The 72,089-nt window shown below is 35.6% G+C and overlaps 4 long non-coding RNA genes across 4 annotated transcripts in view; all 4 read left to right on the forward strand.

Moving 5' to 3' along the window:
* Window positions 1–17,506: 17,506 nt before the first annotated feature.
* On the forward strand, window positions 17,507–20,577 carry LOC105437493. Its single transcript, XR_970624.2, has 2 exons — window positions 17,507–17,704; window positions 19,564–20,577. It is a non-coding gene; the product is annotated as an uncharacterized LOC105437493 (long non-coding RNA).
* Window positions 20,578–28,494: 7,917 nt separating this feature from the next.
* LOC105437494 lies at window positions 28,495–35,380 on the forward strand. The gene is made up of 2 exons (XR_004064946.1): window positions 28,495–28,655; window positions 34,475–35,380. It is a non-coding gene; the product is annotated as an uncharacterized LOC105437494 (long non-coding RNA).
* A 19,736-nt stretch (window positions 35,381–55,116) lies between these two features.
* LOC755132 lies at window positions 55,117–57,052 on the forward strand. Its single transcript, XR_143792.2, has 2 exons — window positions 55,117–55,232; window positions 56,149–57,052. It is a non-coding gene; the product is annotated as an uncharacterized LOC755132 (long non-coding RNA).
* Window positions 57,053–70,469: 13,417 nt separating this feature from the next.
* Window positions 70,470–72,089, forward strand: part of LOC105437495 — a 2,085-nt gene continuing 465 nt past the window's right edge. Inside the window, exon 1 of the long non-coding RNA XR_970626.2 lies at window positions 70,470–70,611. This is a non-coding gene — a long non-coding RNA (uncharacterized LOC105437495). The remainder of the gene's footprint in view (window positions 70,612–72,089) is intronic.

Genomic DNA, 72,089 nt, shown 5'->3' on the forward strand with positions numbered 1-72,089 from the left:
TCGATGGCTGTGCTCTCCTTTGGATTCCCAATTGGCCTTCATCACCACCAACACGAGAACCAACAGTGGTGGACTTTGTATCAAAATTCAAAGGCAAGATTGAAGAAAGACTGAAATCAGGTGATGTGTATTTGGTCTTTGACAGGTACAATGATTACAACACCAAGTATGCAACCAGGATATCGAGAGGCAATGCGGAGTTTTCCAACTGAGTCCAACTTCACCCCTTCCGTCCCAGAAACTGACTCTGACAGTCACAGAGAACAAGAAACAGTTGATTAACATCATTTGTCAACATCTGCAAGGCGATGCAGGTTTCATCATAAAACACAAGCTTGTGATCACCAGCCAAGATGGCACTCCTGTTCAACTAGGTCCAGGTGGTGTTCCAATCCAACGGCACAATATGGCCACATCTCATGAGGAGGCTGATGTGATTATTGTGCAGCAGGCTATCATGCTTGCAGATGAAGGACGATCCATCAGGGTGCCTGCAGACGACACAGATGTCTATGTTCTTCTGCTTCATTTCTACCAAAAGCAAGGCCTTCAGTCACCCTTGATAATGGAGTCGCCCATCAGAGACAGATCTGTAATCGATAAACATGCCACAGTGGACAGAGACATCATCCCTTCTGTGCTAGCAGGTCACACATTGACAGGTTGTGATACTGTTGGTGCACATTTTGGAGTTGGCAAAGGAACTTTGCTAAAAGTGCTGCGGCAGAAAAATAGGTTCCCATTGCCATCGATTGGAGACATACATGCATATATGGCCGACGTGATGATGCTATGGGCAACCCAATGCTACGACGCTGTCAAATGCCCAACTGAATGTGTGGACTAGACGGGTCGGGACAAGCAGGAGCTACCAACACTCCAAATCTTGCTGCAATGCCACCAACAACTGAAGCTTTCAAAGATAATGTTAAGCGTGCCCATATTCAAACATAGATTTGGAAGAGTGCTTTGGAAATGAATCCATCAACATCGGATCCCACTGCATTTAGTTACATGAAAGACGAAGCAACAAAGTCACTCATCCCGGTAACCACTCCACCGAATCTGAAACTTGCACTTGCAAACATATTGAGACTTATACGTTGCAATTGTGCAAGTGACAACCCATGCAAATCATCAGGATGTGGATGCAACAAAGCCAAATTAGCGTGCACAATGTTCTGTGCGTGTCATGCGCATCCTTGCGCTGTACATGTATATTATCATTTTGGTGGCCATTTTGTTTTTTCCCATTATCTAAATTAGTCATTATTGACAAATGAGTATGACATAAGTATTTGGTACACTTAGGTATTTTAGGAATTGAAAACATAAGATAAAAATAAATGAGTATAATACTATTTTACTGTGATTCTAAGCTTCACAGCTGGCATTTATCCGCCATTTTGAATATGCAAATTAGCAACAATTACAATGGAAAGTATGCTAATTATGTAATCTATGGTCATCTATGTTCATGTATGGTCATCAGGAATGTGTTGACAATGTTCTTTGTGAATTATAAGCACACCATTCTGCCAATATTTCGTAATGTATTATGAAATAATTCAAATTTTACTGAAAATAGGCTATTTTGGCGGCCATTTTGTTTTTGGTCATATCTTAAATTGCTCACAAATTTTTTTTCATATTTAAATAGAGTATGAATTGGAGGTATGATTTCATGTCTCATTTGACCCTCAATTTCCACATGACGTCATCATAATGGCATCCGAACTCAAAATTTTAGTTTGCATATTATGACATCAGCATATTTATGGAAAATTCATTGTATCTCTGAAAAATATTGATCGATTTTCTTCCAAATTTCGATATATTCTAGCTGAGACAATGTTCTACAAATGTAACTACCACAATATTTCATTTTGACACAGGCATCATGGCGTATTTTTGCGATTAAAGGAGGCATGTCAATTTTTCACTTTTTGCGTGTATTCTCAATGGGACATGGCTTTTTCTCAAAACTGGATTCTACATTCCCGTCTTTCGCGAGCAATATCTCCGTCGTTTTTAGCTTCGTTTACGCTGAACTTTGAGTATGATGTAGCTGAGACAATTAGCTATCTCAAATGTACCCTTCATTTTGTCTAAAATTTTAGTTGGACCAGCCCACCTATACTTGTTCCAAACAAGTATAACAAATCTAGTTTTTGTTTTGTATTATAAGTGGGTTTTCCATGTTCTATTCAAATACTCAAACAATCGCACCTCAGCGGCAAGGATAACAAAATGCTACGTGTAAACCGTTTTAGCTTGGGATTTAATACTGCACATGAATACCCTCCATAATGTAATGATAAATTGTGTCCAAGTAAATTCGTAAGATATAATTTGTAACCCTTTGTCCCGACAATTTGTATGCATTAAATGCAATTTCCGCCTTGCAAGTTGATTGTTCCCCTTTCATGTGTCCATGATAATAAGTGACGATTTCGAGTTTTAAATGATTAATCTTTGCCTTTACCCCTTTGCGCTCGTTCAATACACAATTGTTACTGGCATACATCTCCCTGTTCCACATTGTAGTTAACATGGGATAGATACACCAAAGGCTTCAAGATTGTTTAACTGTTTTTAGTGCAAGATCAATCTATTCCAGCCTTTAAATGGTCGACAAGGAGCTTATTAAAACCGGAAAATTTGCAAAGCCATTGTATAGTATTGCACCAGTGGCGTAGGCAGGATTTTTTCAAGGGGGGGGGGGGGGGGGGGGTTTAAAATCGGGTCCAAAATTTCGCAACGATCGGGCCGGCCAAAAAGTCGCTCAGTGGGGGGGGGGGGGGGTAAGCGGACATTTTTTTTTTTTGGTCCCAAAAAAATCGCAACGACTCAACCGACCGCTGAATAAGCGGGGGGGGGGGGGGGGGGGGGGGGGGGGGGGGGGGGTAAGAGGACACTTCTTTTTTTTTTTTGGTCTCGAAATTTGAAAATTTGACATTTTACTTCGCTGGGGGGGGGGTAAGGTCACCTTTCTTAGGTCAGCCATGGGGGTAATTTTTAATTTATTTATTTTTTATTTTTTTAATAATTAAAAAAAAAAAAAGGGGGTGGGGTTTTAGATTTTTTTTAGGGGGGTTTACATACATTAAAATACCAAAGGGGGGGGGGGGGGTTTAACCCCCCAAACACCCCCCCTGCGTACGCGCCTGTATTGCACTATATAATGGCGATCATTTTGTACCTAATTAGTGACTTTATTTTGTGTCAAATTATACGTGTGGCAGATGAGATGTTAATAACATCTTTGATTTAAAAAAAAAAGGAAGTATAAAATATTGAATACGACCTTTGCGCTTCAAACAAAGATAATTTGTTTCGCTTACCCGATCAGATGTGATGTAATGGCAATGAATAGGGGAGATATTTGCCACATCATTCTTTATTTATCATAAGCATCTTTATGTTTGATTGTTTGTGGGTATTCCCACCATGCATTCAAGGCAGAGCTCAGGTTTACTTTAGCATTACATACTGGCCACGAATGGGGGAATTTTTTTTGGATAAGTTATCCACAGCACTTTGCCAACGTGATTTTTTACTTGCAGTTTTCAACACTGCATTCATCATTTTGTGATAACCTACTTATCATAATAATAGCAGAATTAAATTCGGTTTTCAGCAATTATACTAAAAGCTATAGCTCATTGAATGAATAATGATGGTAGTGTATGTCCTGCACGATTAATCTCATGTCTGGTCGCCATGGTGTGCATATTTCCCCATCTCGTTTCTATTTGTTACCAATGCTGATAAATAATTATTTCATTTTTGCAGGTATGCAGTTCAGTGAAAAATTCCCCTTTTAAATGGATTTTAAGTCTTTTGTTTTCTTATGGGAAAGGGGGGGGGGGGGGTGGTAGCTAAAAGAAAAAAAGTAATCATATTATTTTTGAATGATAGCAGATTCAGTAACATTTTAATAAAATAAATCCAAGGACAAAATGTCGGTAGTGAGAGTACATTGATGAGCGTTAAACCATACTCTCTCTATCACTAGATTGTATTCCTTTATAGACCACATTTTTCCGTTAATTAACCCATCATGCCCATAGCCATATGAGTAGTTAAGCCTAAATGGTTGGGTTGGGGAGGGGGTGGAGATCCGCAGGGTCAAGCAGCTAGCTCCTCTATGATTGGCTGACCACAAAACATATATTTACAGATGCTGGATGTATTAAAGGGTGCATGTCATCCACGTTTGGACTGCGCCCCCTAATACTAATAGAAAAGACTATTATGACGCCTCGGAGTAGGCTTAGTCAATAACGCTAATAAAATCCGCTGCAATTTAAAAAAAATCTGCAAATTCTAGACCACTTGTTATTTTTCCTTTTTGTTTTTAAAGATAAAAGCGGCCCTAAATTATTTGCAAAGTGCTGTTGTTCCCCAGACGAAGATGACTATGGTACACTCAGCTTTTAGTGTTGCTCGTCATTTAATTACAGTTACATTTAATTTTTTGATAACCTTTGTTTCATGAAAATACAATTTCCATGATGTTATGATTTCAAAAAGTACACCAAACAAGGCATTAGAAAGGACGACACGAAGGGGAATATATGAACACATAGACCCTTTAACCTCAAATATTAAAGTATATATTTTAATGTGCAAATACAAGTATCTGCAATCGTGTAAAATTTACACGATAAGGCTTACAGCTAATTTGCAATCGTAATAATGACGTTTGATTTGCCCTTTGATTGATATTAAAATATGATCTTTAATGTGCAGTAATTAATCAAAAAAGTTTCACCCTTACCCTGTCGGTTTAATTTAGTTCTAAAAAAAGTCTAACAATTTAAATACTGTTTGTAACGTGTAAAAGGTTCCCATTAAATTCTTTGCCTACATCCCTTTGCTCCCGTTTAAGACACTTAATGTTACATGGCATACAATTCCCTGTGTCACCTTGTAGGTTCATGGGATAGATATACCAAAGACTTCAAGATTATTTAACTGTTTCCAGTGCAAGATCAAACTATTCCAACCCCCCAAACGGTTGGTATATATAAGGAGTTGTTTAAAACTGGAATATTCTTTCGTACCTAATTAGTGACTATTTTGTGTGCCAACATACATGTACATACGTGGCAAATGAGATGTTTATAACATCTTTGATTTAAAAATAAAAAGGGTACATTATATTGAATCCAACCTTTGCGCTTCAAACAAGTGTTATCTTTTGCTTGCTCAATGGATAGAAGCAGTATTTGCCACACCATTCTAAATTTATCAAAGGCATCTTTATGCTTGATTGTTTGTGGGTTTTCCCACCGTGTATTCAAGGCAGAGTCGATGCATCTGGTTATGTTAGACATCGTTACACACAACGAGGGTTGTAGAATGCTTGAGCGTTTATCCTGTAAGAATCAGAGAAATATATTTGTTGGTATTCAGCGCTTTGTCTTCTTTGTACTAAAAGGGATAATAATGAATATAAATGAAGAAAGGGGAGAATGCTTTGTAAGTTTTTAAAAACTTTTAATCATCACGCGATATCACTATAGGTAATCATGATGGCCATAAATCCATTTGTTTCGAAACAATTGCCACCCGGCATGCCATGGCTTCATATTGATATGATTTATTAATGGTATTTTATTTGCTGAAAAAGACGGACAAATCAATCTGAATACCTTTGTGCGCCTGATGTTCTTTAAATCGGATCATAAACGGAATCCATGAGGAGGATATCTTCTGATGACATTTCTGTGTAGTGTAGCTTACAGGCCTAATAATAATGAATGGGTTAGACAATTCTCTATATTGGCTCAAGTTCAGGCTTCGTGTGATGTGTTCAATATATTAATTCTGCTTAACTCAAAAGATATTGATTTAGAGAAACACATCAGGTACTATTAAATAACATTGTTTAGGTATATCATCAACAACAACAACAACAAAAATGGCATTTCCCCTTTAAAATCTAAAATTTCCCAATGTATGAGCATGATAAAGTGATACAGTGAAGGTTGCAGAATTTCTTGATATATCAAGTCAACCCGAGTCACAGTAGATTGGATTCAATAAGACGGTGTCCTCTGGTCATTGATGGTAAATTCCCAAATCCACGAACATGATGAAATCAACAGCGAAGGACGGGGAAATTTCTCATGGTTACAAGTCCATTCCCAGCCATTAGAGCAGATGATGAAACAAGCTATTGGGCTCTGGGAGATAACTATGCCCTCATCTCTGATTGGTCGATCATACGACCAACGGGGTCTCCGATTGGACAAGTAAAGCTAGGCTTCCCAAATAGTGGGTGTGTCACCATTGATACGTTGCCGTATAAGAATACGTGTAAACGTCTTGGACGCCACATAATCCCTTGGACGACATTAGCGATACTTGTGACAGCGGTAGGCTTTACTACTTTTTACAGAGACGTATTATCCTAGACGTATGATCGAATCGATCAGGACTTCTCAAGGAAACATTTTACATACGCTTTCAGCAATTATCTATTTCACTTTAAAAAACAGAAGTCTTGCTAGATTTCACTTGACATAAGTCTGAAGCAAATTGTCTGCACAGGTAAGAGAACATTTTGTTTTACTCGTTTTGTTATACGGGGGTGGATATATTTATACGGTGATATTTCACCTGCTCAGTGGGAAAATCGTCCTTGTTTTCACGAAATGACGGTAGTGAGGAAAATCGTAACGCAAAGTGAATGCAATTTTTTTTCACTACCGTCACTTCGTGAAAACAGCGCCGAAATTACAAATATCAGACAAGCATCTAAAAAGAATGAAAATAGTACATTTTTAAAAGGGTTTGGTTCGGAAATGAAATATGCATAGAGGGGTTAAAGAGACTTGGTAACATTGTTCAGGTGAGAAAATGGTGCTACGGTAGTTACTTCAATTCTAGAAGTACAAATAAAGATAATCTGAAAGTTTTAGTAAAAACAGACCATTATTAATGATACGAATTGGGAAAAATTTATCTGATCGATTCCTTAATTCTCCCAACTATATTATTACAATTTAATTACATTTTAGGTGAATATAAATCTTCACAAAGCAATGAATTGGCTCTATATACCATTCCAGAAATTTTAATGTTGAAAGATTTTTAAGAGCCTGTCTTTTGTCTTATTTTCATGGGAAAACGTTTGGGAAAATTCAAAAATGGTTGTGAGAATTTACTATTAGAGGGTGTTGCACAGTGACGCCTTCTAAGAAAATCATAAATATCTTTGTGGTAAATAATTTTTTTCCAGGAGTTTTTGCATGTTAGAGGGTTAGTACAGTAAAAGGAATATAGATCAGTAACATTTCATACAAATATGTTTTCGTCAACATTCAACAATGTTACCGAGTCACGTTAAGTATTAAGGTATACTATTTGGTTTTTAAAAGGGGGGCAAGGGCCAATTGTCGCCTCCCCCCTCCCTCATTAATCCGCCACTTGAATATACATTTTATTGTCGAAGTAAAAAAATATAAGGAACATGCACATTGAAGATGATAGCGAGATCCACAGTCGTTACATTCAATATGTATCTCATTGGCTTCTGTAAGCAAGTGTCCACAATATAATATAGGCCTAGTAGACCTGCCAAATAGTAGACTCAAGAAACAATTCCATGGCACTTTGGGGCAAAGCATGGCATCCATGATAAAACTCTTCAAAAAAATACTCATGAACAAGATCAGGGTGGATGCCATTCTCTTTTTCATATTTCTAAAAATGAAAATTATGTGCTGCGCAATGAAAAATAAAAATGTGATTTACTCAGTATAGGTGGTGTCACACAGAGGCCAAAAATCCGAATTTTAGTTATCCTCTTAATTGCTGTCTGTCATTAATTATCTCATTAAAAATCGTCTAACGAAGCAAGAAAATTCTCCCTTTTTTTAAGGGATTTTTCTGTGTGACACCGCCTAATATGGGGTAATAAAAACTACTTTTTCAAAACTACTATTTCAACAAAATGTACACACCATTTCTCAATTTAACACTTTTTCTTGATTAAAGATATTATATGTCGTCTTGCCATATACAGATGGCAATATCAAAAACAGATTTAATAACTGGATAGTTTCAGGCAGCGATTGAGGTCCATGAATATCCTCAAATGATGATACGACTGTATTCGGGCATCTCGATACCCGCATAGCATCATTATTCGCTCGACTATAACCTTATTTCTTTTATTTTTATATCGAGATGAAATTCGTACCGCAACAAAGTGTTCTTTTCCCCTTGTTCGCTACTATGAATTAGTATCGTGATGGGGTTTTCTATGATGCTCTTCCGCACTAACATATTAAAAAGAATGAAAGGTTCAATTACTTACCGGTATGTTTTTTCACATTTCCTAGAACTCAACATTCTATTTAAAATATTTTTCTCTACATGCCCCCTCCGTTTCCATCACTTTGCCAACATTTGCAATTACTCTAATAAACCTCCTATGAATGTAAGACGTATTTTCTACAATTTTCCCACTTGTACAGATACAATATGTCTTCGAGTCAGCAGAAAGCACAGGAGAGTGCTGGAGCCAACCGCATGGGGTACGGCAAAGAAGGAATCCAGTCGGATACGGCCGCAGCTGAGCACATGTCCTCAACTGCGAAAGACTACGGTGGTGGAGTGCCAGCCGGAAGCCCGGTCGCTGATATGCAGTCCAAGGGGACCCAGGGCAACTACTCTAAAGAAGTCGGAGGGAATAAAAAGTAGACTGGACATTCGGGACCGGACCGGTCTGGATGTCTAGTTGATAGAGGCCAACTTAGTCGTAGCGACAGACCAGTTTGCCGAAGAAATCGCCAGCAAATATTATTTTTTTTAAATTGTATAAACATTTACGTAGTATTATTTGATTCCGAATTTATCCCATCATGCCCATAGTGTAAGCCTAGATGGTTGGGTTGGGGAGGGGGTGGTCAAGCAGCTAGCTCCTCTATGATTGGCTGACCACAAAACATATATTTACAGTTGCTGGCTGTATTTAACGGTGCATGTCACCCACGTTTGGACTGCCCCCCTAATATAGAAAATGCTCTTATGACGCCTTGGAGTACGCTAATGAAATGTGCAATTAAAAAGGTGATTTTCCCCCTTGTTTTAAAGGACAAAAGCTGAGCGGTCCGTAAATATGCGCAAAGTATGTACTGTCCCCCAGGTTTTTCATTGGCCAAATTATGATGAAGATGATAATGACTGCTTAGTGAGAAGTGCTGGTGCACTCTGCTTTTAGTGTTGCTCGTCGAGCAATAACATTTCTTTTTTTTGATATCCTTTGTTTTATGAAAATACACTTTCATAATGTTATGATTTCAAAAAAGTGCACCAAACGAGGAATTTTAAATGATGACACGAAGAGGAATATAGGAACACATAGACCCTTTAATGTCAAATATTAAAGTATGTCTTTCGATGTGCAAAAACAAGCATCTGCAATCGTGTAAAATTTACACGATAAGGCTTACAGCTAATTTGCAATCGTAGTAATGACGTTTAATTTGTCCTTTAATTGATATTAAAATATGATCTTTAATGTGTAGTAATTCATTAAAGGATTAATCAAAAAAGCTTCACCCTTACCCTGTCGGTTTAATTTGGTTCTAAAATTTGTCTGAACATTTAAAGACTGTTCGAATTAACAAATATGGCAAATTGTTTATGGAATCAGTAATTTCGTTTGTCAGTTCTAGTTAATAGTGAATAACATAAATTCAATTTCTAATCTGTAAATTTGTTTTCAATATTATCTGCCAATTGGTATTTGTAATTTTTATTATTTTACATTAAAAAGCCTCGAATAAATATACAAACATCATGGCCTATTTATTATCATTTCGTGACGTAAATTTGTGTGTGTGCGTGCGCGTGTGTGTGTGTGCGTGCGTGCGTATGTGCGTGTGTGTGTGCGTGCCTTAGATTGATTGGGTGGTTCGTTGGTTGTTTTTTGGACTGACTGACTGACTGATGGATCGATTGAATGATCACTTGATTGGTTGTTTGTTTGTTTGTTTGTTTGCTTTATAGATTGAATTTTCGATTGATTTCGAGTGACTGATTGATTCCTTGATTGATTGAATTTGAATTTGAATTTTTTGTTTTTGTTGTTTTGTTAAATTAGTAAACTCCATTCATACACATAAACAATTTGTTTCACATTACATAAATAAAACAATTATATAACCAAGAAAATCAACAAGTGGTATAGTTTCTCTAGTAATCACAAATGAACAATAAACAATTTAGCTTGTATATACAGTGGTAAATGATATTATTACATGGGAACGATAATCTCGATATTGATGTCCTATAAATGGATGGGATGTTAAAATTCCCCTCGAGAATTCATGATTGTTTTAATATACTTATTAGAAGTGATCAATTATTTTTTCATTCTCAAGTTTCATAATGCTTACACATTTCTCTTCATCGCTATAAGATATTTAAACTCTCCAGATATTTCAGCCATTTTATTGAGAAATTCCCTACTTTCATCCTTATATGCAGTAAAATCCACTATGGTATGAAATTCATCCCTAACCCTTCCTAAGTTACAGTCATTACAAGTTCTTAAATGTGAAGGTATTTCTTCCGGACGTCTATGTCTTTCAGTTGTTATCGATTTTTTTATGTGAACTAATTCTAAATCGGCAGATATTGGTTCATAGTTTACGTTTTTGAACGGTTGATAAATATTTCTATGTTTGTAAACTCTGCTTAAATAGTTTATATTTTTTCAATTTATTTTGTTCACTGTCATTTACACACTTACTACACAAATCCATCAAGAACTGGCGGTGGTAAAAGTCTTCCATTTGGGTTTATATGCCTTCTCCAACTACTCTATCACTATCGGTAATATCATCCAATTCTCAAACATCATTTTCATCCACAGATAATTAAAATCCCCTGATGAAAAGCTGGTGCATATTTCCTAGCCAGCATTCACAATTACTTTCAGTCATCTTTTTGTTTTATTGACCGAAGTGTAATCTCCATTGGGACACTACTCAAAATGTATTATGGTTGACATATTATTAAAGGGCCTCTTCAAGAAAAGATCACCCTGATAAATGCATTTATGGAAAAAAAGAATATGGGTCAGAAAGAAAAAAAATTGGGAAAAAATGCCTGGTGTATTGTTGGAATAATTGTTGCCAGTAAAAAAAACTTCAAAATTATGGAATTCAAGGAGTTGCTCTCTCGTGGTTTAAAAATTAATGTTTCATTCCAGCAACAGTTTGTGGTGCAAAATGGATTTTCATCAGAATATCTTACAATTAAATATTGTGACTTGTTGTGGGCTTCAAGTGCAAATACAAGAATCAACCCTCTTTATTTATTATTAAAAAAGAATTGCTTCGCATGTATGCTGGCTCCCTTTATTTAGCCCATAAAAACCCATTATTTTATGAATTTAAAAAATTGACCATCTTTGATATAGCTCAACAGAGTTTGATCTTTATGTTTAAATTCATGAATAGCATGTTTCCTGATTCATTTAAGAATTTCTTTGTATTAAATAACACTATCCATTTTTACCCTACTCGGTATTAATTGAACTTTTCATTTAATTAATCCTAAATTATTGACCCTGTATTAATCAATAATACATCATGGACCTGTTTTATGGAATGCATGCTCATTAAAATCATGTAAAACCTTAAATTCAATACGAAGAAAGCAATTCTGTCAGAGTACATTGTTTGATCTTTTCCCAGTGCTAATAAAATATTCGATATCGCTTTCAGATTTCTATAAAAGTCCATCACTTTATTTTATAACTCCTGTATACTATAATTTTTCTGTGTCAGACATATTTACATCAACACGTTTTCATTTTCATTCTTATCATCATCACCATTATCATCACCATCATCGTTTATTTTAAATTCTTTTAATCAGCCACTCCTCCCCGGGCTATCACACTATTAAGCAAACGCTTATTGTGATAACCCTTCTTCTTCTGCAGATTTATTAATGAATAATTCTTGATAGTGTATTATTAGGGTGATCACACTGCCTGTGCACACAGTCTGCCCCATGCACATACACACACACAACAGCAGTCAGTTGGTAGAAATAGCAATTTTCGTAAATTTATTTTTAAAAAACTGAACAATATTTTTACATTTTTAATTTACATATCTTTCAAGCATACCTTTAACTACAATTCTGTGTAGTTTCATTGTTATAGACATGTGGGAAATATGTTAAATCATTAATTAGAATATTGTCTTTTCAGCCATGTGTGACATGGCCCGCTGATCGCCCATTGACTGTTATTCTGCGTGGTGAAAATGCACGTCAATGTATAAAACTCCCCTACAAAAATATCCTCATGTGTTTCACTCATTAAATTTGTTTTACACTCAAGGTAGCCACAACTGTACTGGGGTCACCAAATTTTCTTTTTCTCTGAAATTCAGTCCCTGTGGAATGTTATGGCCTGTTGAATTAAATGGTTTCTCGGAAAATCGGCATAAATCCTTAAATCTGACATTTTTGTTAAAGAAACTATACTGTGAAGTAGCTGAAAGTCTGCAGATTCTTATCATTTGTTCGGTTTTTCTGAATAATTTGTAAAACATATGAGGAAATAGCTGTAACGGTGATCTAAGTAATTTCCATCGCCATATTTTATTGGCATTGCAAAAATATTTGGAATTTAATGTTAATATTTGGTGTAAATATGATCTATAAATATATGATTTAAAAAAATGCCAACAAAATGAACAGTTTGACTTTCCTATATATATAAAATTAGCTGAAATGACCTAATTTGCATATTTGATGAATATTCTTAATTTTTTTTTCTTCAAAAAAAAATATATTTCCATAGATTTTTCGGTAATTTTGCGATATAAAAAAAATGGTATAAAATCACAACGCATTGATAGATTTCAATTCTGTTTTTTGTTTTTTGAAGCTTTCATTAAGCTTGATCATTTGCAAACATCAAATAACATGTGTTTGTTGTACTTATTTTTGGTGTGCTATACCTAGTACTATTAGTTACATTTTGTTTGAATGTCAACATTTTAAAAATATTATATTGTGTATACATGTACGTTACAAAAATATGTTATATATTTTATAACTATGTTGTATCGTTGAATTATTTATATCTGTCATTCAAATCCTTATGAGATTCATCTTCGGTGGTTAATGTTCTTATTGAAACTCATCTACATTCATACCGTCTATATTCTTCTATAATAATTCACAGGTCATAATTGAGCAATTATCCTGACTTTATAAGTTTATTATATTGTGTTTGCTCTCTCTCCTTTTCTATAAATCACCCGTCTTTCTCGCTCTTCTTTCTTTCTTTCTTTCTCTCTCTCTCTCTCTCTCTAATCCTTTTTCTCCTTTATTTCACCCTCTCACCCTCCTCCCATTTCCTTCATTTCTCCTGCCCCCTCTCTGTCTTTGTTTCTCTCTCTCTCTCTCTCTCTCTCTCAGGCTGTCTACCATTCTAAAGAACGGCTTACGTGATATCGCTCACACTGGGGAATTCCACATGTTAAAACTATAACATAATTGCTGGGTCTTCGTACTCGGGGTAGCCACATGCATGTACCACGTCAGTTCAATAATGCACAGCGACTAATATTACCCCATTATGGCCAGGTATACCCATTTACATTAGGGTGAAGTTTGTTTAAATTCATGTGTAAAAGTGGTATGACCTTGGTTATCAAACAATTATTCTATTGGGTTTTTCTTTAAATCAAAAATGGATTTTCATCAGAATAGCTTACAATTAAATATTGTGTCTTGTTTTGGGCTTCAAGTGCAAATACAAGAATCAACCCTTCTTATTTATTGTTAAAAAAGAATTGCTTCTCATGTATGCTGCATGGCACCCTTTATTTAGCCCATAAAAACCCATTTTGTTTGAATTTAAAACATTGGCTATCTTTGATATAGCTCAACAAAGTTTGAGCTTTATGTTTAAATTCATGAATAGCCTGTTTCCTGATTCATTTAAGAATTTCTTTGTATTAAATAACACTATCCATTTTACCCTACTCGGAATTAATTGAACTTTTCATTTGATAAATCTTCAATTATTGACCCTGCATTAATCAATAATACATCATGGACCTGTTTTACGGAATGCATGCTCATTAAAATCATGTAAAACTTTAAATTATTTTAAATTCAATACGAAGAAAGCATTTCTGTCAGAGTACATTGTTTGATCTTTTCCCAGTGCTATTAAATTATTCGATATTGCTCTCAAATTTCTATGAAAGTCCATCACTTTATTTTATAACTCCTGTATACAATAATTTTTTCTGTGTCAGACATATTAACATCAACACATTTTCATTTTCATTCTTATCATCATCACCATTATCATCACCATCATCGTTTATTTTAAATTCTTTTAATCAACCACTCAGCACCGGGCTATCACGCTATCAAGCAAACGCTTATTGTGACAACCCTTCTTCTTCTGCAGATGTATTAATGAATAATTCTTGATAGTGTGTTATTAGTTACATTTTGTTTGAATGTCAACATTTTAAAAATATCATATTGTGTATACATGAACGTTACAAAACTGTGTTTTATTTTTTATAATTATGTTGTATCGTTGAATTATTTATATCTGTCATTCAAATCCTTATGAGATTCATCTTCGGTGGTTAATGTTCTAATTGAAACTCATCTACATTCATACCGTCTATATTCTTCGATAATAAATCACAGGTCATAATTGAGCAAATTATCCTGACTTTATAAGTTTATTATATTGTGTTTGCTCTCTCTCCTTTTCTATAAATCACCCGTCTCTCTCGCTCTTCTTTCTTTCTCTCTCTCTCTCTCTCTAATCCTTTTTCTCCTTTATTTCACCCTCTCACCCTCCTCCCATTTCCTTCATTTCTCCTGCCCCCTCTCTGTCTTTGTTTCTCTCTCTCTCTCTCTCTCTCAGGCTGTCTACCATTCTAAAGAACGGCTCACGTGATATCGCTCACACTGGGGAATTCCACATGTTAAAACTATAACATAATTGCTGGGTCTTCGTACCCAGCTAGGCAGCCATGTGTGCCGCATCAGTTCAATTATGCACTGCAACTAATACTACCCCATTATGGCTAGGTATACCCATTTTTATATAGGCGGAGTTTTTTTATTTATTTTGTAAGTGGTATGACTTTAGTTATCAAACAGTTATACTATTGATTTGCCTTTTATTATAAGTGGGTTTTTCCATGTTCTGTACAAATACATAAAAAACCGCACCTAAGCGGCAAGGAAAGCCACATGCTACTTGTAAACTATTTTAGCTTGGGATTGCCTTCTGTACATGAATATCCCTACATAATGTAATGATAAATGGTGTAGAAGTAAAGCGGTTGATAAGGAGCTGTCCAAAACTGGAGATTTGGCAAGGTCATAGTATTGCACGATAAATGGAAATCCTTTCGTACCTAATTAGTGACTATTTTGTGGGCCAACATACATGTACATACGTGGCAAATGAGATGTTTATAACATCTTTGATTTAAAAATAAAAAGGGTACAATATATTAAATACAACCTTTGCGCTTCAAACAAATGTGCTATCTTTTGCTTGCTCAATGAATAGAAGCAGTATTTGCCACATCATTCTATATTTATCATAGGCATCTTTATGTTTGATTGTCTGTGGGTTTTCCCACCGTATTCAAGACAGGGTCGATGCATCTGGGTATGCTAGACATGGTTACATACAACGAGGGTTGTAGAATGCTTGAGCGCTTTATCCTGTAAGAATCAGAGAAATATATTTGTTGGTATTCAGCGCTTTGTCTCGTCTGTTAATTAATATAAAATGGAAAAAAATGGGAGAACGCTTTGTAAGTTTAAAAAAACTTTTAATCATCACGCGATAACGCTTGGTTATCATGATGGCAAGAAATTCATTTGTTTCGAAACAATTGCCACCCGGCATGCCATGGCTTATTATTGATATGATTTATTAATGGTATTTTATTTGCTGAAAAAGACGGACAAATCAATCTGAATACCTTTGTGCGCCTTATGTTCTTTATATCTAAGGCTTTATTTTCATTTAAAGCATACAGAAAGATATGTGGTTAAAACAAAGTCTTGGGGTGAACGGGGTTATGAGCATGCTGCCCCTGAGCTATGTAATAGTATCCTACATAATGTAAGGCAAGCTTAAATACAGTACAACAATTCAATACTGCTCTTAAAACACATTCATGCATGTGATTAATCGATGTTTGTACTCTAACATATTTTCCCGCAGCTTTTCTGTATGCCTTGTATCCTAATACCACATTTCACAGCAACACAGATGGTTTTTTTCTTCTCTAATTTCTCCTATCTTCCTTTAAATTTTCGTTAATTTCAGTTTTTATGCTTTTACATTAATATTGCTCTTTGCTAGTTTTCAATTTGCTCATTTTTTCTCATCATCTATAAATAATCTGCTTTAGTTTTTATTCTTCTATAATTTTTTTTCTTTCGAGAACTGTGTTTATTGAAGCAGAGATATTGATAAAGAATAACAATAACAATAATAATAATACAAATGATAATAATGATTATGATAATAATCATAATAATAATAATGATGATAATAACAATAATAAAATTAACAGTACGAATGATTAGAATGATAATAATAATAGGAACAATAGAAAATTAAAAAAATGATAATAGTAAGAATACATTTTAAAATGGTAATGTTTATAATAATAATAATAATAATGAAAATCTGAATTAATCATAGAGAATGGACAAGAGAGTATAAACATGAAGGAAATAAACTAATATTTTTAAGCAGAAGGCATACCTTTTCGAAGATCGTTGGATCATAAACGGAATCCAAGAGGAGGCTGTCTTTTAATGACAATTTTGTGTATTGTAGCTTCCAGGCCTAATAATAATGGATGGGTTAGACAATTTTCTATATTGGCTCAAGTTCAGGCTTCGTGTGAAGTGTTCAATATATTAATTCTGCTTAACTCAAAAGATATTGATTTAGAGAAACAAATCAGGTGCTATTAAATAACATTGTTTAGGTATATCATCAACAAAACAAACAAAAAATCGCATTTTCCCTTTAAAATCTAAAATTTCCCAATGTATGAGCATGATAAAGTGATACAGTGAAGGTTGCAGAATTTCTTGATATATCAAGTCAACCCGAGTCACAGTAGATCGGATTCAATAAGACGGTGTCCTCTGGTCATTGATGGTAAATTCCCAAATCCACGAACATGATGAAATCCACAGCGAAGGACGGGGAAATTTCTCATGGTTACAAGTCCATTCCCAGCCATTAGAGCAGATGATGAAACAAGCTATTGGGCTCTGGGAGATAACTATGCCCTCATCTCTGATTGGTCAATCATACGACCGACGGGGTCTCTGATTGGCCATGTAAAGCGGGCTTTCCCAAATAGTGGGTGTGTCACCATTGATTTGATGCAGTATAAGAATACGTGTCAACGTTTTGTACGCCACATAATCCCTTGGACGACATTAGCGATACTTGTGACAGCGGTAGGCTTTACTACTTTTTACAGAGACGTATTATCCTAGACGTATGATCGAATCGATCAGAACTTCTCAAGGAAACATTTTACATGCGCATTCAGCATTTCTATTTCACTTTGAAAAACAGAAGTCTTGCTAGATTTCATTTGACATAATCTGAAGCAAATTGTCTGCACAGGTAAGAGAACATTTTTTTTACTCATTATGTTATACGGGGGTGGATATATTTATACGGTGATATTTCACCTGCTCAGTGGGGAAAAAAAACAGACAAGCAACTAAAAGAATGAAAATAGTACATTTTAAAAAGGGTTTGGTTCGGAAATGAAATATGCATAGAGGGGTTAAAGGGACTTGGTAACATTATTCAGGTGAGAGAAAATGGTGCTACGGTAGTTACTTCAATTCTAGAAGTACAAATAAAGATAATCTGAAAGTTTTAGTAAAAAAAGACCATTATTAATGATACGAATTGGGAAAAATTTATCTGATCGATTCCTTAATTCTCCCAACTATATTATTACAATTTAATTACATTTTAGGTGAATATAAATCTTCACAAAGCCATGAATTGGCTTTGTATACTATTCCAGACATTTAAGTGTTAAAGATTTTTAACGCCTGTCTTTGTCTCATTTTCATGGGAAAACGTTGGGGAAATTCATAAATGGTTGTGAGAATTTACTATTAGAGGGTGTTGCACAGTGACGCCTTCTAATAAAACCTTAAATATCTTTGTGGTTTGATATTTTTTTCCAGGAGTTTTTGCATGTAAGAGGGTTAGTACAGTAACAGGCATATAATTAGTAACATTTCATACAAAAATTACGCATTTTTTTCATCAACTTTCAACAATGTTACCGAGTCACGTTAAGTATTAAGGTATACTATTTGGTTTTTAAACCGGGGCAAGGGCCAACAGTCGCCATCCCCCTATTAACCCGCCACTGGAATATTTATTGTCGAATTAAAAAAAAAGGAACATGCAGATTGAAGATGATAGCGAGATCCACAGTCGTTACATTCAATATGTATCTCATTGGCTTCTGAAAGCAAATATCCACGATATAATATAGGCCTAGTAGACCTGCCAAACAGTAGACTCTAGAAACAATTCCATGGCATTTGGGGGCAATGCATGGCATCCATGATAAAATTCTTCAAAAAATACTCATCAAAAAGATCAGGGTGGATGCCATTCTCTTTTTCATATTACTAAAAATGTAATATTATGTACGGCGCAATGAAAAATAAAAATGTGATTTACTCAGTATAGGCGGTGTCACACAGAGGCCAAAAATCCGGATTTTAGTTATCCTCTTAATTGCTGTCTGTCATCAATTATCCCATGAAAAATCGTCTAACGAAGCAAGAAAATTCTCCCTTGAAAGGATTTTTCAAGGGATTTTTTAAGGGATTTTTCTGTGTGACACCGCCTAATATGGGGTAATAAAAACTACTTTTTTCAAAACTACTATTTCAACAAAATGTACACACCATAAATTTCTCAATTTAACACTTTTTCTTGATTAAAGATATTATATGTTGTTTTGCCACACGCAGATGACAATATAAAAACAGATTTAATTATGGGATAGTATCAGGCAGCGATTTGAGGTCCATGAATATTCTCATATGATAATACGACGATATTCGGGCATCTCGTTACCCGCGTATCATCATGATTCGCTCGAATATATCCTCATTTTTATATATTTTTTTTATATATAGATGAAATTCGTACCACAATAAAAAGTCTTTTTCCTCCTTTTATCTATATTCTATTAGTACCGTGATGTTTTATTCCTATCATTCTCTTCCACAGCAGCATATTAAGAAGAATAGAATTTCCACTAATGTTTTTTTTTCTTCACATTTCATAGAACTCAATCTTCTTTTTAAAATGTTTGCTATGCATACCCCCCCCCCCCCCCCATTCCGTTTTCATCACTTTGCCAACAACATTTGTACTTCCTTTCATTATTCTCCAACAAAATAACGTTAGACGTGTTTTCTACAATTTTGCATCTTGTACAGATACAATATGTCTTCGAATCAGCCCCCATCCCAGGTGAGCGCTGGAGCCAACCGCACGGGCTACACACCTAGCGGAATCGGTTCAGGTACTGCTGCAGCTGGTCATATGTCCTCAAGTGCGAAGTCTCATGGCGGAGGAGTCCAGAAGGGAAGCACGGTCTCTAGCATGCAGTCGGCGGGGAGCAAGGGCAACTACTCTAAAGGAGTCGGAGGGAGTAAAAAGTAGACCTGGACATTCGAGACCGGTCTGGAGATCTAGTTGATCGAGGCCAACTTAATTCTAGCGACAGAGAGATTCGAAGGAGGAATCGCTAGCAAATAGTCATTAAAAGAAAATATATTATTTACGTAATATTATTTTAATCCAAGTTTATCCCATTGCCGAACAGTTTAATATCTTCTTAATATCCTTTGTTTCGTGAAATATAATTTCAATAATTTTATGTCTGTTTTTTGTTTAAGTCCACAAAACGGAGCATTAGAAATGTCGACACAAAGAGAAATATAGTAACATAAAGAACCTTTAATTCCAATATATGAAAGTATGTCTTTTAATGTGCAAAATCAATATTCGCAATCGTGTAAGATTTATACGAAAAGGTCTTCAACTGCTTTGCAATCGTAGCATTGATGTTTGATTGGTTTGATTGGTAATTAAACTGGTATTAAACCGTGTCCTTTAATGTACAGCTATTAAATAAATAACTTTCATCATTACCATGTCGCTCTCATTTTATTCTAATAAATGACCGCAAATTTAAGCAGTATTTGTTATCATTTGCAAAATCACACGATTGGGCCTACCTATTTGTAACGTTTAAAAGGTTCGAATGAACAAAAATGGCAAAATTATTGTTGATTGAATCAGTAATTTCGTTTGTCTGTTCTAGTTGCCCGTAATAATGAATCAAATAACTTCAATTTCTACTCTGTAAATTTGTTTTGAATGTCATCTGTCAATGAGTATCAATAATTGTCTAATATTCTAAATTAAAAAGCCTCGAACAAAAAAAATAATGTCATGGTTTATTAATTATGATTGCGTGTTGTTAACAATAATTTTTATGTGTATCATTTTATTTGAATGTTTTCATTTCATTAATTAATTTGGGTGGTTCGTTGGTTGTTGTTATGATTGACTGACTTACTGTTTGATCGACTAAATTATCTGTTGGTTGGTTGAATTTGTCATTTGATTGTTTTAAAGATTGAATTAACGATTGATTGGTTGCAGTTGCGTACGCACGATTTATTCAAAGGGGGGGGGGGGGGGGGGTAAGAGGACATTTTTTTATTTTTTTTTTGGTCTCGAAATTTGAAGATTTGACATTTTTCTTCGTTGGGGGGGGGGGGTAAGGTCACCTTTTTTTTTAGGTCAGCCATTGGCATAATTGTTACTTTTTATTTATTTTTATAATTAAAATTTTAAAAAATAATAAATTAAAGTTTCCTCCAAAATACACACATAAAAAATACCAAAGGGGTGGGTTCAACCCCCAAACCCCCCCCCCCCCCCTGCGTACGCGCGAGATTGGTTGGTATTTGTTAAAGTAACTGCTTGATTCCTTAGTAATTCATTTAACGATTGATTGATTGAATGAATGATCGGTTGGTTTGTTGATTGGTTGGTTGATTTCTTTATTGATTGATTGTTTGTTTAATATATTAAATTGTAAATTGATTGGTTGGTTGGTTAGTTGGTTAAAATATGAGAATTCTAAAGCTATGCGAAATGGGCAATTTTGTCAGTGGATTGTGACGTATTCATGGACAACTCTTTCTTTTGTCGTGTACAAACAATATATTCAATTTCTGTTTTTATTTTATTTCTCCAAAGTGCTTTCATTGCAGCAGTACTTGAAATATATAATGGTTGTCATATTATTATATGTCCTTAAAAAAGAAAAGATACTCCTGATTCATGCATTTTGAAGAACAAAAAAATATTTTTTGCTCATTTTATAACAGATTAGGGAAACAAAATGCCTGGTGTAAATGTCGTTGGAATACATTTTCGGACCCCCAAATAAAGGGGGAGGTAGCAGTCATATTGGCCTAAATTCACAAAGGAGGTTTGTCGACAAACCTAGGTTTATGTGCGTCATATCATATGACGTATTTCGACGCGTTTCAAACATAGGTGTGTGTACAAACCTAGGTTTGAAACGCGTCATATGACGCACATAAACTTAGGTTTGTCAACAAACCTCCTTCGTGAATGCGGGCCATTGTGTTCCAGGAGTTACAAACAAACTGACTGAACGCATACGGGCAATAGAGGGGGCTCCAACCTATATAGGATCTCTATACCTTAAGGAAAACAATAGTGGAGGCTTTCAATGAAGGCTTTGAAACAAAAATGTTATCCAAACCACAGAGACAGGGGTAATTACACTAATTGAGAAAGAAGGCAAAGACCCTTTGCACATGAAAAAACTATAGGCCAATTACTCTCTTAAATGTAGATTATAAAATATTGTCAAAAGTATTAGCTGCAGGGGTTAAGGAGGTATTGGGGGATATTATTCATCACGATCAGGTGAGCTATGTTAAACATCAGAATATTGGGGAAGCGTTTCGGTTAATTGATCATACTTTCTTTCAATCATCATCTCAGCCATTATGTTTTTTTAATTGCCGTAGACTTTGAAAAGGTATTAGACTGCATTTCCCATAAACTTAAAGGTAAAGACCAGTTATGGTCATGCGATTGCATTGTGAAAGAAACGTTGTGGAATCGATCAGAAAAGGTTGATCATCTAGCATCTAGCATCTGCAAGGTTCTGGAATCATCAAAATGATAAGAAATTTGGCCCATTCTTCGTAAAGTTACAAGCACTATACACAGACAGATGTATATGGGACTACCCTATGTCTCTCACAGACCATGAGAGAAACAAATTTACCAAATATACGAATTAGTAGGCGGTTTCCCGGCAATTTTTTTATCATCATGTATTAGTCAAAACATATTCTTTCACATGATTGGTAATGAGAGCTTCCATTTCATTTTCTGAAATTGGGGCGTTTCCAATACTGGTCTTTACCTTTAAAGCTTAAGAACATTCTGGGTTTGGTGAAATTCTGTATTCTTGGGTTAAATCCTTTACAATAATGTTAGCAGTTGCTTGATGAACGCGGGACACTCAACCGGATATTTTGAAGTTAATTAATAGAAGAGTAAGACAAGATGGCCTTTTATCTCCATATTTATTTGTAATAGTTATCGATTACTGGCTCGTCATATTAGGAAAGATGGGAGTATTGAAGGAGTAGGATTTCGGAGTAGAGAAATACAACAAGTCTTGTATGCAAATGATATTATATTGTTTTTAAAAGAAATGGATTCCATTAATAGAGTAGAGAAAGCTTTTCAAAAATGTTGACAAATTAAGTGGATCGAAGATAAATATAGATAAGACAAATTTTATGTTGTTGGGGTAGGAAATTGATAGGCTGGGTTAACCTCTGCTCAGACATTGGGTACAACATATACAAATCCTAGGGGTACTAATATTTCGCACGTTATTCCAAAATAAAAAAATGATTTGAACTATGCAAACATTTTGAGCAAAATCAAAAGACTAATCGGTTAGTGGAAACAAGGAGATTTAACGATGTTTGGCAAAATTTAATTGTTGAAAATATATGTATTTTCAAGACTTAATTATATTTCGTTTGTTATGACAGTCCCACCGAGCATTTTTAAAGAAATCGATTAAAAAATATATATATTTGGGGAGGGAGAGACAGAATAAAACGGGAAATATTATATCAAGATTACAGAGTAACAAATGTCAAGATATTTTTCAAGACTCAGAGAATAATGTGGATCAGACGGTTGCTCTATGAAGAAAAGTATTCAGGTCGGAAAGTCTGATATCAATACGATGGATCTGATATAAAGACATGTTGAAAGCATGGCAAGAATTAGATAAGTGAAGATATTTTGGAGAAAAGAAGAATAATCCGGTTATATTAAATAATAAGTATATATGTCTCAGCAATCAAACATTTTTGGATGTCGAATCATTTCAGAAAGGTATACTTCAAGCATCAGATATAATCGCCAGAGGTCATTTAAAACCATTCTTTAACATTTTTATAATTCGGGTTTTGCAAACGAAAGCTTGCTTGGAATTCAAAAGATCTTTTCAACAATCAGAGAAGAATGGATTCAAAATGATTTTATGGAAGTGGACACTGAAAATTTGAAATAAAATTGATAATTGATGGAGGCGCGATAGCTCAGTTGGTAGAGCAGTGGTCTCGTAATCCGGCGATCCGGGTTCGAAACCAAGACGATGCGCTTACGGCCCGGTCCCACTGGCCGATGGACACAAAACGTATGCATAAAGGACACAGCGGACGAGCAAAATTTCGGGGGTGGCTCCATCCGTTTTCATCCGCTCCAGAAATGGACAAAATTGGCGAAAACAGAACGGAAAATAACGAACGTGGGTAGTATGTAGCGGGGATGTTAAACGGATGTTCATCGGAAGCCTTGCGGATGAAAGGGGATGGAAGTGGATGACAGCTTTGAATACTTTATATACGAGATGCATACGCTTACATCCTTTCTATTTCCGTGCTACTAACGATGTATAGACGTTCCATGTACCTTATCTTTCCTCCCTCTTTCCGTTTTCAGCTGCAGCGGATGTGAGTTGCGAGGATGCCCAGGGGATGCAGAGAGGATACAGCGGACGTTTAACGGATAATAACGGACATAGAACGTTTGTTGCTCGTATTTGTCGCGGATTTACATCGTATACGGCGGAAGTTCATCCGTTCTAAAAGTTTTGTGCAGCTCAAAACTTTTTGCGCGGATGAAATCACAGTGGACGGATGCTCGATGGATAGAGCGTATGAAACACGTATGCAATGAGTACACAACGGATGCATAGCGTTTTCCAACGGATGGCAAGATTTTTTTACGTTTTACATCCTCTTTGCATCCGTAAGTGCAGTGGAACCGGGCCTTTACAGAAATGGGAACAAATCGATGCATTTTTACTTTAATGGATGTTTTTCTTCTTCTCTCTCTTGTACAGGTGGACAAACCGGAACAGGTTGCAGTGTGTGTGTGTGTTGGTGTGGAAGGGGTGTGGTGTGGGTGTGCTAGAAGGGGGGGGGTGGGGGTGTCATGAGTTTGTTTAGTATGAGTGTGTGCGAGTGTGTGAGTGGGTGGGACTAATTGTATTTTCATACCTTTCTTCATTGTTACTACGATTATAAACTGTAATATTAAAGAAAAAATGTACAATCATGTATAATTTGAGATTTTTCTATGTTCATTGTTCATTAGTTGATGTAATTTATGAGTAGTGTCTTGTATTACGTATTGTGCTAATTTCTTGTAATGTGAATTTATGAGGAAGAAAATAAAATATAATTAAAAAAATATATAATAATAATGGATTGGGTGAGATTACATGTATGTTACTTTTTACCTTCCTTTATTTTGATTATAAACTGTTATAGGAAAGAAATAAATGTACAATCAAAGTATAATTTAAGATTTTTCTCAAATGCGATTTCTCCCCCAGGGTTCAATAAACTTTTCACCGGGGAATTCCGCATAAATAACTGTATTGTTGTTTTCATTTCCGTTCTTCGTTCTTGTTTAATCTCAATCAATTGGGTTCGATGTTCGAGCACAATCTCTCTCTCTCTCTCTCTCTCTCTTTCTCTTTTTCTCTCTCTCTTTCTCTCTCCCTCTCTCTCTCTCTCTTTATTTCTCTCTCTTCTCTCTGTTCAACCTTACCCTTCTGCAGTCCTTTTTTCTTCCTATTCTCCTTCATCTTTAGGAAACATCAGTCTATTCGTGTCTATAAGCACCGTTTGATTATTATTATTATTATTAGTAGAAGTAGTAGTAGTAGAAGTAGTAGTAGAAGTAGTAGTAGTAGTGGTAGTAGTAGTAGTAGTAGTAGTAGTAGTATTAGTAGTAGTAGTAGTAGTAGTAGTAGTAGTAGTAATAGTAGTGGTAATTGTAGTAGTAGAAGTAGTAGTAGTAGTAGTAGTAATAGTAGTAGTAGTAGTAGTAGTAGTAGTAGTAGTATTAGTAGTAGTAGTAGTAGTAGTAGTAGTAGCAGTAGTAGTAGTAGAAGTAGTAGTAGTAGTATCCAGGGCTACATTATTACGGTGGAATTAAGTTGGGTTGAGGCTTCGGGGGAGGGGGGGGGGGCATTTGGTTTACTGCGTAAGTGGTATGACCTTGGTTATCAAACGATTATCATATATTTTTTTTTGTAATCATAAGTGCCAAGTGGGGTTTTCCATGATCTGTTAAAATACATAACAAACGCACTTCAACGGCAAGTGCAGACTGTGCAGTCACACGCTATATTCTATATTTATCACAGGCATTTGTATGTTTGATTGTTTGTGGGTTTTCCCACCGTATATGCAAGGCAGAGTCGATGCATCTGCTTATGTTAAAGGTAATACAAAGTTTTGGTATGGGGTCATGAATTTGGTTCAAATGAACACATTGGAAGCATATGCGACCCTACAATATTCAGTGATCGTTGTCGCGGTTGAAATCGAGTTTAAAGTTATGAAATTGTAAATAATAAACTCTTCATGTTGTATGGCTCCCTCTCAAGGTCAAGATATTAATTATGCTATAAAACAACGTTTTTGACTGGAATCGACCGATTAGCTATTCCGTTTGGAAATGATATATCACAACTACATTTTCTAAGATTTTCATGGTCGCAGCTACCATATTGTACGGCCGTAGGCGCTATTTGAAATTTATCAAAATTTACCGGGAGCACCGGTAAATCTTTATATTCAATTTTTCTCGAAAGCAAAAGTGTTTTAGGGGCTAAATTTTCTTGTGCTTATAATACATCCACAGGGGCATCCAAATATATCAAAATTTTAAAGAATCACTATCCACCCAATTTTCAAAAGTTCCCAAAACTTTGTATTACCTTTAAGGCCCGGTCACACAGAGGGGACGCATGGGGAACGCACGGCCAGCGCATTGGCAATTTGCAATTTTGGCCAGTGCGTTGTCGTGCGCCCAACTTTTGTCGTAGCTACAGCGAGCTGACACCAAATGCATAGCGTGTTGCTAGCGCGCTGAGCGCATACAGGGCGCATACAGTGCGCATACAGACCGTACCCAGAGCGCACATGATAACAACTTCCACGAATACACAGCGTGTTGCTAGCGCGCTGGACGAATGGTCCACGCATGCACCGCGTTCTACGACGCACGGCCAGCGCATTGGGAATCGGAAAAGGCCGTGTGCCTAACTTTTGTCATGATTTTGGAAAAGCTAGAGAGCTGACAAAAAATGCACAGCGTGTAGCTAGCGCGCTGTGCGTATACAGGGCGTGTGCTCCGCGTATGTCTGGCGCTGGTCTAGCGCGCTCAACGCACGTCTGGCGTGCCTTGTAATTTAATTAGTTCAAATACCTGTTATACTCTATGGTACATTCTTCTTATAGTTTTAATTCATTGATATGGTATTTTATTTGCTGTAAATCACGGACAAATTAATCTGAGTACTTTTGTGCTTCGGGTCTTCTTTAAATTCAAGGCATTAATTTCAATTCAAACGTACTTAATGTACCGTTGATCAATACGCAATCCTTGTCGATGTAGTGCATTTATCGAGAAAGACGATGTGTTTTCTTTCATGTAAGATTTAAACAAAATCGTGTACTTGATCTCTACTCAACTGACTATTTAAACAAATATACAATATGGCCTATTATTACAATGTATTTGGGTTTTTCAACTGTTTGTTTAAGGCCCAATCTGCACCATAATGATGAGAAATTCTGACGATAAACAGTGGAAAGCGTACTGAAACAGGTGTATCTAAGTTTCAGATCTTACTAATAGCTTTCCAATGTTCTCATGATGTGGCTCCATCTTATCTGCAACAGCGATTTACAAAATGTAAAACGGTTAGAAATTTGAAGTCACCACTATATATATATTGACTGCTATAGGAGGCATCGCTGTTTATAATAGGCTCAAGGGGACGTAACATCCTGATTTGACCCCTCGGCACGTTGGGGCGTCCCCGAGAGCGAGTATAGAAACAGCTTTGCTTCGAATATTAAAGCAATCCATACATCTTTTATATACTCAATTCACAAACAAATCTACAAAGAATTTTTACCTTATCCTTTTCTTGAGTAAAGAATGGAAAATGACAGAAAATCTGAGACAATGTCTGTAAATCTTCGCTGGAAAGTTGCCTGAATGTTACGATCATTCGGCAATCGCACCCAAACTGCACTTTTGTTTGCATCCGCGCTCGTACAAAGAAATTTGTTCGTTTGTTTACAGGCATGGTTAAAATCACGACTCCAATTTGACCAATCAGATGACTAGATTTATTCAACATGCTTAAGAGAGGTATAGATATGTATGTTAATGTGGTCAAAGCAAGGTCTTCTAGTAAACGGGCTTTGAGCATGCTGCCTCATGAGATATGGAATATTATCCTACACAATGTAAGGCAAGCTAAGAAAGTACCGACAACAATTCAAAACTACATTCCCCCTTTGAAATATAACATTTCCCAATCTACCAGCATAATAAAGTCTACAGTGAAGTTTGAAGAATTTCTGAATATATCGAGTCAATCCCAGCCACAGTGGATTCAATAACATGTCTGGTCATTGCTGGTAAATTCCCTCATCTACGAACATTATGAAATCAACAGCGAAATGTGGGGAAATTTTTCATTGTTACAAGTTCATTCCCAGGTCACAATTAGAGCAGATAGCGATGACGAAGCTATTTTGCCCAGAGAGGTGATTATGCACTCGTTTTTAATTGGTCGATCACACGACCGACGGGGTCTCTGATTGGCCAAGTAAAGCTGGGATTCCCCAAAAGTGGGTGTGTCACCATTAATTGGATGCCTATAAGAATACGCGACTGCGTCTTGGACGCCATTATCTCGTAAACTTACATGATCGTTCCTGCCTGTCGCTTAGTCACGCATTTTCAAGGAACCATCTCTCACAATGCTCTCAGCCAACAAATTCATTTTGAAAAACAGAAGTCTTGATAGATTTCATTCGGCATCATCTGAAGCAGATTGTCTGCACAGGTAAGAGTACATTTTCTTGCTCATAATGTAATACGGGGGCGGATACAGGATTAGGTAATTACAAAACAATGCCGGACAATTTCTGACTGAGAAAACTGGCGGAAGGGGGTTTAATATATTTATATATACATTAAAATACATATGAATAAAAAGATAAATGCAGGGAGAAACGAGTCTTATTGTGGGAACCCTTGGACACCATGTACTCTCTGCAACAAGCATGATTCGCATCCATCACTATTTTCTATTCTGAGCATTATTGAGAATATTATATACGTATTAGGCCCGTTCACACATAACACTTAGTGCGATTTGGATCGAGATGCAAAGGTCTATTTCTTGTCTGCGACCGTTAACACATGTCGATTTAGTGCGAATTGGATCGCGATGCAAAGATTGGTTGTTGTTGTTTTTTTTTTTTTTTTTTTGGGGGGGGGACCATTCACACACAGGGAGAATACTCGCTCGACGGCAAGAACGTCTGAAGGCTGCGCATGCGTGAATCTCGACGATATATGCGCGCTTGGAATCCTGGGATTAGATAAATCGATATTTGATTCTCAATACCATTCACACAAAGTATCGCGATTATTCTGAAAAAATCGCAAGACTTACTGCGAATTGAATCCCGAAGATAAGTGAAATTATTCTGTCCGCATAAAAAATAAATGATTTTTGAATTGATAAATGTCACTTTTTGATTGTTTGATCTCAAACGTATTCTTGTATACGCACCATACCTAGGGGGCAAAACCCCGATTTGGGGGGTTTTGAGACATGGGATGTTGTAAAAGGTCTTTTGGTATAAACGTGTTCAGGGGACCTCCCTTCACAATTTCTAGGTGGACAACCTTGACAATTTTTTGCCGTAAAAAAATGGCCGCCATTTTGAAAAATGGCCGCCATGTATAACTACTGTTGTACAACTCTGGGGATTACTTTTTAACAGCACCTCATTTTATCATGTGTAAGATATCATATGAAAGACAATTAAATTTTCTACAAGATGATACCTCATTCAATAAGTTTCGGGATGATTTGCATACCAATTTTGAGCCAAAAATGTGATTTTTTACCATTTTTTCAAAAATATGAATTGCGCCAAAATACATATTTCTCCATATTTATTTGATTGTGATGCTGACTGACTTGAAACTTGCTTAAAAACTGTTCAGTACCCTGGTTGATATCATATCCAAATTCCAAGTCTATTACTTTTCTAACTAAAAAGTTATAGCGCTCTAAAGTTGACACCTTGTTAAGAGCCAAAATGGCAAATTTGGTTGCTAAGGGCTATCTTCTCCTTAGCAACAGTAACATAGTGGCTTGAAAAATAGAATATATCACAAGAAATTGCTATCCCCAAGCAGATGACTACTTTGATAGGAAGTATGATGTCAAATGATGCATTTTTATCATATTTTAATGATAAATATCGCTTAGTTACCGTTGCTAGGGTAATAATATGCCTAGCAACCGATATATAACGTGTTTTCAGAGTCAAATTAGGATATGGGTCAAATAATGGGTCAAGTAAAATCAGACCTGTTCCAAGTGACAGACATAACTTGCCATCTTGAACATGTTCATAGTGCATGGTGTAGTTCACAACTTTCACCCTACGGCGATTTCGGCGATACTGGACGGTTTGGTTCAAAACTTGTACGTCTGTTATATTTGTTTTGCTAGATTGAAAGACATTGATGAAAGTCATTAGAACCTGCAATTCAAATGCCACTACCGTTTCTGTGACATGCCAATTCCCCTCCCCCCATGACTCCGAGACGTATACATACTCTCAAAATTAATAAGAGCATCATTTATTTCAAAAGTACACTTAATTTTAAAAATAGATGAAGAATCAAATGATACAGGGAAAAGTTTGACATTACCCGCTCTTCCCCTTTGAATCCTGAAATAAATCCAGACAAATAAGTCATAAATCAAGATCTAATCTACAGTTTTGTGACAGAAACCGATTATCGAGACAGAATAAATGAGACTTATATTAAAATAATAGACAGAATTTACACTGTGAAACATTTAAATGTACACACTTGGTAATGGGGTCATAACTTGCACCTCACCCCTTCCGTGTGACATGCCCATCCAAGCTCCCGTAGTTGAAAATAATATGTAGATAAACTAGATATTAGTGCCAAGCACAATATAATTTTGAAAAAACAGTGTTAATCAATTATGCCTGAATTGTTAAGGGCAAGCATAATTATGCCAACACCATATCCTTCTTGCTTCATTTCCCTCTACTCTAAAGTTTGACAAAAGTCGATTTCTATAAGTATTTATCTTTCTTTGTCACGATTGAGTGATTGATTAATTTGTTGAGGGACAAGAAACCAGTTAAAGTCAGTAGTGAAATAACATGAGATTTGGATGCATATGACAGACAGGGTCTAAACGATTTAAGAGATTTTTAATAATCAGGGGCTTATAAAGGGAAAGGGGCCAATGTTCAAGTTATGCATACAAAATCAAGTTTTTAAAAATCAAACGAGGAAATAGCGAGGAGGCTTAGCAGAGATGTCATTTAGTTTCGATTAATTTGGTGAGGTTATAATTTGGTATGTAATGATAAAACATAACATATAAATCCTTTATGAATAACTCAAATTCCTAATTGAGTATTCCTTTTGATTTGTTGAAATTGAACCTTTATGATCTTTTGGATGAGCTGGAAGCTCCTCTCAGTTTTGACCTGCTATGACTGCTAGTTGAATCACTTCATGACAGGTACCAGGAAAATTGTTAAAGAACTTGGGGTAGATATGACAGATTAATACCGGACGACTATACTATTAAACAGGAGTTCCAGAGTATTTCAGTACTAGATCAGAGACGTGGTTCAAGATTTGTATGTGAATATGCACCGATTGCATCCACAGCACCAATGATGCCTTGAAGTAGCTGGAGTGCCTTATGGAGGAGATAATATCATACTCCACACACTCTTACAAGAACCAAAGATTTGTGCAAACACATTGTGACAAATCGAAGAGGGAAATCAAAACTCACCTTTTCCCCCAATGATCTATGTGATATACTTCCTGTACTGTACTTTTTTGTCCTCTTTTCATATATTTGTATTTGTAAGCGCTATGGTACTTATTGTTTTTAGCGCTCCTAAATATTCGATATTATTATTATTATTATTATTATTAATGAGAAAATTTCATCTGGGATCTCCCTCACAACTGCCTACGACAAGCTTCTAAATGGCCCGATACCACAATAAAGTGAAGGTGGAACCATGGAAGAGAAATTGCAGACCAGGTAGCAGCAGAGGATGCTATCATCTAGTATCTGCAATTGATGTCTTTCATTTTAAAGAAGAAAAAGAGGGGTAGGGTACAAATTCTAAACCCAAACCGTCTAGTATCTCCCAATTAGGTATTGCGCTTATATCACATCTATCTTTTGAATTCTGGGCCCCGTCTTAGTTGTGATATATCCAACTAAAGAGCCTCGTACTCCTTGTCCAAACCAACGTTATCGTGAATATCTTGAAATCAATTCACAACTCTGTATGAATAGTGGCGCCTAGATGTAACTGCGCCCCCCCCCCCCCCATAATTGCCCAAACTTATCTACGTAACTGCACAAGCAAGTGAGTGAGGCGACCAGATTAGGAAGCGATCGAGTTGTAGGTCTATGTATAGTTTTGTATTTTAATCATAGAAAAGTGTTTTTCTATTCATTTCTGCTTAAATGGTGAACAAAATTAACGAACACATCGGTCAAGGAATATAGCAAGGTATCCCAAAGATAAGATTTGTTCAAGAGTTGAAGTTTTCTTCAAAGGTTGGAAGATGATTTTCTTTTGAGAAAATTGAATCACAGTGTAAAAATTCAGTTATTAAGGGTGCAATATCTCACAAGAAGCTGGTGAAACTTTTAAGAGGCGGCAAAGCAAGGGGAATTACATTTCTGTGTCAAATTTGGAGCTATTTAAAAAAATGCTAATTATAAACTATATCTATATTTGTGTGCAAAATTAGGAGATCCCGTGCAACCTACTAATGCGAGCCGCGACCTAGCTTTAACAAAATTATATTACTAATGCATTTAGCCTCGCATCTTGAGGTGCATTTATTCAATAGGATCAAAAGTTGTCTTCTTTTCTTCTTTTCTCCCCTTTTCTTTTTCACTCTTTTACGTTTTGTGTCCCTCCTTTTTGTGCTCTCTTTAAATGATCGTGCCCCTACCCTTATAGAGATGCCACTGCGTACCAAACAGATAGAAATATATTGGTTTGTGATTGGTTGGAAGGCTTTTGATCAAACTGGATAAATCATAACTCTGAATGATGATAATTTACTGGACTCATGTATTTTCACTTATGACGTATATTGGTTTCTTGCAGAAGGCAATATTTGTAAAATCTAATTTGGGCCAAAGTCTATAAGGAGAGTGGAGGGACTCCGAGACACACAAAAAGAGTTGGGCATTGGCATTTTAATAATCCCTTTTAAATATTTAAATAATTTGAAGACATTGACAAACTTCCCATGCAATTTTAACCATTAGATTTTAAATGCATTGTGGAGATTTCTTGGAGAAAAAAAAAACTGGACCAATTTTTCGATTGCAATGTACTTTATGCATACAGCTTTGGACAAATTGCTCTAATTTTGATTTAGAAGAGAGGGAGGGTCACAGAAGGGGGAGAGGGTGCACATTCTGAACCCCTCCATCCATTGTCTTCATGATTCAGACTAAAATTCATGACTATCACCTGGAGCCAGAACTCATTTTTACTTGACAGATAGCCTGCGTTATTTCTGAACTCCCATCATGTCCTTAACAACATACTGCCCCACCCCAAAATTACTTTTGATGGGGGGGGGGGGGCATTTCAGGGGAGGGAGGGGGAAGGGTGAAAGTTCTGAACTACACCATGCACTATGAACATGTTTAAGATGGCAAATTATGTCTGTCACTTGGAACAGGTCTGATTTTACGTAATATTTGACCCATATCCTAATTTGACTCTGAAAACCCATTATATATCGGTTGCTAGGCATATTATTACCATAGCAACAGTAACTAAGCGATATTTATCATTAAAATATGATGAAACTGAATCATTTGACATCAAACTTCCTATCAAAGTAGTCATCTGCTTGGTGATAGCAATTTCTCGTAATATATTCTACTTTTCAAGCCACTATGTTTCCGTTGCTAAGGAGAAGATAGCCCTTAGCAACCAAATTTGCCATTTTGGCTCATAACAAAGTGTCAACTTTAGAGCGCTATAACTTTTTAGTTAGAAAAGTAATAGACTTGAAATTTGGACATGATATCAACCAGGGTACTGAACAGTTTTTAAGCATATTTTTGAGTCAGTTAGCATAATGATCAAAGAAATATGGAGAAATGTGTATTTTGGCGCAATTCATATTTTTGAAAAAAATGGTAAAAAATCACATTTTTGGCTCAAAATTGGTATGCAAATCATCCCGAAACTTATTGAATGAGGTATCATCTTGTAGGAAATTTAATTGTCTTTCATATGACATCTTACACATGATAAAATGAGGTGCTGTTAAAAAGTTATCCCCAGAATTGTACAACAGTAGTTATACATGGCGGCCATTTTTTTACGGCAAAAAATTGTCAAGGTTGTCCATCTAGAAATTGCTAAGGGAGTTCCTCTGAACAGGTTGATACCCAACAACCTTTTACAACATTCCATGTCTCAAGAACCTGTCTTGCCCCCTGGGTACCACATGATTACTAACTAATCTCTGTGTAATATAAACAAAAATATCACGACAACTTTCCCTCCTTTCGTTTGACAGATACAATATGTCACCAAACAAGCCCTCCTCTCGGACGAGTGGTTCTGGACCTAGCCGTAATGACGGCGGTGGAGGCGAGGAGTAGACCCGCTGGCTAAACCTTCTACATGCACCGGTCCGGAGATCCAGCTATGTCGTTTATCGAGACCAACTTGTAGCTGTAGCGACGGACAGACGGTCAGACGGAAAGAAGGGGGAATAGCCAGCAAGATGTCTACAATTTGTTACTTAAACTACTGTTTTAAAGTAACATTACACCTCATAGACGCTGAATTTGTATTTAATATTTATAATTATTTAATATGCTATACGCATTAGCATTGTTAAAGCGGTCCTAATAAATACATTACGGAACAAATTGTGCAGCGCTTTTTACCTGCAAGGGTTTATTATATGCGCTTTACCAGATACCCTTTGGAGTTTATAACGCATTTTGGTATGCTTTACATTCCTGCTTCTTTTTTCAATTAATAATATACTGATGAGAATTATTGTATTGCTTCGTAAAAATCAAAGTATTTACTGTTGACTCTATAATTGATGTAAGTTTATTTCTGGCTTCATTTTGACGGTAGCCCTATGCGACTACCCGCTCTTCGCCAGCTAATTTAGTGGACCTCTTTGAAAACCAACTTTTGTCAAAAGGGCTCATCAACCCAATTTATGTTGTAAATGAATAATTGAATAAACACTACTTTAATTCTTTTGAAGAGGGTATATTCATTATACTAAAAGACGTGGGTATTAATGCATATAACATCGGATACAAAGTCGAATTGATAAATGTTATAATTTTTTTCGCAATTATGTTAAAGATACTAACAAGGAGCTGGAACTACAATACCATGATACAACGAATTTGTAAACATGTGAAGTGCGACTAAAAAGGCCTCGAAAAAAATTGGATAAATGTCTGTTTTATTTTCTTTAAACCTTAATTTTTGTTGATTGATTGATTGATTGATTGACTGATTGATTTGATTGATTGGTAAGTAGCTTGATTGATTTTTTTCGTGTCATTGATAATTGGGTGGTTGGATTGGTTGTTGATTTGACTGACTGACTGATTGCTCGATTGAAAGATCGTTTGGTTGGTTGATTTGACTGACTGATTGATTGGTCGATTGAAAGATCGTTTGGTTGGTTGATTTGCCTGACTGATTGATTGGTCGATTGAAAAATCGTTTGGTTGGTTGATTTGACTGACTGATTGATTGGTCGATTGAAAGATCGTTTGGTTGGTTGATTTGACTGACTGACTGATTGGTCGATTGAAAGATCGTTTGATTGGTTGATTCTGTTATTGATTGTTTGTTTGTTTGTTTTATGTGTAGAATAATTCGATTGATTGGTTGGTTGGTTGTTAGTTTTTTTTTTTTAGTAACTGATTGATTCCTTGATTGATTGATTGATTAATTAATTGATTGATTGGTTGAATAAATGAATGACCGTTTTTTTTTTCATTTTTTTCATAGGCCCTTATTCTCTTCTCTCATAAAGAAAATTGTACATAATTTATAACATTGTATACAAAATTACAAAATAATCTTCACATAAGTCAAAATCAATTGCAAGTGATCTATAACATTCCCATACAAGGTTATAAATGAATAAGTTACACATTTACAGATGAAAAATATTCACATAAACAAAATTATATTTTCACATTTTAAACAAATCGCAAAAAAGTTTTTTTGGATGATTTCTTAATCGATTGATCAATTGTTTGATTTTTTGTATTCATTGATTTTATTTCTCAAAGCTCCAATTCTTTTTCCTACATAACATAGTTTATACAAAACTTCAACATAATTATAACAAAACTTTTTGTATCATTTGATAAACAAACATAAATACAATATAATTCTTCGAATATTTCACAATGTATAGGACGAAAATATATCACAATCACATAATAGAAAGATATTACCGCATTATACAATTATTTCAACCCAAAAGCTAGAACAAAACAATGTTTTTTCAGAAAAAGACTGAATATTTAAGAAAATATATATAAACAAAATAATGAGTTTCATAATTATCAACATACTATTATAGAAACTTTAAATTTTGAGTTTTTTCTTTTACTAATATACGAACTAACTTTCCTCGAAGGGCGCCTAACAACAACACTTTTGTTTTATCCTTGTTTACACGGAGTCCGGATAGTTTTGTAAAATTCTCTAACAGTTTTAATACTGTTGTTATGGAGTCCTCCTCTTGAACAAAAGGGGTCATTTCAACTGTATACATAACCTGCTGTACTTCCACCTCTCCAAAACTAATTCCTTTGACACCCTTATTATATCGTATATTATGTGGCAGTATTTCTATACATAAGATAAACAGATATGGAGATAGAGGATCCCCCAGTCTTACAACCATTTCCACATTAAAATAGCCGGTCGACTTTCCTCCATTAAAGATACAATTTTTGTGTATTTGTATACAGTATTTTCACCCATCTACGAAATTGCTGACCGAATCCAAAAGAACATAACGTTTTGTATAGAAACCTGCGCGACGCCGAGTGAAGGGCTTTCTCAAAGTCAATAGTTATCAGAAACCCTGCCATGTTGAGACGTATGGAAAACAACATCGTCAATTATTCTAATCGCTTCTCCTATCCCCTCATAAGCCCTATTTGATCTATCAGAACAAAATGTTTCGAGATGTCTTTTGTTCATGTGGCCTTTGCTTTAAAAACAATTTTATAATCGATATTTAATAAAAAAAAATATTTGCATATTAAAAAAAATAAAAATGTGAATCCTTGCCTTCTTTAGCTATTAAGATAATAATGGCCTGTTTCTGTGATGCCGATAGAGACATAGGCTTCACTGAAAGCACCTATAGTAGTAAATCTTTTATGTCTGACCAAAATGTATTGTAAAATTCAACTGTTAGCCCATCATTCCCTGATGATTTTTTTTCTTTATTTCTTTCAGAGCCGCAAAACATTCCCCTTCAAAGATCTCACATTCACAATTTTCTATACTTCCCATGTCAATGTTGGTAGATCTTCAAACAAATCCCTCTATCAGATGCAATTGTTTCTTCCAAATCTTCCCAAGGGTAAAGTTTGGTGTAAAATGTTTTTATTTAGTTTAACATGTCTTTCTGCTATATATTCTCCTCCCTCATTGACTACTTTCTTAATGATGCTTCTCCTTTTATTTGCATGCAACAGCTGACTATACTACCTTGTGTCTCTTTCCCCACTTTCATAATATGATGCCCGGGATCGAATTATTATATGCCTTCGTAAATATATTCATAACCGTCTGCGATTTCTTTTTTCTTATTTTTTAATTCCTTAACTTTTTCTTCAGTCACTCCTTAAATAATAATATGTTCTAATTTTTCAATTTCTTTTTCAAGAAATTATCTTTTCTCTCTACGATCATGGCTAATCTCTTTGTAATGGCTTATGAAAAACTCCTTATTTTCACTTTCATATAGTCCCAGAGCACTCTCCTATCTTTAATTTCTAACTTTTGTTCCTCCTTTAATCGGATTATCTCTTCTTTCATCTGTTTAACATATTCTACGTTTGTACAAAAAGACTGTTGTTAAATTTCCAATAAGATCCATTCTTCTTTTCTATATTCTTTTCTGTTTTATCGTAGAAAAACAGAAAAAATGCTGAGAGGTCGGGTGCTAAAGAAATTATTATATCGCACATTATAACCCGCCCTTCCAGACATTCAGATATGAGCCAATGATCTAATCGACTTTGCATATTAAATTGATTATTGTTGGTGAAAATTTTGTAAATGGGTTTCTTTCTCTCCATATATCTATTAAATGTAACTTTTCCATAAAATCGCTACTGAACTTCCTTACTTAATCTTTTTATGAGGCTTTGGTTTACTTTTCCATTATAATCCATGACATAATTAATACTCCTATTTATCTTGTTTAAGCTTGTATGTAGTATGTAATTTGTATTACTTTTTTCTCTTCATCCCAGGTCGTAAAATATACGTAACATAACAATATTCTACACCCTTGAATTTCAGTCTATTAATATCGTCTTGCTCTATGTTTATATTAATTTACTTTTTATTTTGTAGGTCATTTTGAAACAATATGAGGGAAACAAAATTCCTGGTTAGACGTCGTTGGAATAAATGTTGCCAGAGCAATCGTCGGAAGACAAAAAAGGGTAGAGGGAGCAGTCACATTGTTGTCAAGGAAGTGGCAAATAACTGTTTAACTGACTGAACGCATACGGGCAACAGAGGGGGCTCCATCCTACATTGGATCGGAGCCATCAATTCACAGATTTTGACCAACTTGGTTTCACTTGGTCACAACCAGTGGCGTACGCAGGATTTTTTCAAGGGGGGGGGGGGGTTTAACATTTTGAAATCGGGCCGAACTTTTTTTTTTTTGGGGGGGGGGGGTGGGGGGGGGGGGGGGGTAAGCGGATACTATTTTTTTTTTTTTTGGTCTCGAAATTTGAAAATTTGACATTTTCTTCGTTGGGGGGGGGGGGGGTAAGGTTCGTAATATTTAGGTGATATCGGTCATCGTTACATCGGGCTTAAATATTTCATAATATTGATAATGTTGCAGAGGATAAGTTAGACTTTAATACTTTTATTCATCCTATCCTATCCCGCACCCCGCTCCCCCTTCTCTATCTCTCTCTATCTCTTTGTCCGTTCATCCTAACCCTTCCTTAACCCCCCTTCTTTCTCCCTAATCTTTAGGAAACATCAGTCTAGTCTTGTCTTGTCACAGCCAGGGATATATTATCACAATGACAATGGAATTGAGTGGGGTTGAGGCTTCGGGGGGGGGGGGGGGTCATTTGGTTTATTGTTTTAGTGATATGACCTTGGTTATCAAACGCTTATCATAATTGGGGTTTTCCATGATCTGTTCAAATACATATACAATCGCAAGGGTCATAGGCATCTGTAATGCATGTTTGATTGTTTGTGGGTTTTCCCAGCGTATATTCAAGGCAGAGTCGATGCATCTGTGTATGTTAGACATGTTTACATGCAACACGGGTTGTAGAATGCTTGGGGTGCTTTATCCTGTTAGAATCAGAGAAACATATTATGCTGTATTCAGCTCTTTGTCTTCTCTGCATGTACGAACAAAATTATAACAATAAATATAACATGAATTGGGGGCGCTTTATATTAGTTTGGATTATGTTTTAATCATCACGTGATAACACAAGGCAATCATAATGGCTAGAAATTCGTTTGTTTTGAAAACAATGATTGCCACCCGGCAAGCCCGAGATTAACTTCGTTACCTAGGTTGCAATCGAGTTTTAGTGTAATTTAATTAGTTCGAATACCTTTTACACTCTATGGTACATGTCTTCTTATGGTTTCAATCAATTGATATGGTATTTTATTATGAGAAATTACGACAATTCAAATCTTTATTCCCCCTTTAACATTTCCCAATCTACGAGTATCATGAAGTGGATTCAATAACATATCTGATCATGCCTGGTAAATTCCCTTATCTACAAACTTGATGAAATCAACAGCGAAGGGTGGGGAAATTTTTCATTGTTTCAAGTTCATTCCAAGCCACCAATTTGAGCAGATGGCGATGACGAAGCTTTTTTGCTTTTGGAGATAATTATGCACTCGTTTCTGATTGGTCGATCAAACGACCGACGGGGTCTCTGATTGGCCAGGTAAAGTTGGGATTCCCAAAGAGTGGGTGTGGCTCTATTAATTTTATGCCTATAAGTATACGCGTCTGCGTCTTGGACGCCATTATCAATCTCTAGCTATCAAGCACCATCACTTCTCAGTTGTATGTTCAGAGCGGTTTCAAGGAGTCATTCTACATAATGCATTTAGCATTGAATTCTTTCATTTTGAAAAACAGAAGTCTTGATAGATTTCATTCGGCATCATCTGAGGCAGATTGTCTGCACAGGTAAGAGTTCATTTTCTTGTACATAATGTAATACGGGGAGAGGGATGCAGGATTAGGTAATTACAAAACAATGCCGGACAATTTCTGACTGAGAAAACTGGGGGAAGGGGGGGGGGGGGGGGTAATATATTTATTAAAATACATATGAATAAAATGATAAATGCAGGGAGAAACGAGTCTTATTGTGGGAATCCTTGGACATCCACTACCTTCAATACGCCATGCACTCTCTACAACAAGCATGATTCGCATCCATCGTTATATTCTGTTCTGAGCATTATTGAGAATATTATATATTAGGCCCGTTCACACATAACACTTAGTGCGAATTGAATCGCGATGCAAAGGTCTATATCTTGTTTGCGACCGTTAACACATGTCGATTTAGTGCGAATTGGATCGCGATGCAAAGATTGGTGTTGTTGTTTTTTTTGTTTTTTTTTGTTGGGGTGGGGGGGGGGGGGTGACCATTCACACACAGGGAGAATACTCGCTCGACGACAAGAACGTCTGAAGGCTGCGCATGTGTGATGCTCGACGATATAGGCGCGCTTGGAATCCTGGGATTTAAAAAAAAAAAAAATGGTTCTCAATACCGTTCACACAAAGTATCGCGATTATTCTGAAAAAATCGCAAGACTTACTGCGAATTGGATCACGATGCGAATCGCGAAGATTAGTGAAACTATTCTGTCCACACACGCAATAAAAAAAATAAAAAATAGTAAAATTGGATCGCGATCATTGTTTATCTCAAACATATTCGTGTATATGAACCACATGATTACGTACTAAAATCTGTGCAAAATTAACAAATAAATCACGACAATTTTCCTCCAATCGTTTGACAGATACAATATGTCACCAAACGAGCATCCCTCCCAGACGAGTGGTACTGGACCTAGCCGTATTGACGGCGGTGGAGGCGAGGAGTAGACCCGCTGGCTAAACCTTCTACATGCACCGGTCCGGAGATCTAGCTATGGAGTTGATCGAGGCCAACTTATAGCCAATTAGCGACGGACAGACGGTCAGACGGAAGGAAGGGGGAATCGCCAGCAAGAAGTCTACAATTTGTTACTTAAACTATTGTTTTAAAGTAACATTTCAGATTTATATTTCATGTTTAAATTTTGTTGAGGGAAAGACATTTTAGAATCCCTGTAGAGGGAAAGATTATTTTGAATCCATGTAGAGGGAAAGATAATTTGGAATCCCTGTTGAGGGGAAGATAATATGGAATCCCTGTGAATCAAATTCAACTTCTTTTGAAAGGGCTTATCCACCCAATATATGAAGAGTTTCATTCCAAAAGGAGCTAAATCCACTTTGGGTACTTCTGAGTAAATCAACTTTTTTTTAATTCTCCACTTTCCCTTTTGCCATGGACCTCAATGTTGTTATATATTTTAAAGGTGTCACCCTGGACCAATAATATATGATAAGAAAAAATCTACCAGTTTTGCCTGATTTTTACTAAATTTGTAGAATTTTTTTCTTTGTGGATTTAGCTCCTGTTGGAATGAAACATGATATTGTACCTCGAAAATTTCATATTTTCTCAATAAAGTCACTGAATTTTTTTCAAATTTAGTAGCTAACCTTTCCTTTTAAATAATAATAGTGAAATCACAACTAAAAATACCTTTTGAAAAGAATGTAAACAACATATCACATTTTCATTCCAAAAGGAGCTAAATCCGTTTCATTCCAAAAGGAGCTAAATCCATGTTTCATTCCAAAAGGAGCTAAATCCACAAAATCTAAAAAATTAGTAAAAATCAGAAATAACTTGTAGATTTTTTTTAAAATCATATATTATTGGTCCAGGGCGACACCTTTAACATATATAACAACATGAAGGTATATTGCTAAAGGGAAAGTGGAGAAATAAAAAAAAAAAGGTGATTTACTCAGAAGTACCCAAAGTGGATTTAGCTCCTTTTGGAATGAAACCGATTTGGATTTAGTTCCTTTTGGAATGAAACATGATATTGTACTTACATTTTTTCATACATCCTGGTGAAATTTTCGAATGTGATATAGTGCATTTTGTCCCCATGAAGGAAATCATTTTTTTAAGACAAATAACTCCATTTTGATAAAATATGGATTTAGCTCCTTTTGGAATCAAGCTCTTCATATTGGTAATAAATAAACAAATAAACATTACTTTTATTCTTTTGAAGAGTGTATATTCATGATATTGTAGGGCGTGGGTATCAATGCATATTATATCTGATACAAAGGCGAATTGTACTGGTGATAATTTGTTTCTCAAAAATTCTGAAGTAATTTAAGGAGCTAGAACTCCAATACCATGATACAATGAATTTGTAAACATGTGAAGTGCGACTAAAAAATGCCTCGAAAAAAAATGTGGATGACTGTCTGTTTTATTTTCTTTAAACCTAATTTTTGTTTGATTGATTGATTGATTGCTTGTTGGTTGATTGATTGATTGACTGATTAATCTGATTGATTGGTAGGTAGCTTGATTGATTTGTTCGTGTAATTGATGATTGGGTGGTTGGGTTGTTGTATTGACTGATTGATCGATTGGAGGATCGCTTGGTTGGTTGATTTTGTTATTGATTGGTTGTTTGTTTTATAGATTGAATTTTCGAAAGATTGGTTAGTTTTTTTTTCTTCTTTAAAGTAACGAATAGATTCCTTGATTGATTGATTGATTGATTGAATAAATGAATGATCGGTTGGTTGGTTGGATGATTTCTTAGTTGATTGATCAATTATTTGATAGATTGTATTTCCGATTGATTTGTTTGTTGGTTCGATAGATTGAATTTTTCGATTGGTTGGTTGATTGTTTCTTTTGCTTGTTGCTTGCTTGCTTGTAGCAGTGTCCCATGATAAGGACTGCTCACGAAGTTCTAATGTTCCTACGTAACAGGTTAGAACTTTAATTGACCCAATTTTTTGAAATAAATGTTTACGTAGTCCCATAAACTATTTTATAAATTATTTTTCTATCATCCAAATTACATAGTAGCTACAATGATTATTCAGGGTAGTAATAATGATTGATAAATACTTTATAATTTAGAAATAAACTTTAAAGCAGCCCCCCCCCGAATAATAACGAGGGCCTGAGGTGGCGAGGGGCTCGAGCACTCTAAAATACTAAATGCATATTTAATATTTAATAGAACATTTCTTGCAACGTTAAACGATTCACAGTCTATAACAAATAATCTTTAAACCACTAGATGTTTATGCAAGGGAGGAATGGAAGTGGTTAAGTTGAACAATACGCTGCATGTGATGGGGAATTTTTCATTTTGATAAGTTTCAATGGCTGTGATAACAAACGCAGTGCTTTGAATCGGCTTGACATGAATCCACTGATATTGATGCTATGTAAACATGTCTAGTACAGGAACATTTTTTCCGTTTTTTTTTTCTTCATCATTTATTAATTGAATAATGATTACAAAGAAAACCCATAATTACAAAGATTACAAAGAAAAACACATAAATTATCCTTATAGCAAAACATTAATTATACGTTTTTTTTTAATAATTTAATTTATTTTTCCAGAGGTGATACTTTTCAACATTTGCCCTCAAAAAATGTCTTTAAACAAAATTTCGAATATGTTGTAAAAATTACATTTTCTTTTTGTGTACATGTATATAAAAACTTAAGAAGCTTTAGACTGATTTATATCACATTGCCTGCCTAAAATCATATCACTGTAATCAATGTTTTCATTATCAAACAATACTTCTGATTTTCTTTGAGAAAAATGTAGACCTTGTTCCAAAATAATCACAATCATGAAATAAATGATAATAACCCACAAATATTCGGTAATTTTGGACCATCCGTTAAAAAAAAAACGAGATTTACGTTTTGTTCCCCCTAATGCCAATGTTAGCTTTTTCGTGTTGGTTATAATACGCACAACCAGTCGGCCCGTGTATTGTTACTATTAATTGATTTATTAATTAACGGTCACCGTATTTCTGTTAAAGACACTACTGGGCCAGAAGGGATTAGACCATATAGCGAGATCACTGACAGGTGGCTATCTCATTAACTCAGCTCTCAACTAACATAAGAAAAAGAGGATCATGGGGGACCAACAGGCACCGATTGGGGAAGTTTTCTATATAGAGGGAGCAAGTAACTACAAGTAGGACAGTGGGGCTTAAGTGTACCTGAATTGGTATGATCGTATTTGATTGTATTTGGTCTAAAATTACCTCCGTAGCAATAAATAAAAATAAGAATACCCATGCAATTTGAAGACATTTGCGTTCTTAAACAAGAACTCAACTATCCCTTTAAAGTCGCGATGTCGCAATCGACTGCGATTGTAGTCACTGACGTTGCAATGAAAACACCTTGTCGAAGGAGAGATCACAGTGCATTGCGAAATAATATTTGAAGCCCCTGATATAAGGATACTTCTGATTGGCCGATGGAATAAACATACATTTTTGTGTTGCATTCTGGTGAAGGAACGTTATAAAAGACGGATCATTTCTTGTCATAAATTAAGAGAGGAAGAGAAAGTGAATAATGTTATCTCCCTTTGCATCGGATAAAATGTAGGGAATCTAAAGCTTGGTCCAAACTTTTCAGCTGGTTCAGATCGTGTTTCGAACAAGGAGGGCATCAGAAGGGGCAATATTTTATAGGGCTTTTATTCTAATTCACTCTTCCAAGCTGAGGTAGCAATAATGACCTCACAAAATGATTAACCACTTTCACCAGATCCCAACCTTCTCTTTAAAGTCACATTGTCGCAATTGACTGCAACTGCAGTCACTGACGTAATAAAATGTTGCAATAAAGACATCTTGCCAATGCGAGATCACAGTCCATTGCGAAATAATATTTAAAGGACGATAAAATCCAGATAAAATCTCGCTAGAATAATTCTCAGGATACCCATTTAGGAAAAGAAAATCAAGGGTATTTTAGCTTACTGAAATTATATGTTTTATTTTTCTCAGATTTTATCTGAGATAAAATTAATCTAAATAATTTTCCTTTGTATCGGACAAAATCTATGGAATCTAAAGTTTAGTCTAAATTTTTCATCTGCTTCAATGATGTTTCGAACAATGTGGGCATCCGGCGAAGAGCAATTAATGGGACTTTTATTCTAATTAATTTTTCCAAACTGAGGTAGAAATAATGAGAAAGCTCACAATTTGATATTCCCCCTTCACCAGATTCCAACCTTCTCTTTAAAGTCACGATGTCGCAGTCGGCTGCAACTGCAGTCACTGACGTAACAAATCGTTGCAATAAAGACACCTTGCCAAGGCCAGATCACAGTACATTTCGAAATAATATTTGAGGCCCCTGAGGGTATGTTATGTAAGGACACTTCTGATTGGTCTATGGAATAAAGACGCGGGCTCTGATTGGACAGACGAGGTAATTAGTTCTCCGGAAGTGCATGGGCGTAGTGTGGTTAATGCATCTGGTCTTGCTGCCCTATATAAAGATATCATAAGTAATATATCTTCAATTGAAACACTTTTATATATGCATTTGTTCATCGAGTTCTATTTCAATTTGAAACATAGGAGTCTTGATAGACTTCTTTTGACATCATCTGGAGCAAATTGTCTGCACAGGTAAGAGAATATCAATGCATTCTTTTTCATTTTGTATTCATGTAGGCGAAGTAAAGTCATTTCTTGTCTCCCGTGAATGTAAGACAATCCTGGATAAAGAGACTTTCCATTTTATTTGATATTTGATATTTCTCCGAAATTGGGGTGGCCTTTTCAATAACGGTAAAAATGATGAAATAGAAAATGATAGAATAGCCTTATCTTTGGGGTTCCAGTAGCTTATGACTGAATTTAAATTCTGTATGAAGTGTCTATATTAGAAAATCCATCATTCTCTTTCATCTTATAAATCAGGGCCATTTCATTTATCTTTTATTTATCAGTGATAACATACTTTCTCAGTAATCTTGTTTTTCTAGGAATTTGAGTTTAAAAATTATCAAATTTGAAAAAGTATTTTTTTGTGTGTGTGTGTGTGTGTGTGTGTGTGTTAAATAATTGACTGAGCAATCATGAAATCACTAACTACCAAAACCATTGATAAGGATGTTATGTTTTACCCCTATCAACTAAGGCCATTTTGTAGAGCTTGTAACTTACAATTACTTTCAATAAGTATTGTGATGTGATTTTGAATTTAGATACAATCTCGCTAAAATGATTCTCAGAATACCGATTTTATTTTTTTAATTTTAAATCAAGGATATTTTATCTTATTAGACGTTGATAGGGTATATTTAAAGAAAAATCACAGAAATGTAATGAATATTACGAAAAAATATGAACCTATATTGGAGTTAAATAAAGACATATTATTGTTGTCACAAAATAAATGTTAAAAATGTTCTCCGAAGCTTACTTCGAATCATCGGTCATCGCGTCGGGTTAGGTGGTCGCGTTACCCACCCTTTGTGAAAACGTGCCCCTTTATTCACGAACTTTCGGGGATAATGTTTCTGAAATAAACCCCTCTCATCTACAAAGACGTGTCCTATAAATTGGATCCGACCCTACGGCAAATCTACGAAAGATCACGTGATTTTCCGCTTTCGTATCACAAAGTCGTGTAACGTGACGACCCGACCGGACGTGATGACCCAATGATTCGAAGTGAGCCCTTCTCTTACAACCTCATTCTCTAATCGCTCCATCTCCTGCTTTCTCATCCTATCTAATCGTATCATCACTACATGCTCCCATGTCCTTCATTCCTTCTCTCACCCTTCTAGCACTCTCAAAGATAATGATAAATTTGTGGTCCACATCCTAATTTATAGCTGTTACTTGTCATATTTCAAATATGAGAGCATCTTGAAAGTAATCCTTTGAAGGTGATATTTTTTCTATGATGCTCTCACACACTAACATATCAAAAAGAATATAAAGATTAAACATTATATGTTTTCACATTTCCTAGAAATCAATTTTCTCTTTAAATTGTTTTCCTCCGTACGCCCCTCACCCCCAGTTACGTTACGTTTTCATCACTTTGCCAACATTTGTACTCCTTCTCATTATCCTCCCATACAATAATATAAGACGTGTGTTTTCTACAATTTTGCATCTTGTACAGATAAAATATGTCTTCAAATCAGCCACCATCCCAGGTGAGCGCTGGAGCCAACCGCACGGGCTACGGACCTAGTGGAATCCGTTCCGGTACCGCTGCAGCTGGTCATATGTCCTCAACTGCAAAGTCTCATGGGGGTGGAGTCCCGGCGGGAAGCACGGTCTCTAAGATGCAGTCCTCCGGGAGCAAGGGCCAAAGCTCTAAAGGCGGTGGCGGGCGTAGGAAGTAGACTGGACATTCGGGACCGGTCTGGAGATCTAGTTGATCGAGGCCAACTTAATTCAAGCGACAGACAGATTCGGAGGAGGAATCGCTAGCAAATAGTCATTAAAGAAAATATATCATTTACGTAAAATTATTTGATTCGAACTTTATCCCATCGTCGAACAATTGAATATCTTCTCAATATCCTTTGTTTCATGAAATATCATTTCCATAATGTTGTTTCTGAAATTGTTTTTTTTTTTTAAAGTACACCAAACGGGGTATTATAAATGTCGACGCAAAGAGAAATATAGTAACATAAAGAACCTTTAATTCCAATATTAAAGTATGTCTTTCGAAGTCTTTCGAAGCAAAATCAAGTACTTGCAATCGTGCAAGATGTAAAATGAAAAGGCCTACAACTGCTTTGCAGTCGTAGTATAATGAAGGTTGATTGGTACTTTAACTGATCATAAACCGTGGCCTTTAATGTACAGTCATTGAATAAATAACTTTCATCTTTACCATGTCGCTCTGATTTTATTCTAATAAATGACCGCAAATTTAAGAAGTATTTGTTATCATGTGCAAAATCACACGATTGGGCCTACCTATTTGTAACATTTAAAAGGTTCGACTGAACAAAAATTGCAAATTGTAGATTGAATCAGTAATTTCGTTTGTCTGTTCTAGTTGCCCGTAATAATGAATAATATAACTTCAATTTCTATTCTGTAAATTTGTTTTGAATGTCATCTGTCAATTTAGTACCAGTAATTGTCTAATATTCTAAATTAAAAAGCCTCGAAGAAAAAAATACACATCATGGTTTATTAATTCTGATTGCGTGATGTAAACAATAATTTGTATGTGTATCATTTTATTTAAATGTTTTCATTTCATTAATTAATTTGGGTGATTCGTTGGTTGTTGTTATGATTGACTGACTTACTGATTGATCGACTAAATTATATGTTGGTTGGTTGAATTTGTTATTTTATGGTTGTTTGTTTTAAAGATTGAATTAACGATTGATTGGTTGGTATTTTTGAAGTAACGGCTTGATTTCTTAATAATTGATTGAACGATGGATTGATTGAATGAATGATCGGTTGGTTTGTTAGTTGGTTGGTTGATTTCTTTATTGATTGATTGATTGTTTGTTTAATATATTAAATTGTCAATTGATTGGTTGGTTGGTTAGTTGGTTGAAATATGAGAATTCTAAAGCTATGCGAATCTCAAATGGGCAATTTTGTCAGTGGATTGTGACATATTCATGGACAACTCTTTCTTTTGTCGTGTACAAAAAATATAATAAATTTCTGTTTTTATTTTATTTCACCAAAGTGCTTTCATTGCGGCACTACTTAAAATATATAATGGTTGGCATATTATTATATGTCCTTAAAAAAGAAAGGATAATCCTGATTCATGCATTTTTAAGGAAAAAAAAGATTTTGTTGTCATTTTATAACAAACATATTGCTCCGGTTGTCTCATTTTCGCCAGCACAAACGTAGGCTAGTTCGCGTATATAGCAGACGGCAATCGGCGGATCAGACGACACTTGATAGTGATTTTGTATGTGAGATTGCTTTGCTAAATATAAAATACAAGAATCTTTTCCATATATTTAAACTATCATTGATATCTGATAATTAAATAGTTAGTAAGATAAACCTACCAAAGTACATAATACAATGAAATACTTGACTGAAAGTAGGGGAGTTTGGTGCGGTGCACAATTGCACCCCTCTGTTAATAACTGAATAGTTCATGGTGTTCATGAATATTCATGTTTTGCTTACCTCGGCAAAATGCTTGCCTATACTAAATGGAAAAATTACGGTGGGGGTTGGATTAAATTGACATAATGAACAAATCAGAACTGATCTATGATAATTCATGCTTCTTATCCTTCGTGTGCTTGACTTATAACCATACAATCGCGTGGTAAATTGATTCCAAAGTTCGACTTGTTGTACATGTGTTATATAGGCAATGGCGAGCTTGCTACCTATTTTGATCAAATTACGGTGGGTGAACTTTCAAAAGTCAATGGGACATGAGGGGTCCAATGAAAGAGCAAGTGATAACGTACGTCGGGGTGGATGTGCTTTTCGTTTAAACAAAAAATTAATTTTTAACGATTTGTTTGGGTAAAAGTCCATAGGCTAACGTACATGTTAGGCTGCTGCAATCTGCCGATAGGGGGCGTTCTCAAATGAGACTAAACGGAGCTATATGTTAGGGAAACATAATGCCTGGTGTAAATGTCGTTGGAATACATTTTAGGACCCCAAATTAAAGGGGGAGGTAGCAGTCATATTGGCCCAAATTCACAAAGGAGATTTGTTGACAAACCTAGGTTTATGTGCGTTATAATTATGACGCATTTTGGCGCGTTTCAAACCTAGGTGTGTATACAAATTCGACGCGTCATATGACGCACATAAACCTAGGTTTGTCAACAAACCTCCTTCATGAATTCGGGCCATTGTGTTCCAGGAGTTACAAACAAACTGACTGAACGCATACGGGCAATAGAGGGGGCTCCAACCTATGTAGGATCTCTATACCTTATGAAAAACAGTAGTGGAGGCTTTCAATGAAGGTATTGAAACATAAATGTTATCCTACTCACAGAGAAAGGGGGTAATTACACTAATTGAGAAAGAAGGCAAAGACCCTTTGCGCATGAAAAACTATAGGCCAATTACTTTCTTAAATGTAGATCATAAAATATTGTCAAAAGTATTAGCTGCAAGGGTTAAAGTGGTATTTGGGGATATTATTCATCACGATCAGGTGGGCTATGTTAAACATCAGAATATTGGGGAAGCGTTTCGGTTAATTGATCATACTTTCTTTCAATCATCATCTCAGCCATTATGTTTTTTAATTGCCGTAGACTTTGAAAACGTATTAGACTGCATTTCCCATGAACTTAAAGCTTCAGAACATTCGGGGTTTGGTAATATTCTGTGTTCTCGGGTAAAAATCCTTTACAATAATGTTAGCGGTTGCGTGATGAACGCGGGACACTCAACAAGATATTTTGAAGTGAATAGAAGAGTAAGACAAGGTGACCCTTAATCTCCATATTTATTTGTAATAGTTATCGAATTACTGGCTCGTTATATTAGGAAAGATGGGAGTATTGAAGGAGTAGGATTTGGGAGTAGAGAAATACAACAAGTGTTGTATGCAAATGATATAACATTGTTTTTAAAAGAAACGGATTCCATTAATGGAGTGGAGAGAGCTTTTCAAAAATGTTGACAAATTAAGTGGATTGAAGATAAATATGGATAAGACAAATTTCATGTGGTTGGGATAGGAAAGTGATAGGCTGGGTCAACCTCTGTTCGGACATTGGGGACAACATATACAAATCCTAGGGGTATATTTCGCACGTTATTCCAAAATAAAAAATGATTTGAACCATGACAACATTTTGAGCAAAATCAAAAGACTAATCGGTATGTGGAAGCAAGGAGATTTAACGATGTTTGGTAAAATTAAATTGTTGAAAATATATGTATATTCAAGACTTCATTATATTTCGTCTCTTATGACAGTCCCACCGAGCACTTTTAAAGAAATCGAAAACAAATTTTAAAACAAATATTTGGGTAGGGATAGACTGAATAAAACGGAAAATATTATATCAAAATTACAGAGTAACAAACTCCAAGGTATTTGTCAAGACTCAGAGAATAATGTGGATCAAACGGTTGCTCTATGAAGAAAAGTATTCAGGTCGGAAAGTCTGATATAAATACGATGGATTTGAATGGTATACCATTGTTTTATAAAGACATGTTGAAAGCATAGCAAGAATTAGATAAGTGAAGATATTTTGGAGAAAATAAGAATAATCCGGTTATATTAAATAATAAGTATATATGTCTCATCAATCAAACATTTTTGGACGTCGAATCATTTCAGAAAAGTATACTTGAAGCATCAGATATAATCGCCAGAGGTTATTTAAAACCATTCTTTAACATTCTTATAATTCGGGTTTTGCAACTGAAAGCTTGCTTGGAATTCAAAAGATCTTTTCAGCAATCAGAGAAGAATGGATTCAAAGTGATTTTATGGAAGTGGACACTGAAAATTTGAAATAAAATTGATGGAGGCACGATAGCTCAGTTGGTAGAGCAGTGGTCTCGTAATCCGGCGACCCGGGTTCGAAACCAAGACGATGCGCTAGTGCCCTTTGGTAAGGCATTAATCCTCACTACCAGTTCCCTCGGAGAGGACCTAAAGCCGTCGGCCGTCTGGTTGCTTACGTACGAGCATTAATGCTTTCTTAGCAGTGAGGTAAAATAACCATCAATAATAATGATATTTGGACGTTTACAGAAACTTTGTGACATAAAGTCTAGGCGGTTAAATGATGACTTCATTGAAGAATTTAAAAAAAAATACATATTACATGTTACGGTTACGGTTACTGTCAATATGATCTTGAAATGAGGAAATTGAAAGAAACATTCACAAGGATGAAATGTGCAATGTAATGTAATAAACAAAGAGAGTTTCAATACAAACAATTACAAGGGGCTGTATATACGAAAAGAGCGCTCTTCAAATTTGGTTGAGTCAGACCATTTTTTCTTTTTGTAGACAATAAGCAGAGACATACCAACATTATTTTTTATATAGATTGTCTTAAAGTTAAACAGTTATGGCAGGAGGTAATTAAAAAGTTACAATTAATCGAAGTTCACAGTGCTGATTGGAAACACATTTTGTGGGGAATATCCAGCAATACTGCTAGAATATTTGTGATAAATTGTATCATATTTCTTGTAAAGTATATCATTTTTATTTCCAGAAAACAAGGAACTCTGCCATTCGTACAGAAAGTAAAACACTGTGCTGAAAGATTACAGGGACGAGAAATGGGAACAAATCGATGCATTTTTACTTTAATGGATGTTTTTTTTCTTCTTCTCTCTCTTGTACAGGTGGACAAACCGGAACAGGTTGCATGTAGTGTGTGTGTGTTGGTGTGGAAGGGGTGTGCTGTGGGTGTGCTAGAGGGGGGGGGGGGGGTGTCATGAATTTGTTCAGTATGTGTGTGTGCGAGTGTGTGATTGGGTGGGACTAATTGTATTTTCATACCTTCCTTCATTGGTACTTTGATTATAAACTGTTATATGAAAAAATATATATACAATTATGTATAATTTGACCTTTTTCTATGTTCATTGTTCATTAATTATTGCTGTAATTTATGAGAAGTGTCTTGTATTAAGTATTGTGATAATTTCTTGTAATGTGAATTTATGAAGAAGGAAATAAAATATAATTAAACAAATATATAATAATAATGAATTGGGTGAGATTACATGTATGTAACTTTATACCTTCCTTTAATATTGTTATTTTGATTATAAACTGTTGTAGGAAAGAAATAAATGTACAATCATGTATAATTTGAGATTTTTCTCAAATGCGGGTTCAATAAACTATTCACCGGGGAATTCCGCATAAATAACTGTATTGTTGTTTTCATTTCCGTTCTTCGTTCTTGTTTAATCTCAATCAATTGGGTTCGATGTTCGAGCACAATCTCTCTCTCTCTCTCTCTCTCTCTTTCTCCTTTTCTCTCTCTCTTTCTCTCTCCCTCTCTCTCTCTCTCTCTCTTTATTTCTCTATCTTCTCTCTGTTCAACCTTATCCTTCTGCATTCATTCTTTCTTCCTATTCTCCTTCATCTTTGGGAAACATCAGTCTAGTCGTCTCTTGTAGTGTCTAGTCTTGTGTAGTCTTGCTTTATAAGCACCGTTTGATTATTATTATTATTATTAGTAGTAGTAGTAGTAATAGTAGTAGTAGTAGTAGTAGTAGTCATAGTAGTAGTAGTAGTAGTAGTAGTAGTAGTAGTAGTAGTAGTAGTAGTAGTAGTAGTATCCAGGGCTACATTATTACGGTAGAATTACGTGGGGTTGAGGCTTCGGGGGAGGGGGGGGGGGAGCATTTGGTGTGAGTAAGAAGTATGACCTTGTTGTAATATCAAACGATTATCATATTGTTTTTTTGTAATCATTAGTGCCAAGTGGGGTTTTCCATGATCTGTTAAAATACATACAAACGCACCTTAACGGCAAGTGCAGTCACACGCTATATTCTATATTTATCACAGGCATTTGTATGTTTGATTGTCTGTGGGTTTTCCCACCGTATATTCAAGGCAGAGTCGATGCATCTGGGTATATTAGACATGTTTAACATGCAAAGAGGGTTGTAGAATGCTTGAGCGCTTTATTCTGTCAGAATCAGAGAAACATATTATGCTGTAATCAGCTCTTTGTCTTTTAATTTCAACAAATATAACATGAATAGGGGGCACTTTATATTAGTTTGGATTATGTTTTAATCATCACGGGATAACACTAGGCAAACCATGGTGGCCAGAAATTCGTTTGTTGTAGAAAGAATTGCCACCCTGCATGCCAGGGCTTAACTTCGTTAACTAGGTTATTGTCGAGTTTAGTGTAACTGAATTAGTTCGAATGCCCCTTGCACTGTATGGTACATGTCTTATTATGGTTTCAATTTATTGATATGGTATTTTATTCAATGTAAAACACGGACAAATTAATCTGTGTACTTTTATGTTTCTGTTGTTCTTTAAAATTCAAGGCATTAATTTCAATTTTAACGTACTTAACGTAGCATTGAGGAATACGCAATCCTCGCGATGTAGAATTACTTATGCATTTATCGAGAAAGACAATGTGTTTTCTTTCATGTTAGATTTAAACAAAATCGTATATTTGATCTCTACTCAACTGAATTATTCAAACAAAGATAAAATATGATTTATTATTACAATGTATTTGGGGTTTTCAACTGTTTGTTTTAGGCACAATCTGCATCGAAATGATGAGAAATGTTAACGATAAACAGTAAATAGCGTTCTGAAACAGGTGTATCTAAGTTTCAGATCTTACTAATAGCTTTCCAATGTTCTCATGACGTTGCTCCATCTTATCTGCAACAGTGATTTATAAAATATAAAACGGTTAGAAATTTGAAGTCACCACTATAGATATATTGACTGTTATGGGAGGTATCGCTGTCTATATAGGATCAAGGGGACGTTACATCCAACAATTCAAAACTACATTATCCCTTTAAAATTGTTTCCACAATTACAGCAGATGACGATGACGAAGCTTTTTTGCCCTGGGAGATAAGTATGCACTCGTTTCTGATTGGTCGATCATACAGCTGATGGGGTCTCTGATTGGCCAAGTAAAGTTGGGATTCCCAAAGAGTGGGTGGGGGCACCATTAATTATTTTGATGCAGTATAAGTATACGCGTCTGCGTCTTGGGCGCCACACTTTTCATTAGTATCTTCAGAGCAGTTTGAAGGAGCCATTCTAGCTCAGTATGCATTCAGCATTGAATTCTTTCATTTTGAAAAACGGAAGTCTTGATAGATTTCATTCGGCATCATCTGAAGCAGATTGTCTGCACAGGTAAGAGTACATTTTCTTGCTCATAATTTAATACCGGGGCGGATGCATGACTCCCATGACGCCTCGGAGAAGGCTTTAAATTCTAACGCTAATAAAACTGCTGCAATACAGGTAATTATTTATTCCGCGAACCCTAGTCTACTCGTTATTTTCCATGTTTTTAAAGGAATAGCAGTCTCCCTAAAGTATTTGCATAGTTCCCCAAGGTTTTTATTGGCCAAATGATGACTTTTGGAGCAGTTCTGGTGCACTCTACTTTTGGTGTTGCTCGCCGAACTACTACATTTCTTTCTTAATATCCTTTGTTTCATGAAATAACATTTCCATAATGTTAAATTTGTTATTAATTTTAAAAATGTGCACCAAACGAGGCATTACAAATGACGACACGAAGAAAAATTTAGTAAGGACATATACCCTTAAAGTGTAAAAATGTACACGATAACAGTGCGAATTGGATCGCGATGCAAAGATTGATTTTTGGGGTGGCGACCATTCATACACAATTACTCGCTCCACGGCAAAAAACATCCGAACTGCGCATGCTTGAATCTCGACGATGTATGCGCGCTAGGAATCCTGGGATTAAATTAATCGATTTTTGATTCTCAATACCAATCACACAAACTATCGTGATTATTCTGAAAAATCGCAAGAAGTACTGCGAATTGGATCACGATGCGAATCGCGAAGATCAGTGAAATTATTCTGTCCACACACGCAAACAAAAAAAGATTTTCGATTTTTTTTTTTTTTTTTTTTTTAAATCTCACTTTTTTTTCTGTATGTGTAAACGTCCCTTATTGTTTGATCTCAAACGTATTCTTGTATATGCAACACATGATTACTAACTAATCTCTGTGTAATTTTTATAAACAAAAATATCGCGACAATTTTCTCTCCAATTGTTTGACAGATACAATATGTCACCAAACGAGTTCTCCTCTCAGACGAGTGGTACGGGACCTAGCCGTATTGACGGCGGTGGAGGCGAGGTGTAGACCCGCTGGCTAAACCTTCTACATGCACCAGTCCGGAGATCTAGCTACGTCGTTGATCGAGGCCAACTTATAGCCAATCAGCGATGGACAGACGGTCAGACGGAAGGAAGGGGGAATAGCCAGCAAAATGTCTACAATTTGTTACTTCAACTACTGTTTTAAATTAACATTTCACCTCATAGACGCTGAATTTATATTTAATATTTATAATTATTTAATATGCTATACGCATTAGCATTGTTTAAGCGGTCCTAATAAATACATTACGGAACAAATTGTACAGCGCTTTTTACCTGCAAGGGTTTATTATATGCGCTTTACCAGATACCCTTAGGAGTTTATAACGCATTTTGGTATGCTTTACATTCCTGCTTCTTTTTTCAATTAATAATATACTGATGAGAATTATTGTATTGCTTCGTAAAAATCAAAGTATTTACTGTTGACTCTATAATTAATGTAAGTTAATTTCATTTCATTTTGACAGTCGCCCTATGCGACTACCCCCTCTTTGCCAGCTTATTTAGTGGACCTCTTTGAAAACCAACTTTTGTCGAAAGGGCTCATCCACCCAATTTATGTTGTGAATGAATAATTGGATAAACATTACTTTAATTCTTTTGAAGAGGGTATATTCATTATACTAAAAGTCGTGGGTATTAATGCATATAACATCGGATACAAAGTCGAATTGATCAATGCTAATTTTTTTTTCTCGCAATTATGTTAAAGATACTAACAAGGAGCTGGAACTACAATACCATGATACAACGAATTTGTAAACATGTGAAGTGCGACTAAAAAGGCCTCGAAAAAAAATTGGATGAATGTCTGTTTTATTTTCTTTAAACCTAATTTATTTTTGATTGATTGATTGATTGACTGATTGATTTGATTGATTGGTAGGTAGCTTGATTGATTTTCTCGTTTCATTGATAATTGGTTGGTTGAGTTGTTGTATTGACTGACTGACTGATTGGTCGATTGAAAGATCTTTTGGTTGGTTGATTTTGTTATTGATTGAATGTTTGTTTTTTTATAAGTAGAATTTTTCGATTGATTGGTTGGTTTTTTTTTTTTTTTAGTAACTGATTGATTCTTTGATTGATTGATTGATTAAATAAATGAATGATCGTTTTTCCATTTTTTTTAAATAGGCTTTTAATCTCTTCTCTCATAAAGAAAATTGTACATAATTTATAACATTGTATACAAAATTACAAAATAATCTTCACATAAGTCTAAATTAATTGCAAGTAAACTATAACATTCCCATGCAAGGTTATAAATGAATTAAGTTACACATTTACAGATGAAAAATATTCACATAAACAAAGTTATATTTTCACATTTTAAACAAATCGCAAAAAAAAGTTTTTTGGATGGTTTCTTAATCGATTGATCAATTGTTTGATTTTTTTCTATTCATTGATTTTATTTCTCAAAGCTCCAATTCTTTTTCCTACATAACAAAGTTTATACAAAACTTCAACATAATTATAACAAAACTTGTTGTTTCATTTGATAAACAAACATAAATACAACATAATTCTTCGAATATTTCACAATGTATAGGACGAAAATATATCACAATCACATAATAGAAAGATATTACCGCATTAAACAGTTATTTCAACCCAAAAGCTAGAACAAAACAATGTTTTTTTCAGAAAAAGACTGAATATTTAAGAAAATATATATAAACAAAATAATGAGTTTCATAATTATCAACATACTATTATACAGACTTTAAATTTTGAGTTTTTTCTTTTATTAAAATACGAACTAACTTTCCTCGAAGGGCGCCTAACAACAACACTTTTGTTTTATCCTTGTTTACACGGAGTCCGGATAGTTTTGTAAAATTCTCTAACAGTTTTAATACTGTTGTTATGGAGTCCTCCTCTTGAACAAAAGGGGTCATTTCAACTGTATACATAACTTGCTGTACTTCCACCTCTCCAAAACTAATTCCTTTGACACCCTTATTATATCGTATATTATGTGGCAGTATTTCTATACATAAGATAAACAGATATGGAGATAGAGGATCCCCCAGTCTTACAACCATTTCCACATTAAAATAGACGGTCGACTTTCCTCCATTAAAGATACAATTTTGTGTATTTGTATACAGTATTTTCACCCATCTACGAAATTGCTGACCGAATCCAAAAGAACATAACGTTTTGTATAGAAACCTGCGCGACGCCGAGTGAAGGGCTTTCTCAAAGTCAATAGTTATCAGAAACCCTGCCATGTTGAGACGTATGGAAAACAACATCGTTAATTATTCTAATCGCTTCTCCTACAGTTCTTCCCTTTTTAAACCCTATTTGATTTATCAGAACAAAATCTTTCAAGATGTCTTTTATTCATGTGGCCTCTACTTTAATAAGAAACAATTTTATAATCGATATTGGCCTATATTTATTTTAAAAACTAAATGTTGATTTTCGCCCTCTTTAGCTTTTAAGATCATAATAACCTGTTTCTGTGATGCCGATAGAGACATAGGCTTCACTGAAGGCACCTATAGTAGTAAATCTTTTATGTCTGACCAAAATGTATTGTAAAATTCAACTGTTGGCCCATCATTCCCTGGTGATTTTTTTTTTCTTTATTTCTTTCGGAGCCGCAAAACATTCCTCTCCAAAGATCTCACCTTCACAATTTTCTATACTTTCCCTTTTCAATGTTGGTAGATCTTCAAAAAAATCCCTATCAGATGCAATTGTTTCTTCCAAGTCTTCCCAAGGGTAAAGTCTGGTGTAAAATGTTTTTATTTAGTGTAAAGGTAAAGACCAGTTATGGTCTTGCGATTGCATTGTGAAAGAAACGTTGTGGAATCGATCAGAAAAGGTTGATCATCTAGCATGTAGCATCTGCAAGGTTCTGGAATCATCAAAATGATAAGAAATTTGGCCCATTCTTCGTAAAGTTACAAGCACTATACACAGAAAGATGTATATGGGACTACCCTATATCTCTCACAGACCATGAGAGAAACAAATTTACCAAATATATGAATTAGTAGGCGGTTTCCCGGCAAATTTGTTATCATCATGTATTAGTCAAAACATATTCTTTCACATGATTGGTAATGAGAGCTTCCATTTCATTTTTTTGAAATTGGGGCGTTTCCAATACTGGTCTTTACCTTTAACATGTCTTTCTGCTATATTTTCTCCTCCCTCATTGACTAATTTCTTAATGATGCTTCTCCTTTTATTTGCATGCAACAGCTGACTATAATATCTTGTGTCTCTTTCCCCACTTTCATAATATGATGCCCGGGATCGAATTGTATGCCTTCATAAATATATTCATAACCGTCTGCGAGTTCTTTTTTCTTATTTTTTAATTCCTTAACTTTTTCTTCAGTCACTCCTTGAATAATAGTATGTTATAACTTTTCAATTTCTTTTCAAGAAATTCTCTTTTCTCTCTACGACCATGGCTAATCTCTTTGTAATGGCTTATGAAAAACTCCTTATTTTCACTTTCATATAGTCCCAAAGCACTCTCCTATCTTTAATTTCTAACTATTGTTCCTCCTTTAATCGGATAATCTCTTCTTTCATCTGTTTAACATATTCTACGTTTGCACACAAAGACTGTTGTTAAATTTCCAATAAGATCCCTTCTTTTCTATATTCTTTTCTGTTTTATCGTAGAAAAACAGAAAAATTGCTGAGAGGTCGGGTGCAAAAGAAATTATTATATCGCACATTATAACCCGCCCTTCCAGACATTCAGATATGAGCCAATGATCTAATCGACTTTCGAATATTAAATTGAATATTGTTGGTGAAAATTTTGTAAATGGGTTTCTTTCTCTCCATATATCTATTAAATGTAACTTTTCCATAAAATCGCTAGCTTCCTTACTTAATCTCTTTTGAGGGCCTTGCTTAACTTTTCCATTATAACCCATGATATAATTAATACTCCTATTTATCTTGTTCAAGCTTTTATGTAGTTCCCGTATCATTTGTATTACTTTTTTCCTCTTTATCCTAGGTCGTAAATTATACGTTACATAACAATATTCTACACCCTTGAATTTCAGTCTATTAATATCGTCTTGCTCTATGTATATATTAATTTAATTTTTGTTTGTGTAGGTCATTTTGAAACAATATGAGGGAAACAAAATGCCTGGTTAGACGTCGTTGGAATAAATGTTGCCAGAGCAATCGTCGGAAGACAAAAAAGGGTAGAGGGAGTAGTCACATTGTTGGCAATGAAGTGGCAAATAACTGATTAACTGACTGAACGCATACGGGCAACAGAGGGGGCTCCATCCTTCATTGGATCGGAGCCATCAATTTACAGATTTTGGCCAACTTGGTTTCACTTGGTCACAATGGCGTACGCAGGATTTTTTCAAGGGGGGGGGGGGTTAACATTTTGTAATCGTGCCCATTTTTTTATTTATTTTTTATTTTTTGGAGGGGGGGGGGGGGTAAGCGGACTCTATTTTTTTTGTTTTTTGGTCTCGAAATTTTGAAAATTTGACATTTTTTCTTCGTTGGTCGGGGGGGGGGGTTAGGTCACCTTCTTTAGGTCAGCCATGGGCATGATTTATTTATTTATTTATTGTATTATTTTTTTTTTATAATTAAAAAACCAAAAAACAAAGGGGGAGTTTAGGGGGGTTTTCCTAAAAAATACACACATTAAAATACCAAGGGGGGGGGGGTTTAACCCTAAATGGAGGAAAATAATATTGGTAAAAGGGGAAAAAAGGAAAAGAGAAAAAAAGAAAAAGAGGGAGTTTACATCAAGATTCACAGATGTATGTGGTAGTTGGATTTCAATTTGATATATGAAGATTAAAAAAAAAATCACATTTGAATATTGGGTGGCCAACTTGAGAAGACTCACGAGGTTTCCGGACAATATGAATAAGAATGTAAAATTAGCGAACTGGCCACTCTTTATTCATACGTTTATTCATACCAGGTCACTGAAGGTTATAATCAACGTTGAATGGAAGCGACAACAACAACAAAATCAACAAAATATAAAGGTTTCGTAATATTTAGGTGATACCGGTCATCGTTACATCGGGCTTAAATATTTCATAATGTTGATAATGTTGCAGAGGATACTTTTATTCATCCTATCCTATCCCGTACCCCGCTCCCCCTTCAATCCTTACCCTTCCTTAACCCCCTTTCTTTCCCCCTAATCTTTAGGAAACATCAGTCTAGTCTTGTCTTGTCACATCCAGGGATATATTATCACAATGTCAATGGAATTGAGTGTGGTTGAGGCTTCGGGGGGGGGGGGGGGTCATTTGGTTTATTGTTTTAGTGATATGACCTTGGTTATCAAACGCTTATCATAATTGGGGTTTTCCATGATCTATTCAAATACATAACAATCGCAAGGGTCATAGGCATCTGTAATGCATGTTTGATTGTGTGTGGGTTTTCCCAGCGTATATTCAAGGAAGAGTCGGCGCATCTTGGTATGTTAGACATGTTTACATGCAACACGGGTTGTAGAATGCTTGGGGTGCTTTATCCTGTTAGAATCAGAGAAACATATTATGCTGTATTCATCTATTTGTCTTCTCTGCATGTACGAACAAAATTATAACAATAAATATAACATCAATAGGGGCGCTTTATATTAGTTTGGATTATGTTTTAATCATTTCGGTATAACGCAAGGCAATCATAGTGGCTAGGAATTCATTTGTTTTGAAAGCAATGATTGCCACCGGCATGCCAGGGATTAACTTCGTTAACTATAGCTAGGTTACAATCGAGTTTTAGTATAATATAATTAGTTCGAATACATTTTACACTCTATGGTACATGTCTTATTATGGTTTTAATTAATTGATATGGTATTTATTTTATGAGAAATTACTACAATTCGAATCTTTATTCCCACTTTAAAATTTCCCAATCTACGAGTATAATGAAGTGTATAATTTCTTACATCGAGCCGACCCGGCCACGGTGGATTCAATAACATGTCTGATCATTATGGTGGCCCTGAAGGGACATCGCGAATAGACTAAATCGTGAAAAATATGCGATAAAATTCACGATATCGTCAATTTTATCGCATATTTTTCACGAAGAAATTCACGAAATTGACGATATCGTGAACTTTATCGTGAACTTTTCACGATGAAATTGACGATATCGTGAATTTTATCGTGAAAAGTTCACGATATAAAGTTCACGATATCGTCAATTTTATCGTGTACTCTATCGTGTACTCTATCGTGTACTCTCCTGACGGCCGCTTCGTAAACAAAACCAGCCCTAGCTGGGGGAGACAGAGAGAAGGAAAAAAGGGAAAGGGAAAGAGAAGATAAAAGGAAAGAAAGAATAATAAGAAGAAAAGAGGGAAACGGGGGGGGCGAAGGGCTCTTGCCTCCTCCTCACTCCCCCCCCCCCCCCCTCCCCGCCAAAAAATAAATCAGAGAGAGAGAGAGAAGGGAAAGGGAAAGGGAAAGAGAAGATAAAAGGAAAGAAAGAAGAGGAAGAAGAAGAAAAGAGGAAAACGGGGGAAGGGCGAAGGACTCTTGCCCCCCCCCCTCCCCCCGCCAAAAAATGAATCAGAGAGAGAGAGAGAAGGGAAAGGGAAAGGGAAAGAGAAGATAAAAGGAAAGAAAGAAGAGGAAGAAGAAGAAAAGAGGGAAACGGGAGCAAAGGGCTTTTGCCTCGTCCCCCCGCCCCCCGCCAAAAAATAAATAAGAGAGAGAGAGAGAGAAGGAAAGGGAAAGAGAAGAAAGAAAGAGAAAAACGAAAAAGAGGGAGAATAGGAAAGAAAGGAAAAGAAAGAAAAGAAAGGAAGCAAGAGCCCTTCGCCCCTGTTTCCCTCTTTTCTTATTCTTTTTCCTCTTCTTTCTTTCCTTTTATATTTTCTTTCCCTCTCCCTTCTCTTTCCCTTTATGGCGGGAGGGGGGAGGGGGAGGTAAGAGCCTTTCGCCCTTCCCCCGTTTCCCTCTTTCCGTCTTCTTCTTCTTTCTTTCCTTTTATATTTTCTTTCCCTTTCCCTTTCCCTTCTCTCTATCTCTCTCTCTCTCTCTCCTATTTATTTGTTGGCGCAGGAGGGGGGAGGAGGCAAGAGCCCCTCTTTTCTTCTTATTCTTCTTCCTTTCCTTTTTTATTCTCTTTCCCTTTCCCTTCTCTCTCTCTCTCTCTCTTATTTATTTTTTGGGCGGGGGGATGCAAGAGCCCTTCGCCCCGTTTCCCTCTTTTCTTCTTCTTCTTCCTCTTCTTTCTTTCCTTTATCTTCTCTTTCCCTTTCCCTTTCCCTTCTCTTTCTATCTCTTATTTATTTTTTTGGCGGGGGTGGGGAGGGAGGAGGCAAGAGCCCTTCGCCCTTCCCCCGTTTCCCTCTTTCCTTCTTATTCCTCTTCTTTCTTTCCTTTTATATTTTCTTTCCCTTTCCCTTCTCTCTCTTATTTATTTTTGGCGGGGGGGGGGGGGGAGGAGGCAAGAGCCCTTCGCCCTTCCCCTGTTTCCCTCTTATTCCTCTTCTTTCTTTCCCTTTCCCTTCTCTCTCTCTCTCTCTCTCTCTCTTATTAATTTTTTTGGCGGGGGGGGGGGGAGGTAAGAGCCTTTCGCCCTTCCCCCGTTTCCCTCTTTCCTTCTTCCTCTTCTTTCTTTCCTTTTATATTTTCTTTCCCTTTCCCTTTCCCTTCTCTCTCTCCTTATTTATTTTTTGGCGGGGGGGGGGGAGTGAGGAGGAGGCAAGAACCCTTCGCCCCCCCCCGTTTCCCTCTTTTCTTCTTATTATTCTTTCTTTCCTTTTATCTTCTCTTTCCCTTTCCCTTTTTCCCTTCTCTCTGTCTCCCCCAGCTAGGGCTGGTTTTGTTTACGAAGCGCCCGTCAGGAGAGTACACGATAGAGTACACGATAAAATTGACGATATCGTGAACTTTATATCGTGAACTTTTCACGATAAAATTCACGATATCGTCAATTTCATCGTGAAAAGTTCACGGTAAAGTTCACGATATCGTCAATTTCGTGAATTTCTTCGTGAAAAATATGCGATAAAATTGACGATATCGTGAATTTTATCGCATATTTTTCACGATTTAGTCTATTCGCGATGTCCCTTCAGGGCCACCATAGTTTTTGCATTTAAAGAAAACAACTGGTTTGTATATCTCGCAAATTTAGATGATTCTATATTGCTTTGATATGATTTTTTAAATATTTTTTTTGTTGTTTCTTTTGTTTCGTTTAGTTTTTTTTCTTCAAATAAATATTTTTTAAATCAATTGTTATTCATAGTAGAGCTATTCCCAGTGGCGTAGCCAAGACTGTTTCAGATGGTGCACAGGGGTCATCGCTTTCCTGCAGGAGGGGACCAAAATCTTTATTTCATTCCACTTTTTGCGGGGGACGGGGCTCCTGAATGGGACCGGAAACTTGTAGGGTAGGGATAAACAGCCCCTGCTGCAGGAGGAGGCAAGAACCCTTCGCCCCCCCCCCCCCCGTTTCCCTCTTTTCTTCTTATTATTCTTTCTTTCCTTTTATCTTCTCTTTCCCTTTCCCTTTTTCCCTTCTCTCTGTCTCCCCCAGCTAGGGCTGGTTTTGTTTACGAAGCGCCCGTCAGGAGAGTACACGATAGAGTACACGATAAAATTGACGATATCGTGAACTTTATATCGTGAACTTTTCACGATAAAATTCACGATATCGTCAATTTCATCGTGAAAAGTTCACGGTAAAGTTCACGATATCGTCAATTTCGTGAATTTCTTCGTGAAAAATATGCGATAAAATTGACGATATCGTGAATTTTATCGCATATTTTTCACGATTTAGTCTATTCGCGATGTCCCTTCAGGGCCACCATAGATCATGCCTGGTAAATTCCCTTATCTATGAACATGATGAAATCAACAGCGAAGGGTGGGAACATTTTTATTGTTACAAATTTCCAGCCCCCTGTTTGAGCAGATGGCGATCGATGACGAAGCTATTTTGCCCTGGGAGATAAGCACGCTCTCGTTTCTGATTGGTCGATCATACGACCGGCGGGGTCTCTGATTGGCCAAGTAAAGCTGGGATTTCCAAAGAGTGGGTGGGGCATCATTAATTGGATGCCTATAAGAATACGCGACTGCGTCTTTGACGCCATTATCTCAAGTAGGTCTATGCTGATACTGATAAAAGAACGTAACTTTAATCGTACCTGCCTGTCGCTTAGTCACGCATTTTCAAGGAACCATCTCTCACGATGCTCTCAGCCAACAAATTCATTTTGAAAAACAGAAGTCTTGATAGATTTCATTCGGCATCATCTGAAACAGGTTGTCTGCACAGGTAAGAGTACATTTTCTTGCTCATAATGTAATACGGGGGCGGATACAGGATTAGTTAATTACAAAACAATGCCGAACAATTTCTGACTGAGAAAACTGGCGGAAGGGGGTTTAATATATTTATATATACATTAAAATACATATGAATAAAAAGATAAATGCAGGGAAAAACTAGTCTTATTGTGGGAACCCTTGGACATCATTGTACTCTGCAACAAGCATGATTCGCATCCATCACTGTTTTCTGTTCTGAGCATTTTTGAGAATATTATATACGTATTAGGCCCGTTCACACATAACACTTAGTGCGATTTGGATCGCAATGCAAAGGTCTATTTCGTGTTTGCGACCGTTAACACATGTCGATTTAGTGCGAATTGGATCGCGATGCAAAGATTGATGTTGTTGTTGTTGTTTTTTTTTTGGGGGGGGGGTGACCATTCACACACAGGGAGAATACTCGCTCGACGACAAGAACGTCCGAATGCTGCGCATGCGTGAATCTCGACGATATATGCGCGCTTGGAATCCTGGGATTAAATAAATCGACTTCTGAATTTCAATACCATTCACACAAAGTATCGCGATTATTCTGAACAAATCGAAAGGCTTACTGCGAATTGGAATCGCGAAGATAAGTGAAATTATTCTGTCCACACACGCAAAAAAAAATGATTTTCAATTTTTTATTTTTTTTTTTATTTTTAAATCTCACTTTTTCTGTAGGTGTAAACCTCCCTTATTGTTTGATTTCAAACGTATTCTTGTATATGCACCACATGATAACTAACTAATCTCTGTGTAATTTTTATAAACAAAAATATCACGACAATTTTCCCTCCAATTGTTTGACAGATACAATATGTCACCAAACGAGGAGTAGACCCGCTATGGCTAAACCTTCTACATGCACCGGTCCGGAGATCTAGCTATGGAGTTGATCGAGGCCAATATGTAGCTAATGAGCGACGGACAGACGGACAGACGGTCAGACGGAAGGAAGGGGGAATCGCCAGCAAGATGTCTACAATTTGTTACTTAAGCTATTGTTTTAAAGTAACATTTCAGATTTATATTTCATGTTTAAATTTTGTTGAGGGAAAAATAGTTTGAAATCCCTGTTGAGGGAAAAATAATTTGGAATCCCTGTTGGAGGATACATATTTTGGAATACCTATAGAGGGAAAAAGATTTTGGAATCCATGAGAGGGGACAAGATTTTCAAATCCCTGTGGAGGGAAAGATAATTTGGAATCCCTGTGCAGGGAAAGATAATTTGGAATCCCTGTGGAGGGAAAAATAATTTGGAATCCCTGTTGAGGGGTAAATAATTTGGAATCCCTGTTGAGGGGAAAATAATTTGGAATCCCTCTTGAGGGAAAGATAATTTGGAATCCCTGTGGATCAAAGTCAACTTCTGTTGAAAGGGCTGTTGGTAGTAAATAAATAAACTAACATTACTTTGATTCTTTTGAAGAGTGTATATTCATGAAATTGTAAGACGTGGGTATCAATGCATATTATATCGGATACAAAGGCGAATTGTACTTGTGATAATTTGTTTCTCAAAAATTCTAAAGTAATTTAAGGAGCTGGAACTCCAATACCATGATACAACGAATTTGTAAACATGTGAAGTGCGACTAAAAAATGCCTCGAAAAAAATTGAATGAATGTCTGTTTTATTTTCTTTAAACCTAATTTATTTTTGATTGATTGATTGATTGACTGATTGATTTGATTGATTGGTAGGTAGCTTGATTGATTTTTCGTGTCATTGATAATTGGGTGGTTGGGTTGTTGTATTGACTGACTGACTGATATATAGATTGGAAGATTGCTTGGTTGGTTGATTTTGTAATTGATTGGTTGTTTGTTTTATAGACTGAATTTTTCGACTGATTAGTTAGTTGTTGTTGGGTTCTTTACTAACTGACTGATTCCTTGATTGATTGATTGATTGATTAAATGAATGATCGGTTGGTTTGTTGGTTGGATGATTTCTTTTTTGATTGATCAATCGTTTGATATATTATATTTCCGATTAGTTTTGTTGTTGGTATGTTGGTTGATATTCGCAATGGATTGATTGATTGATTGGTTGTTGGGTTGATAGATTGAATTTTCGATTGGTTGGTTGATTGGTTCGTTTGCCGGTCGCTTACTTGCTTGTAGTAGTGTCCCATAATAAGGACTGCTGAAGTTCTAATGTTCCTATGTAACAGGTTAGAACTTTAATTGACCCAATTTTTTAAAATAAATTTTTACGTAGTCCCATAAACTATTTTATAAATTATTTTTCTATCATCCAAATTACATAGTAGCTACAATGATTATTCAGGGTAGTAATAATGATTGATAAATACTTTATAATTTAGAAATAAACTTTAAAGCAGCCCCCCCCCCCCCGAATAATAACGAGGGCCTGAGGTGGCGAGGGGCTCGAGCACTCTAAAATACTAAATGCATATTTAATATTTAATAGAACATTTCTTGCAACGTTAAACGATTCACAGTCTATAACAAATAATCTTTAAACCACTAGATGTTTATGCAAGGGAGGAATGGAAGTGGTGACGTTAAACAATACGATACATGTGATGAGGAATTGTTTATTTTGATACGTTTCAATGGCTGCGATATCAAAGTAACGTGCTTTGAATCGTCTTGACATGAATCCACTTGATATTGATGTTATATGTAACATGTTTAGTACAGGAACACTTTTCCGTTTTTTTTTTCATCATTTATTAATTGAATAATGATTACAAAGAAAAATACATCAATTATACTTCTATCAAAACATTAATTATACGTTTTTTTAACATAATTTTTTTTCTCCAGAGGTGATACTTTTCAACATATGCCCTCCAAAATATTTCTTTAAACAAAATGTCGAATATGTTGTAAAATTACATTTTCTTTTTTTTTTGTGTACATGTATTTAAAACTTAAGAAGCTATAGACTGATAAATACATTTTAAAAAACTATATATTTTTAATTTATATCACATTGCCTGCCTGAAATCATACCACTGTAATCATTTTTTTCATTATCAAACAATACTTTTGCTTTTCTGTAAGAAAAATTAAGAACTTGATCCAAAATAATCACAATCATGAAATAAATGATAATAACCCACAAATATTCGGTAATTTTGAACCATCCGTTAAAAAACGAGATTTACGTTTTATTCCACCTAATGCCAACGTTGGCTTTTTTTGTTGACTTTTTCGTGTTGGTTATAATACTCACAACCAGTCGGCCCACGTATTGTTACTATTAATTGAATAATTAATTAACGGTCACCGTATTTTTGTTAAAATGAGCTGAATTGGTATGATCGTATTTTATTGTATTTGGTCTAAAATTACCTTCATAGTAATTTTAGCTCCTAAAAGGGCACTAGAACTGTCATAAATAAAAATGAGAGCAATAACCATGCAATTTGAAGACATTTGCGGTCTGAAACAAGAACTCAACTATCTATCCCTTTAAAGTTGCGATGTCGCAATCGACTGCAATTGCAGTCATTGACGTAACAAAACGTTGCAATAAAGACACCTTGCCGAAGGAGAGATCACAGTGCATTGCGCAATAATATTTGAAGCCCCTGGGGGTACATTATATAGGGACACTTTTGATTGGCCGATGGAATAAACATAATTGTTTGTCTTGCATTCTAATCAAGGAACGTTATAGAAATGCGGATCATTTCTTCTCATAAATTAAAGAGGACTAGTTGGTAAATAATGTTAGCCTATCTCCCTTTGTACCGGTAAAATATTGGGAATCTAAAGCATGGTCCGAACTTTTCAGCTGTTTCAAATCATGTTTCGAACAAGGAGGGCATCAGAAGGGGCAATATTTAATGGGACTTTTATTCTAATTCACTCTTCCAAACTGAGGTAGCAACAATGAGAAAGCTCACAATTTGATTCCCTCTTCACCAGATTCCAACCTTCTCTTTAAAGTCACATTGTCGCAATCGACTGCAACTGAAGTCACTGACGTAATAAAATGTTGCAATAAAGACATCTTGCCAATGCGAGATCACAGTCCATTGCGAAATAATATTTGAAGGACGATAAAATCCAGAAAAGATCTCGCTAGAATAATTCTCAAAATACCGATTTAGAAAAAGAAAATTAAGGGTATTTTAGCTTACTAAAATTAAATGTTTTATTTTTCTCAGATTTTATCTCAGATAAAAAATAATCTAAAAATCCCGCATCTGGCTACCCTACGGATAATATATAACAAGCCTTATAAGTAACCCCATTATTATACCTAAGAGCATGTTGCCTAAGAGCATAGACATAAAACTCATTGCATGTACGAGCTTTGATATAACTTCATGTAAAGTATTTCTCATTGTTGTACGGTAAAATACGTGTTTTTGCAGTGTTGTTGTTGTTGTTGATGGTGGTTTAATGTAGATTATCAATGGATGGTTGGATCATTAAAGGTAATACAAAGTTTTGGTATGGGGTCATGAATTTGGTTCAAATGAACATATTGGAAGCATATGCGATCCTTCTATATTCTAATAAATTTTTCCAAACTGAGGTAGAAATAATGAGAAAGCTCACATTTTGATATCCCCCCCCCCCCTTCACCAGATCCCAACCTTCTCTTTAAAGTCACGATGTCGCAGTCGGCTGCAACTGCAGTCACTGACGTAACAAATCGTTGCAATAAAGACACCTTGCCAAGGCCAGATCACAGTCCATTGCGAAATAATATTTGAAGCCCCTGAGGGTACATTATAAGGACACTTCTGATTGGTCGATGGAATAAAGACGCGGGCTCTGATTGGACAGACGAGGTAATAAGATTTCCGGAAGTGCATGGGCGTAGGGTAATTAATGCACTTCGTCTTGCTGCCCTATATAAAGATATCATTAGTAATATATCTTCACTTGAGGGGGAGGAAGCCGTGGTATACGGCAGGAGCGAAACACTTTTATAGATGCATTTGTTCATCGATTTCTATTTCAATTTTAAACATAGTAGTCTTGATAGACTTCTTTTGGCATCATCTGGAGCAAATTGTCTGCACAGGTAAGAGAACATCTATGTATTCATTTTCATTGTAATTATCTATATAGGCAAAGTAAAATCATTTCTTGTTTCCCGTGAAGATAAGACAACCCTTATGAAGAGAGTTTTCGTTTTATTTCATATTTCATATTTCTCCGAAATTGGGGTGGTCTTTTCAATAATGGTAAAAAGGATCTATGAAATTGAAAGTGATAGAATAGCCTTATCTTTGGGGTTCCAGTAGCTTATGACTGAATTTATACTCTGTATGAAGTGTCTATTATTAGAAAAAAGCCATAATTCGTTTCCATCCTATTTATTAAAGCAATTTCATTTATCTTTTATTCATCATTTATTACACACTTTTTCATCAATCTTATTTTTTTAGATTTTTACTCCAGAAATTTGAGTTTTATCAATTATAAATTTGAAAAAATTGTGTTTTTTTTGTTTTTTTTGTTGTTGTTGTTGTTGTTGTTGTTGATTGACTGAGCAATCATAGAATCACTAACTACCGAACCCATTGATAATGCTAATTTTTAATCCTATCACCAAAGACCATTTTTTAGAGCTTACTTTCAATTCATTTCAATAAGTATTGTGATGTGATTTTGAATTTAGATACAATCTCGCTAAAATGATTCTTAGATTTATACCAATTTTTTAAAAATAAATCAAGGGTATTTTTTAGCTTACTAATATGTTGAAAGGGGATATTAAATGAAAAATCCCGGAAAGGTAAGGATTATTACCAAAAAATATGAATCTATATTGGAGTTAGATAAATGACATATTATTTTTGTCACAAAATAAATGTTCAAATGGGACCTTAGCACAGTTTGAATGTATATGATGACAATGCAGTTTTTAACCTTATAGCCATAAAATAGTGTATTTATTGTATTTTCTTGCATAAAAGACATGTATATCTCAGTTCGCACTACCTCTCCTTCCCATCCCTTCTTCTCCGGAGCTTACTTCGAAGTATCGGGTCATCGCGTTACCCACCCTTTGTGAAAACGTGCCCCTTTATTCACGAACTTAAGGGGATAATGTTTTTGAAATAAACCCCTCTCATCTACAAAGACGTGTCCTGTAAATTGGATCCGACCCTTCGGCAAATCTACGAAAGATCGCGTGATCTTCCGCTTTCGTATCACAAAGTCGTGTATTAAACGTGACGACCCGACCGGATGTGATGACCCGATGATTCGAAGTGAGCCCTTCTCTTACAACCTCATTCTCTAATCGCTTCATCTCCTGCTTTCTCATCCTATCTAATCGTCCCATTACTACATGCTCTCATGTCCTCCATTCCTTCTCTCTCCCTCCTAGCACTTTTAAAAATAATGGTCCACAATAGCTGTTACTTGTCATATTCCAAATATGAGAGCATTTTAAAAGTAATCCTTTGAAGGGATGTTTTTTCTATGACGCTCTTACACACTAGCATATCAAAAAGAATATAAACATTATACATATATGTTTTCACATTTCCT

Source organism: Strongylocentrotus purpuratus, unplaced genomic scaffold, assembly GCF_000002235.5.
Source record: "Strongylocentrotus purpuratus isolate Spur 01 unplaced genomic scaffold, Spur_5.0 spur5_scaffold_19, whole genome shotgun sequence".
Lineage (NCBI taxonomy): Eukaryota > Metazoa > Echinodermata > Echinoidea > Camarodonta > Strongylocentrotidae > Strongylocentrotus > Strongylocentrotus purpuratus.